The sequence below is a fragment of the Rutidosis leptorrhynchoides genome, chromosome 2, assembly GCF_046630445.1.
Source record: "Rutidosis leptorrhynchoides isolate AG116_Rl617_1_P2 chromosome 2, CSIRO_AGI_Rlap_v1, whole genome shotgun sequence".
NCBI classification, from domain to species: Eukaryota; Viridiplantae; Streptophyta; class Magnoliopsida; order Asterales; family Asteraceae; genus Rutidosis; species Rutidosis leptorrhynchoides.
Genome location: NC_092334.1, coordinates 11498299 through 11570387, shown reverse-complemented (window position 1 = coordinate 11570387; position 72089 = coordinate 11498299). Strand labels below are relative to the sequence as shown.

Below are 72089 nucleotides of genomic sequence, written 5' to 3'. Positions count from 1 at the left end.
AAAACTTTGTATGTGAATGAAATTTCACACATAGGGTCAGTATTATTTTGTAATTGCTGATAGGGATTTTTTTAAAATGACTTAGTTTCCTGAAATTAGAATAGACGAGTAGGCTTTGGTATATTTGTGTATATGCGGGTAGGGGCTTGTGGGTTTTTGGGTATGGGGGAATGTGTGTATGTGTCTTCCTTTGAGGTGATGTTCGTATGAATGTTGGTGTACGTATGTATCTTCATGTATCGTGTATTTCGTGCTTTACAATTAAACAGGACCTCATCTTGGTTTTGGGTATGTAGGTGTCTGCAGGTATGTTTATGTTCGTATGGAGGTACGTGTATGATTGTACGCATGTTTAGGGTTTAGGGTATGGATGCATGCATGTTTAGGTACGGATGTTTTATGGTATGTATGTTTATGGTTGTTTTACTTGTGTGCCTATATGGTTGCTTTGTGTATGTTTATGGATGTCTGTATGTTTTTGTATGTATGTATGTATGTATGTATGTATGTATGGATGGATGGATGGATGGATGTTATGTATGTTTCGTATGTTTATGGATGTAGGTTTGTTAGTGTGTATGTATGTATTCGTTTATGTGGGTATGTTTATATGTACGCATGTATGTTTCATGTATATATGTTTATGTATTGTTTAGGTACGGATGTATGTATGTATGTATGTATGTATGTATGTATGTAAGTATGTATGTAGGTAGGTTTATGTCTGTAGATATGCATGTTTAGGAGTGTTTCTGGTTGTTGGTATGTGACCATGTATGTTTATTGTTATTTTAGTGTAACATTTCTCGATATCTTGAGCCCTGCACAGCAGTCTAAGGTACGTTCCCATATATATATATATATATAATCTTTTTTTATGTCTATTATTATTATTATTATTATTGTTATATATATATATATATATATATATATATATATATATATATATATATATATATATATATATATACACACATATATACATATATATATACGGCCCTATTGTAGAAGGCAACATTAAGCGTCGATTTACTGGCAACTTGACTGCCGCTTAGAGGCTAAATTGAACTCCAGACTTGATTTAAAACCCATGGAAACTTGCTCCTACCATTTTCTTGGCATCTCGATTTTATTACTTTTTATCATGTATGTATCTACTTTATTCTTTTATTTATTTAGTTATTTAAATTTTTTACTTTATTCTTTTATTTATTTAGTTATTTAAAACTTCCTAGCTATGAAAATGCTCCCTTTCAATTGACGCTCGTATTTCTTTCTGTTGTTGCCTGTTGAGCTGTAGGGTTCTTTGCGTAATTTGGTATTGCCTTCTATTCTCGGTTCTCAGAACTTGTAAGATATAAATAATTTTGGGTATCTTTGAGCGGTGTGATTTACTAGTGGTGTGGTTGGCCCTGAAGTTGAGCAGATGATTGGCTCGCCGGTCTGTCTTTCCTGAATTGATGTATGTCGTCCATTTTCTCTCATCTCATGCTGTTTTTATTAGACTATGTGCAGCAGCTTGTTTATCGTAATAAAGTGGTAAAATTTTTTATCGTCAATTGAAGTTAGTCTTGCTTGAGTTACTCATATCCGATTGTTACATATGCATTACCAATAATCTAGTGGGGATTCCTAGGGTGAGCCCCGTTGGTTGCATTAAACTATTACAATTTGCAGCCCGGGCTATGTTTCACATTAGAAGAAACGATGCTAACCTCTACTATTTTTCATCTCTCCATGGCTACATGTCTCCAGGGGTTTGGGGGTGGAGAAGGGGGAGGAATGGAGTCAAATTATCTGATTTATAGATAAGAAAGTTGTTAATATAATTCATTTTCATTATAATATTACTATTACATAGTTTAAAATTTTCATTATTCTATAATAATGTCCTTTTCTGTTAATTTTTACTTGTTATATTATCAAAAAAAATAATTTGTGATTTACCAAACGCTTAAAAACTACAGTAATTTCTAGATTATTTTGTTATCAAACTATAATCAAACTCGAACACCATAATGTACAACACATTATCACAACTGGTTCATCTTATTCTAATTATATAAATTCTAATTATTTAAAATGCATAATAATCAGTTTTCAAAATATAAATTCAAACACGCTCGACATTTAATAACTTAAAAACAAAGTATTAACACCTTATTAACAAAGTATTACCTAATCAATCACCATATTAGCTACAAACAGGATCAAACGTTGGCTCATTATACCCAGTTCGCCACCCAACTTCACCGGTTGCTTCTCATCATCGGCAGCTGTAACTTTCTTCCCTGGTCGTTTCCGTTCGTCACCGGCGTGTTAGGTATCAGATACGTACCCGTCATCTTCAATATGGACACCCTGAAAATAGATTACATACGTATTAAAATACTAAATAACTTAATCAATAAAGTATTAATCACTACTACATTCTGGAAACAATTAGACGTGTGGAAAAACCTTTTTAGACGTTTTGAACAACACGTCTACATGTGACGGCTTCAATTGAGTGGTGTAATATAGTGAACCGCTCTAAAAACTCTCAAGTAGACGTGTTGTCAAATCGTTAGATTAGGCTGTTCCGTTATGTCTTTTAGACGTGTTCCATTATTTACAATTGGACATGTTCCGTTAGTTGCAATTAGACGTGTTCTGTTATTTGCAATTAAAGGTGTTCCGTTAGTTGCAATTAGACGTGTTCATATATGTTCCGTTAGTTGCAATTAGACGTGTTCATCTAGTTGCAATTAAACGTGTTCATCTAGTTGCAATTAGACGTGTTCCAGGAAATTTTATAAACCCGCCAAAATCTTTAAAATATTTAAAAATTTCAAAATTAAATATTCAAATTGCCACTAAATATAACAAAAATTTAAAAAAGTAATTAGACGTGTTGAATTGGTTATGCTAGTAGACGTGTTGAATTGCATAACTGGTAAATACATACTGGTAATGATAAATGTAGAAGATTAACAACAATAAAACAAAAATTAATTTTATTTATAAAGAAAACCCAAATATACATATAAATTATCTTTATAGTATTTACAAACGAAAAAAGTCATAAATCTAAATCATTTAGTTATTAAATTTTCAAACCAATAACAATAAACAAATAGATCACCACCCTATACTACACTATACTAAAAAATTCATCTGCTCTAAAGCAAAGGAGCCTGCAGCTTATTTTCCTTTCAAAGCAAAGCACAGCAGCCTGCAGCTTATTTTTATATACTCCCTTTCAAAGTAAAGCAGCCTGCAGCTCAAAAAATCCCAAAAAATCCATCTGCTCTTCAAAAAATCCACCTCAAACTCAAAAAGAATCGTCTTATGCAATACATTAATCCCTTGATTTGGTTTACCTGTTTTGAAAGAAAAGTATTTGGAACATGCATGAATATATGGACTTTAACAATAATACCAAATCTCCAAGACCGTTGACACGCAATATCATATCACACAAAGGTTACACATACCAGACATCAAAAAGGAGACCACAAATGCCATTTTTCCATAATATTGTCGAGATCGATTGTAGAAAAACAACGTTCATCCCATGAAAGCTGTAAATTTTATATATAGTATATAAATATACATATATACATATACATATAAAATATAAGCTTTTTGTAACATATACCTAAAGATAAAATTTAATAATTCATAACTTAAAATACTTACTTCGTCAATATTAATAACTTCCTTTTTTATACGACTACTTACGATCGAATGCATCCAAATGAGCACATAATATCCACACTCACAACTGTCGGATTGTTGATTGCACTGCATTATAACCACACGTTTATACACATGTATTAGTTTAACATGTAACACATAACATTAACATGAACATGAAAACATGGATGAATAACATGGAGGACTGTTTGTATACAGTTGGGATGACTAACCTTAACTACATTCCATTGCAAAGGACCCCAAGCCCTATTCAAAATTAGACATATAAAAGAACAAATAATATTGTCTAATGTGACATAATGTAAATTTAATAAAGATTTAAATAAACAACTATTTTTAATAAAGAAATAAGTCTTACTGTGTCATACAGTCTGTGATTAGATAATCATCTTTCGTCTTCTTGTGATTTCTATTTACTGAATCAAGTATAATTCCTTTTTACTCTGTGTGAGATACAAAAACCAACACCCAATGGCCACTAGCAAATTAAAATACACTTGTTAGATGATAACATTTTTGTAAACCATAATATATAAGCAATGATTACATACTTCTGATTATATGGTGCGAAGAAAGACTGTTCAGTAGAGTTGAAGGCGGTCCTCAAGTAGTTTGCTACATCATTTTTGTTTGAGTTGATCAATGAGCCTTGTATTAAATAAGGGTTCATTAACCCATATGGTTCGGTAAAAGCTACTTTCATAAAATTGTGTAGACCCCTAATATGCGAAAAATAAAAATTAAAAATAACATGTTAGCTCAAAACCTGAAAACTATAGTCAAACGTGCATATGAAATGATAAATGCACTTACAGCATGAAGGAAAATATGATGCTGCAATCCAGGCAACCCCTTGTCCAAAGTGTGATGATGTCATCAACATCAATTGTAGTTACGAAGGCATCGGGTACGCCAAAAACTCCCGGAGTTGCATTAAGAGGGAAGCCGACGGTAGGATCTTCTCGACTCACCCATCTAGTATACGCAGTTTGTACACATGATCTGTTGGGTAGGAGATGTTCCATTGAAAACAACTTACTATACAATTGTTCTTTCCCTTTTTGTTGCATTCTTGAATCTCCTTTGTTACGTGGATGCACCTGCAACACCACATCACACCACATCAGTTTATAAACTATAAACTAAAGAATGAATATTCTAAATTATATAATTATATACGTATGATGATGTAACTTAAATTTGATGAGCATATATATACCTGCTTACTACCAGTAGCTACACAGCTTTTATCCATTCTATTTTGTAATCCAACACTCTTTGATTTCATTGCACTCTCCTGTTAACAAATTTAATTATTACATAACACAGTAATAGAATATTTGTGTCCGGACATTAAATAGTTTCAATTAGAATTAAGTGTTAATGGTTGTGGTTGTTTACCCCTTATTATGATTCAGTCATGACTATACTAATATTAACAATGCAAAGTTAAATATAACACTTAAATGCAGTTTACTAATACAAGAAATTCGGTAAGCAATTATACATGTACCTTTTTTTATGTGACGGACGAAGTTTCAAGAGAGGCCATTATATCATAGCCCCAATAGCCTCCTTTAGTGTATTATACTCAAGATTTTTATCTGGTATTAGAAGCAATGTAGATTCAAATTGAGGGAAAACATATTCTATAGACACCTTCATGTAGCACGGAAGCAATGTCGTTTCCAGGTTGCTTTGGGCCTTGAATTAAAGAGACATGATTATGTATTTTCTTTTCATACATAGCCAACGCGAAAGGTTATAAATGCATAGAAGAACAGGCCACGTGCTGTGGCGGCTACTCAAATCTCCGAAAGGATTAATTCCATCTGAACTGAGTCCGAAGCTTATATTACGTATCTCATTCCCAAATTCTCCAAAATCATTATCAATATTTTTCAATTGAAGTGAATCGGCCACATATCACATTTTTCCATCATTTTTACGATCTTCAGCATGCCAACGTAATAATTTTGCATATTTGGCATTCGCAAATAATCTCTTTAATCTTGGTATGAAGAGAATGATGATGATGAAGAGAATGATGATGATGAAGAGGATGTTGATGATGAAGAGAATGATGATGATGAAGAGGATGTTGATGAGAAGGCTGATGAAGAAGATGAAGGTGATGATGAAGATGAAGGTGATAATGAAGTGGAAGGTGATGATGAAGGGGAAGGTGGTGATGAAAAGGATGTTGATGATGAAGAGGATGTTGACGATGAAAAGGATTTCAATGAGAAGGCTGATGATGAAGAGGTGGTGAGAAAACGTGAACCGAGGGTTCAACATCAGAAGTTCACAAAAAAAAAAAATTAGTAAGACAGTCGATATACATAAAGGTAACTGATTTAACTTAATGTTGTTTTTTCCTAGCCTTTTAAATTACGTACTACAATTAGTTTTTCATGATTGTTAATGAACATGATGTTGAAAAAGACAAGCCTGATGAAAATGTAAATGTTGATGACGACGTCAATGAAAAAGAAGATGTAATGATTGAAGAAGTGAATGAACCAGAAACAACCAGAAACAGATGCAGAGTTTGTTCCATATGTTGATATCCAAATGGTGTTGAACGAAGAGGAAGAAGAAAATGTTGATGAAGAAAAAGATTATGTGGTTCGAGAAGTAAAAGATGGAGAGTTTAAAAAAGTTAATGAAGCTATAAAAAAATGCAGAGTTTGAAAATGATGTTGATGAAGAAATGGTGATGGAAGAAGACAAAAAAGAGCATCTTGATGAAGATGTTAATAAATAAGTTAATAAAAAGGAAGATCCATTGATTAAACATATTGAGGTAGAGCTTGCAAAATTTCATAATGAAACCCAGTCCTCCAACAAGAAGAAGGAAGTCTGAAAGAATCATATTAAGGAAGCTTTCAAAAACTGTTTTCGTCAAAAATGGTAAAGGTATGAGTGAGAACAATCCTATCATATTGTAATTTGTGATGAATATTATTGATGCTATTATAACTGTGTTCGTTAATGTATATTTGTGATGCTACTTTTTATTGAAGTTAATGAATATTTGTGATGCTACTTTTGTATGAAATTTTGTTAAGGTAATATAACTGTCTTTGGTTATGGTAATTTGCAAATGCAACTGTACTTAGGGTTATGATTGCCACTGTAGGTGGTTATAAGGTCAACATTGATATTCTTATTGGTTATTGGGTCTGATTTGCCATGTATACTACCTCATGGGTTTTTTCCTTAATTGGAGTGAGCGTTGAGTTGTTATTACTTCACCATACATATGTTGGTTTCTGAATTAGACATATATATAATAGACTACGTTTGGTTTTCTGTTGGTTGCCATAGTGTGCAGCAGGTAACTAGTAAAGATTTTGGTTAAGTTGTCTCGGTTGGTTTAAGTTACAAGGAGGTTGTGGTTGCCTATTGTTATTATATAGTATAACTTTCTTTAATTACATAATAACGGTTTATATGTTATAGGTTATATATAGTGTGTTTATATGATGTTTATAAAGTTTTTATGTTGTTAATATAGTGTTATATGATGTTTACAATCGTGTTGTGTAATCGCGTCAATCATGGTGTGTTAAAACAGACAAATGGCCGTGTTTCATTTTTATGTCCAGTTCTGCTCCAGGTCTGCACTATATGTCTACAATCGTGTTGTGTAATCGTGTGAATCATGGTGTGTTATATAGTCAAATAGTTGTGCTATAGAATCAAACATGTGTCGTGATATTATTAAAGTTCATGTAAACCCATATTTATACAAACCTGCATAACAAACGACAAACGACAACATATAAAGAAAAAGAAAGAATGAATTACCTCTGATTTTAATGTCTCCATTGTTAACTCTTGTAACATGAATTTTGTAACTAAAAGCTTAATCCTTGCACTTTACGTACGAAGCAAAACAAGCAGAACAAGAACAAAACAAGCAGAACTAAAAAAATGTGTGTATTTTTCTGTATAGATTTTTTGTATTATATATAAGTTTAATAATAATATTATTTACGGTATATAAAATTTTATATTATTATAATTATATTATATAGGTTATACTTATCAAAATTCATTCCCAAATTAAATTATTTCCTAATTCAAACTCTTCTCCTCTAACTAACTTCCTATTAATTTGGTCCGTTAGTGTTAATCTGCAATTAGACGTGTTAGGTTATTAGGACTCTTTGTTTATTTAGACGTGTTCTGTTAACTTATGTCAACATAACTGTAAGGTTTAGGTTGATTAAATGGAGCTCGTTAACTTATATAACTCGTTAACTTATTTAAGCTTATTTAGACGTGTTCCAGTTAAAAAACGTTTGTTGCAAACTAATTAAATGTGTTTTTTGTAACTTATTAGATGTGTTCGTCATTTAGACGTGTTCCTAACAAAATTTATTAGACGTTTTTCCAATTAGACGTGTTGTTCCTGGTAAAAGTTATTAGACGTGTTGTTAATTAGACGTGTACCTTGAAATACTTGTTAGACGTGTTGTCAACTATAGATGTTCCTGGGAAAAGTTATTAGGCGTGGTTACCAATTAGAGGTGTTATACTTATTTAGACGTGTTGCGGGTTTCTAATTAGACGTGTTGCTACTAATATTTAGACGTGTTCCGTGTTTTTTTAAAAACCTTAATTAGACGTGTTCCGTTTGATAAATTAGACGTGTTATGTAGTGAACACGTTTAAATGAAGGGCTCTAAATGAGCCGGAATGTAGTAGTGAATAACATATATAAATATAAATAATCAACTTCTTATTAACAAACTATTACCTGACGCATCTCAACAGCTGCGAATAACCTAGCAATAGAGGCTTCCTGCTCGTCCACCCTCTTAACCAAGGTGGTAATGGTGGCATCTCGTGCGTCCAACATGTTAACTAAGGTGGTAATGGTGGCATCATGCGCGTCCAACCGGTCTTGTAAGGATGCAACATATGCCTCACTTTGATTGATGTGGACACGGTTCTCTGGTCGTTGAACACGATATAGTGCAAGAGGGGTGTGACGAAGATTATACGAGCTAGATGGCTCGTGATGGGATGATGTGGAGGCATGATCCATTTGACTGTGTTGAGCCTTTCTCGTATTTTGAATCTGAAATGTATAGAACACAACATCAAGGTCGTCAAAGAAATGACATCTTCATCGTATTGAATTGCCAGTATTGAATGGCCGGTGATGATCACTATCAATCTCGTCATATACAAAACGCGAAATGCACGTGCGTCAAGCGATAACCGAGACAAATTGGCCATTACCGGGATTCCCTGGTCCGCGACCCATTTTCCTCGATCAACGCATATCGCAAGACGGGCGTTGTTCGAGGACAACGGGTTGCGACCCGAAAACTCACCGTCATGGCCCGGATACTCGATACGCATGCATTGTACATGAGGAAAGGGCAAATTTGCAAAAGGATACAGTGGGGTAAAAAAAATTAAATCAATTTTGATAACGATGCCTTATTTAACTTCTAAAAAATTATTTACTGTATATAAAAAATAAGAGTAAAATGACATAAACGAGCAAAGGATATTTTGGGTTTCAGTACAGTTTACATATTATAGAAAAAACTAATAAAAAGCAGAAAAAGATCCATAGAGCACAAAATAACATACGAGAAAGAGAGTAGGTAATATGCTCCGGCTTGTGTAAGTGTGGTGTTAGTTTTGCTGGTGGCTTAGTGTTAGCTGTTGGAAACTAAACTTGATTATGGGCTATTTGTTTTGGATTTGGGCTTGCAAGTATACAAATATTTTGGATCAAGATTATAGCCCATTATCTAGAAACTTCTTGTAATATGTAGTAGTGAAAGTGTGTAGAATGTGTGTAGAATAATCTTGTAAAATATCTAGGTCTAGAAATACTAGGAAATATCTAGATAGTAATAGATGATGGAGTGATCTAGACTACTCCATTGAGTAGTATAAATAGAGGGCTTCACCCCTCATTTGTAATCAAGCAACAAAGCAATTCAATAAGCAAATTCAATAAGCAATAAACAAAGCCTTCAAGATCAATCAAACTTCTAAATTATCAATCATCTCTTCCATAAATAATATACACATAACCTCCTATTTCTAACAAATTGGTATCAAGAGCTTGGTTCGACAAGATGATGGCCAACAATGTCATCACATTTCCTCGCCTCACAAAGGATAATTATGATCGATGGAGCATCCAAATGAAGACCTTCCTAGGTGGACAAGACTTATGGGAGATTGTGGAGGAAGGCTATGAGGAACCTGCAGAAAAAGGTCCTCTCGGCAAGGAGAAAAAATTAATGAAGACGAACGATCAAAAGGCTCTTTCCATCATCCAACAAAGTGTAGATGATGGAGCTTTTGAGAAAATTGCAAGTGCAACCACCGCCAAGAAAGCATGGGAGATCTTGGAGAATTCTCACAAGGGAGTTGAAAAGGTGAAAAAGGTTCGACTACAAACACTACGAGGTGAGTTCGAATCCTTAAATAAGAAAGACTCAGAATCAATTTCCGATTATTTTACAAGAGTCTTGGCGATTGTCAATCAATTAAAGAGGAATGGTGAAACTCTAAGTGATGTAAGAGTCATTGAGAAGATTCTTAGATCGTTAGATTCAAAATTCGACTATATAGTCGTAGCCATCGAAGAATCTAAAGATCTAGAATCAATGACTATCGATGAACTCATGGGTTCACTACAAGCCCATGAAGAGAGGTTCAATAAGAATAATAAGGAGCCATTGGAGCAAGCTTTACAAGCAAAACTGTCTTTCAAGGAAGAGAGCAGTGAAAAGACTCATCAAACGAGTCAACGAGGTCGTGGTCAAGTATGTGGCCGAGGACGAGGACAAGGATATATCAAACGTGGAGGTTATAGTTCTTACAGAAATGAAGAAAGAAGTCAAAATTTTCACCCGACAAGAGGTCGCGGGAGAGGCTACACAAGTAGAAGGCCAAGGTATGCCAATTCTCAAACCAAATGCTATAATTGTCATAAATTTGGCCACTATGCTTCGGAATGCGAGAAGTCAAACAATTACGTGCAAGAAAGAGCAAATTTAGTGCAAGAAGATACCGAAGCCGTGAAAAACACTTTGTTACTAGCATGCAAAGGTGAAGATAACGGAGAATCAAATTTATGGTATCTCGACATGGGTGCAAGCAACCATATGTGCGGTGACAAAAACATGTTTGTGGAGTTAGACGAGGTAATTAGTGGAAATATCACCTTCGGAGATTCCTCTAAAGTCCCGGTTAAAGGCAAAGGTAAGATTCTCATCCGCTTGAAAAATGGAAGGCATCAATTTATCTCTAACGTGTATTATGTGCCTAATATGAAGACGAATATACTGAGTATTGGACAACTCTTAGAGAAAGGCTATGATATTCACATGATAAATCGTACTCTTTCTTTAAGAGACCAAAAAGGAGGTTTGATTGCTAAGGTGCCAATGTCAACGAATAGGATGTTCATGCTAAATATTCAACATGACATTCCAAGATGTTTAAAAGCATGTTTCAAAGATAATTCTTGGCTTTGGCACATGAGATACGGGCACTTAAATTTTGGAGGGTTAAAATTATTATCAAGTAAAGGAATGGTGAAGGGTTTGCCTCCAATTAATCATCCGGATCAAATATGTGAGGGATGCCTTCTAGGAAAGCACTTCCGAAACAGTTTTCCAACAGAAGCTTCTAGTAGAGCGAAGAAACCTCTAGAACTTATTCACACGGATGTGTGTGGACCCATCAGCCCACCGTCTTTTGGTAAAAATAGATATTTTATTCTATTCATTGATGATTTTAGTCGAAAGACATGGGTCTATTTTCTAAAAGAGAAGTCGGAAGCTTTTGGAATGTTCAAGAAGTTTAAAGCATTTGTGGAGAATCAAAGTGGTCTCACCATAAAGGCGTTGAGATCCGATCGTGGAGGAGAGCTCACATCTAAGGAATTCAAGAAATTTTGCGACAACAATGGCTTACGACGTCCTCTAACTCTTCCGTATTCACCTCAACAAAATGGTGTTGCGGAAAGAAAAAATAGGACCATTCTTGATATGGCCCGGAGTATGTTAAAGAGCAAAAGGATGCCTAAGGAGTTTTGGGCTGAGGCAGTGGACTGTGCGATCTATCTATCAAATCGCTCGCCGACTAGAAGTGTCAAGAACAAAACGCCCATTGAAGCTTGGAGTGGAAGGAAGCCCGGCATCTCACACCTTCGAGTGTTCGGAAGTGTGGCATATGCTCATGTGCCAGATCAGAAGAGGACGAAGCTCGATGATAAAAGCGAGAAACTCATATTCGTGGGTTATGACTCAAGTTCGAAGGGTTACAAGCTATACAATCCCAAGAATGGTAAAGTAATCTCAAGTCGAGACGTGGTGTTCGATGAAGAAGCAACATGGGATTGGAATGTTCCCGAAGAGGAGAACTACGACTTTCTCCCTTATCCATTCGAGAGTACTGCAAAGAACGAAGAATATCTAGAAGTTCAAGAACCTTCTGGTACACCATCTCCGCACTCTCCACATACTCCAACCACTACACCTAATGAAGTGACACCAACATCAGGAGGAGAATCAAGTAGGCTACAACATCGCACAAGGAGCATTGAGGAGTTGTACGAGGTAACACAGCCTATGGAGGATCTATCATTGTTCTGCCTTCTTGCCGATTGTGAGCCAATAAGCTATGAAGACGCAACAAAAAGCCAAAAGTGGAAATGTGCTATGGACGAAGAGATTCAAGCAATCGAGAAGAATAATACGTGGGATCTTGCCACACTACCAAAGGGACATAAGGCTATTGGTGTAAAATGGGTGTATAAGGCCAAGAAGAATTCCAAAGGTGAAGTTGAAAGATATAAGGCAAGGTTGGTGGCGAAGGGATATAGTCAACGAGCAGGCATAGACTATGACGAGGTATTTGCTCCCGTCGCTCGTCTAGAAACTATAAGATTGATAATCTCACTTGCGGCTCAACATAATTGGAAGATTTATCAAATGGATGTCAAATCTGCGTTCCTTAATGGCCACTTAGAAGAAGAAGTCTATATAGAACAACCTTTGGGATACATCGTGAAAGGCCAAGAGAATAAGGTGCTAAAATTGAAAAAGGCCTTATACGGGTTGAAGCAAGCGCCTCGGGCATGGAATAGCAGGATAGACAAGTATTTCCAGCATAATGACTTTACGAAATGCCCCCATGAGCATGCCCTCTACACCAAAGTTAGCAATGATGGAGATGTTATGATTGTGTGTCTATATGTGGATGACTTGATATTCACCGGTAGTAATCCTAAAATGTTTGAGGAGTTCAAGAAAGCAATGGTTCGGGAGTTCGAGATGACCGACATTGGACTTATGGCTTACTATCTTGGGATCGAGGTAAAACAAAAGAAAGAAGGAATATTCATATCCCAAGAAGGTTATGCGAATGAGGTGCTCAAGAAGTTTAAGATGAATGACTGCAAGTCAATGAATACACCGGTGGATTGCAATCTCAAATTGTCAAAAGATGATGAAGGATACTTGGTGGACCCAACAAAATACAAGAGTTTGGTTGGAAGTCTGAGGTACCTAACCTGCACGAGGCCAGATATTCTCTACGGAGTTGGACTAGTAAGTCGATACATGGAAGCACCTACAATAAATCACTTGAAGGCGGCCAAGAGGATACTTCGCTACATCAAAGGTACGATTGACTATGGCCTATTTTATTCGCCTTCTGAGCACTTCAAGCTAGTTGGATACAGTGATAGTGATTGGGCTGGAGACATAGATGATCGTAAGAGTACGAGTGGTTTCGTGTTCTATATGGGAGATACGGCGTTCACATGGAGCTCGAAGAAGCAACCCATTGTGACTCTGTCAACGTGTGAAGCCGAGTTTGTAGCAGCAACATCGTGCACCTGTCATGCAATATGGCTCAGGAAGTTACTAAATGAGCTTAAGTTTTTTCAAAAGGAAGCTACGGAGATATATGTGGATAACAAGTCTGCGATTGCTATAGCAAAGAATCCAGTCTTCCATGATCGAAGCAAGCACATCGATACGAAATACCATTTCATCAGGGAGTGTGTTACAAATAAAGAGGTGCAGATAAAGTACACGAAGTCATTCGACCAAGTTGCTGATATTTTCACAAAGCCTCTAAAACACGAGACTTTTCAGAGATTACGAAATATGCTCGGAGTGACGAAATCAAGTTTAAGGGGGGCTGTTGGAAACTAAACTTGATTATGGGCTATTTGTTTTGGATTTGGGCTTGCAAGTATACAAATATTTTGGATCAAGATTATAGCCCATTATGTAGAAACTTCTTGTAATATGTAGTAGTGAAAGTGTGTAGAATGTGTGTAGAATAATCTTGTAAAATATCTAGGTCTAGAAATACTAGGAAATATCTAGATAGTAGTAGATGATGGAGTGATCTAGACTACTCCATTGAGTAGTATAAATAGAGGGCTTCACCCCTCATTTGTAATCAAGCAACAAAGCAATTCAATAAGCAAATTCAATAAGCAATAAACAAAGCCTTCAAGATCAATCAAACTTCTAAATTATCAATCCTCTCTTCCATAAATAATATACACATAACCTCCTATTTCTAACATTAGCGTGGCATGAAAGATGAGACAACTTGATCTAAGTCACTTTGGAGTTTGTTTCCGGTTCCAGTTTTTATTTGGGTGATTTTTTGTGATGTTTGTGTTTTGGGTAAGGATATACACTGCCCATGTATTGTAATTTGTTGTTGATCTAATATATTTTTACCCTTGAAAAAAAAAAACATACGAGAATGAGATATGTACCAGTTTGCCCTTGTGAAAAGGTATTTCCCCGAAGGGTACATCCTTTCTCTCGATGGTTGAACAAAGCTCATGAGTCTTGTAAGGTTTATGTATCTCGTCGTAGTTTCTAGGCAATTTTGCGGCCTCATAAGCCTCCTGCACATTTGATTACACTATTAAAAATAAGACTTCCACATTTTATATCTAAATTTGCTGGTTCCCTTTCCGTTTTCACTTCAATATATTACTAATATTATTTTTTGGCGTAAAACCATAAAAATATTTATTAGTATTATACATACATATAAAATTATACTGTAGATAGAAAAGCTATGATCATTACATTATATCGTTGGCATACAAAACAGAGTGTATTTTATACAATACGTACAATTTGAATATTTGGTTTGGCTATCATTGTTTTGATATAAAGACTAGGTTTGGTAAGACTATAATAGCTTACCTGCAACCTCAAAGCTTTTTGAAGTTGTAGTACCACCATTGTGGCTGTAGGCCGCTCTCTTCTGTCATCATGTAAGCATCTATAGGCAATCGTTGTAAATGTAACCAATGACTCCCATTCAATTTGTTCTTTTATACGCTCAAACACCAACTTATCCGGTCTTTCTATATCATACTGGTCTTTAACCAAGCTGTCTAAAAAGTCACCGCTATCTGTGTACGCCAACCTCCCACAGAAAAGCTCAAACAAAATCACACCAAACGAGTAAATGTCAGATTCTTTGGTTAAGATACCTGTTTTCAAATACTGTGGGTCACAATATCCAGGAGAGCCTATTATTCTATCGTTAATGTAGTCAATCTTCTGATTATTTGGATATATCAAGGACACATTGTTAAAATACAATGCAAATTTAGAATAATATGGAATTAGTAAATGTATATGGGTAAAGTATCTAGATATTAATATGTATAAGAAAATATCTAGATATTAGAATATGAGAGAAAAATCTAAAAATTGAAATGTAAAAGAAAAATCTAGATATTTGTAGGTTGTAGAAATATCTAGATATTTATATATCCATGGAAATATCTAGGTTCTAGAATGTTCCATGGAGTAATATAAATATGGGAGGAGATTTCATTTGTGTTGTGTGGAAGTTGTGAGAGTGAAATAAGAAGTGAGTTGTGAAGAAGAGAAGAAGAGTGTGAGTTAGCGAAAGTAGAGAAGAGAAAGCTTGTAAGTAATATTGTAATTGTAATTTAATATAAGTGTTTTTTTTTGTTAAGTTTCCCGATCAAGCCTTAGTTTGTGTTTAAGTTCTTAGTGCACTTTTGTTGTTTTTATTATATGGTCGGCTCTGCCGCCTAAGTAATACATGGTCGGTTATACCGCCTAAAGATATATGGTCGACACTGTCGCCTAAGTACATTGTGCACTAAGGATTTATACAATTAATGGCTAACCAACGTCAAAGTGTTGGTGTAGTGAGTCTAGTATAGTCTAGGTCCTCTATAGTGGGTGTGTTGGGCTCGTCGAAGCTTCCAACAATTGGTATCAGAGCGGGTCGTTTGGGACCATTGCTAGTGGAGGTACTCATCGGTAAACGTTGGACGTTTACATCTACTTATTTTCACCAAGGCTCTAAGGGAGATTCTGTCGGAGCACAGTTAGGAACTGTGAAAGCTCATCGGTCTGGGACCAAGCTTATTGGACGTTGGACGTCATGATGACAGATCTTGCAAGTACGAGCAGTGGAATCAAGAGTCTCAGTAACCACAACTATGGTTATTGGCGGACTTGTATAGAATCCTACCTACAAGGACAGGATTTATGGTAAATAGTTGCTGGCAGTGACACAACGCCTCCACCGAAAGAAAATGCCGAAGCCTTGAGAAAATGGAACATCAAGGCCGGGAAGGCTTTATTTATATTGAAGACTACAATCGAGGAGGATCTATTGGAGCACATCCGTGACGAGAAAACACCAAAGGCAGCTTGGGAAACTTTTGAAAAATTATTTTCAAAGAAGAATGAAGCACGACTCCAGCTCTTGGAAAATGAGCTCGCGGATATCTCACAAGGAAGTCTGTCTATTTCTCAGTATTTCACCAAGGTGAAATCAATTTGCCGTGAGATATCTCAACTTGCTCCTGAAGAGAAAGTGAGTGATGCAAGGATGAAGAGAATTATCATCCACGGCTTAAGATCCGAGTATAATGGATTTATAGCCACTTTGAGAGGATGGCCTACTCAACCATCATTAATAGAGCTGGAGAATTTATTGGCTAATCAAGAGGCATTAGCCAAGCAGATGAATGAAGTAAGCATAAAAGACGGAGAAGATGCACTCTTCACAAATAAGAAGAAAGCAACATCTCGAAAACAAGAGGCGATGAAAGAAAGTAAGACATATGGGTGGAAGGGTCACCCAAAATCAAAAGGCAACGCTTCAGGGGGAGCTCAACAAGGAAGAAGAGATCATCGCCAACAATACGGGGAAAATGATAAGAGAAAGAATGGTGAATGCTTCAATTGTGGCAAGAAGGGTCATTTTGCTCGAGATTGTAGATTCCCCAAAAGGCGAACTTTCGAAGGAAATGTGGCCGCCACAAGAGATGAGAAGAAAGAGGTCACATTCGAAGCAACCATTAATGAGGAAACATGGGATGCAGAAGCTGGACTCTCTGTTGAAGCTGACATAGATGATCAAGCTCTTACAACAACTTTAAAGTCAAAAATAAACTACAAAGATGATTGGATCATCGATTTTGGGTGCTCAAATCATATGACCAATGATGAGACGAAGCTGCAAGAAATGGAGAATTACAAAGGAAAAAGAGTCGTGTTGACAGCCAACAATTCAAGGTTGTCTATTTCTCACATTGGAAAGACAATAATTCCAAGTGAAGGTGACTCTCATAAGCTCCATCTCGAGAAGGTGTATCTTGTCCCTAGCCTAAAGAAGAATTTACTGTCAGTACCACAATTGACAGCAGAAGGGAATTATGTGCTCTTTGGACCAGAAGATGTGTCTGTATTCAAGAGAGTGAAGGTGGTTGGCAATCCAATTATGTCATAACCCGTCCTTAACCATAAGAACGTGTTAGATAACGTATGATTTCATTGCGAGGTATTGACCTCTATATGCGACATTTTTTTAAAGAAAAACTGCATATATTATACATTACAAACCATGATCCTTATTTTTGATACAAGCTTTGGACAAAATAAAGATGATTATCGTTTAGCGATAATCTTCGACTTACAAACTTTACAAATGATAATAACAACCCGATTTCTAGCATATTTTACAACACAAGTTCTTGGATATGCAGTCTTATTTTTGACACAAATATGCGTACGCAAGATCCTGCTTAGATTCAACATGATGCAGCGGAAGCTTCTAATTATCACCTGAGAATAGACATGTTTAAAACGTCAACATAAAGTTGGTGAGATATAGGTTTAATGCCGGCAGCGATATAAATATAGACCACAAGATTTCATATATAAACATTTTAATAAAAATATTCTAAGTGGTTGAGCACTTGGTAACCATACTTAACATTTAATCACGTCGCATATTCCCTTTATTATGAAATCTTACTACACCGTACCAAGTGTAGTCACGAAACGAAGTACTGTGCAACCGTTGAATACTGGTCGTCCAGTCCGGTTGGGGTTGTCAGGCCCGATAGATCTATCAACAGGATTCGCGTTTACAATACCGCTGTAAATAACAGTTACCAAGCTACAGGGAAGTATGCCAGTGGTACAACTCAACGTAGAATATATTTTTCAGTTACTTGTGTCCATATCGTAAAACATAAAATACATGTATTCTCATCCCGAAATATTTAGAGTTTAAAAGTGGGACTATATACTCACTGTTGTCTTGAAGATATATATAATTTGACTTGGTCTCCGGTTGATATCACGAACCTATCCATATATAATATATCAATACCTTTTCTTTTTAAACAAACGTCACATATATATATTTGTTATACTTTTAATACTTTGAATAATTCCTTAGTCCGTAGTTAGCAGTTCGTTGTTAGTAATTCAATTTTAATGGTTCATTTTTAGATGTTTAATATACCCGCAATGAAATAAATAAAACCCCCTAACGAAATAAATAAAACCTCATCGTATATGTATTGGTCGAGATTAATCTTGACCCACGGTACCGGTGTTGTCAAATGACGTGTTGCGTACATAAAGTACCGGTGTTGTCAAATGACGTGTTGCGTACAAACATGGGATCTTATGATTAATCTTCTCGTGTTGTTTGCGGGTGATCCTGAACCATATAAAATTGAATTATAAGTACATATATATAAAATATCATGTTATCTTAGAAATATGTGATTTTATTTAATTTTTCCCAATTAATCCCGAAGTTAAACAAGTCTTAGATATCCGATCTCGTTTTGGTCATAGTTTCTTCGTTACAACTCCGTTTTCGTTGATTCAACTTGTCACTTCCTTGGATCGAGTCCCTCTTTAAGACTATGAACTGTAAATACCTTAGTTTGTATTCGAAATCACAGGTCATAGGTCAAACTTTAGTGAAACTTATGAAGTTAATCATTTTCCATCATGTAAACAACCTTAAATGATTATTTTTCTAAAAATACTTATACTTTGAGTTAAATCATGAAATTTTTATGTGTTATCATATTCATAGTAAAAATCATTTTTCCAGAAAATAAACCTCCAATTCAAAGTTTAAGATGGTTTTTAATTATCCAACCCAAAACAGCCCCCGGTTGCACTCCGACGTCGTAAATTCAGTTTTTAAGGTGTTCTTTGAAAAACCAAGTTATACCTTGTTAAATTAGCATATATTTATGATATATTACAGGTCTTGAAGTATTTTAAAAGTTAAGTTAGAAGGATCTATTTAGTTTGCAAACAAGTTTGAAAACATTCAAACTATGTTCTTGTTGTTAAAATTTTATACCACAAAATAAGATAGCTATATATATATGAATCGAATAAGGTTAAGAACATAGATTCTACCTCAAGTTCCTTGGACAAGGTTGCTGTAAAAGAGGAGTAAAAAGCTAGAACCAAAAGGGTGATGGAATTGGATGAAAGATTGGAAGTAAGTTTGTGTTCTTGGAAGGATTTCTTGAAGTGTTTTTGTATGGTTTTCTTATGGTGATTAAGTAAGGTTTTTGAAGCTAAATGATGGGTAAAATGCTTGGAGATGATCAAGTATGAAGTTAAGAGTATTTTGAGAGAGAAATGGAAGTGTAAGTATGAGAAAATGGGGTGAAGAAATGGTGTGCATGCATAAAAACGTTTTTAGGTTATAAAGGAAAAAAAAGATACCTAACTTTGTTTTCTTGCTAAATAATTCATGCTACTTGACAAATGGTTGGTTCCACATGTTTCTTAATCATTTAAGGCTGCTAAGGAGCAGAATTTTATTGGTATATACCAATAGTAAATACATCTAGAAGCTGCGTATGATACGGGTACATATACTCTAGGTATACGTATAGAAATCTTTGAGGAAACGGAATGAGGATTCAAATATAGCTATCTTTTGTAAATATACTTATATTGTTTTATGTATGTAAGCCCTTTAAAAGTGATAAAATACATATCTATACGATGCATGTATAAGTAATATAGGTTATAAGTATTTACGTCGAAAAACATCACGTATAGTTATCGTTTTGAAAACTTAAGTTAGTAGTTTTAAAATATACTTATAACTTATTGTTATTAATACAAAATGAGATATTAAAACATTCTTAGATCATGTTAAATATGTATATATACATATATATACACAAACGTATAATTATCATATGTTATATAGTTCGTGATATCATCGGTCAAACTAGACGGTCAAACGTTGTGTAAACTCTTTTCGGAAATATAAATCTCGACAATTTGGATTGATTATCATGTTGGTAAGGTTTAATTTATGTAAATATTAATCTTATAAGTATAGAACGATCGAAAAAGTGCGGGTCGTTACATTACCTCCCCGTTAAATAAATTTCGTCCCGAAATTTTAAAATTGTACCTATTTTGCGTCATCGAGAAACAAGTGTGGATACTTTTGTTTCATCTGATCCTCTCGTTCCCAAGTAAACTCAGGACCTCTTCGAGCATTCCAACGAACCTTAACGATCGGTATGTTGCTCTGCTTGAGCTGTTTAACTTCACGGTCCATGATTTCGATTGGTTCTTCGATGAATTGTAGTTTCTCATCGACATGGATTTCTTCAAGAGGAATGGTGAGATCTTCCTTTGCAAGACACTTCTTAAGGTTCGAGACGTGAAAGGTATTATGTACTCCGGCGAGTTGTTGCGGTAACTCGAGTCGATAAGCTACCGGTCCAATGCGTTCAATAATCTTGAACGGGCCTACGTACCTTGGGTTCAGTTTACCCCTTTTGCCGAAACGTATTACACCTTTCCATGGTGACACTTTTAACATAACCATGTCACCGATCTGAAACTCTAATGGTTTCCTTCGAACATCGGCGTAGCTCTTTTGGCGACTACGGGCTGTTTTCAATCTCTCCTTGATTTGTACAATCTTCTCAGTCGTTTCGTGTATGATCTCGGGACCCGTTCATTGTCGATCTCCTACTTCATTCCAACAGATAGGAGATCTACACTTCCTTCCATACAATGCTTCGAATGGCGCAGCTCCAATGCTCGCATGATAACTATTATTATACGAGAATTCTGCTAACGGTAGATATTTATCCCATCCGTTTCCAAAATCGATCACACATGCCCTGAGCATGTCTTCAAGAGTCTGAATTGTTCTTTCACTCTGCCCGTCGGTTTGCGGATGATATGCGGTACTCATATCCAAACGAGTTCCTAGTGCCTCCTGTAGTGATTGCCAGAACTTTGAGGTAAATCTACTATCACGATCAGATATAATGGAAATAGGTATTCCATGCCTTGAAACTATTTCCTTTATATATAATCGTAATAATTTCTCCATTCTATCCGTTTCCTTTATAGGCAAGAAATGTGCAGATTTGGTAAGACGATCAACAATTACCCAAATAGTGTCGTATCCCCAGGCAGTCTTTGGTAACTTCGTGATGAAATCCATGGTAATACCGTCCCATTTCCATTCTGGGATTTCTGGTTGTTGAAGTAATCCTGACAGCTTTTGGTGTTCTGCTTTGACTTTGGAACAAGTTAAACACTCCCCAACATATGTTGCAACGTCTGTCTTTAAATTAGGCCACCAATAATGCGTCTTAAGATCTTGATACATCTTTCCAACTCCAGGATGTATCGAGTATCTTGTCTTATGTGCCTCATTCAATATCAACTTCCTTAATCCACCCAACTTCGGTACCCAAATACGGTTTGCAAAATATCGAATTCCGTCTTCCCGTATAACGAGTTGCTTCTCATACTTCTTCATTATTTCATTTCTTATGTTTTCTTTAGTAAGTGCTTTTCGTTGAACTTCTTTGATTTGTGAGTTGAGATTCATGCGAATTTTTATGTTCATCGCTCGTACTCGAATTGGTTCTCGTTCCTTTCTGCTTAGAGCATCGGCCACCACGTTCGCCTTCCCGGGATGATAACGAATTTCACAATCATAGTCGTTTATCAGCTCGACCCACCTACGTTGCCTCATGTTCAGCTGTTTTTGATCGAAAATATGTTGAAGGCTTTTATGATCAGTAAACACAGTGCATTTAACCCCATACAAGTAGTGTCTCCATATCTTCAATGCAAACACGACTGCTCCCAGTTCTAGATCATGCGTCGTATAATTCCGCTCGTGAATCTTTAATTGTCGGGATGCGTATGCAATAACTTTCTTCCGTTGCATAAGAATGCAACCAAAACCTTGTCGCGAAGCGTCACAATATATTTCAAAATCATCGTTCCCTTCTGGTAACGATAAAATAGGCGCCGTAGTCAACTTCTTTTTCAGTAATTGAAATGCACTCTCCTGCTCAGAAGTCCATTCATATTTCTTCCATTTTTGCGTTAACGCTGTCAACGGCTTAGCTATTCGGGAAAAATCTTGAATAAACCTTCTATAATAACCGGCTAAACCCAAAAATTGGCGTATTTGCATTGGTGTCTTAGGAGTCTCCCATTTTTCAATGGCTTCAATTTTTGCTGGATCAACCTGAATTCCTTTGCTACTAACAACGTGGCCAAGAAATTGCACTTCTTTCAACCAGAAAGAACATTTAGAAAATTTAGCATATAGCTGTTCTTTTCTCAACAACTCTAATATCAACCTTAAATGCTGCTCATGCTCTTGCTCACTCTTGGAATAGATAAGAATATCATCAATGAAAACGATAACAAACTTATCTAAATATGGACTACAAACTCGATTCATGAGGTCCATGAATACAGCTGGCGCATTCGTCAATCCAAACGGCATGACCAAAAATTCGTAATGACCGTAGCGTGTCCGAAAAGCAGTTTTCGGTATATCTTCTTCTTTGACACGTAATTGATGATAGCCCGATCTTAGGTCAATTTTCGAGTACACACATGATCCTTGGAGTTGATCAAATAAGTCGTCAATTCTCGGTAGTGGATACCGATTCTTGATAGTTAACTTATTTAATTCACGATAATCTATACACATTCGGAAAGATCCGTCTTTCTTCTTGACGAATAAAATTGGAGCTCCCCACGGTGAAGTACTTGGTCGTATGAATCCACGATCCAGTAATTCTTTTAACTGACTCTGAAGTTCTTTTAACTCGGACGGTGCAAGTCTATATGGAGCACGGGCAACCGGTGCAGCTCCTGGTACAAGATCTATTTGAAATTCTACAGATCTAAATGGAGGTAATCCCGGCAACTCTTCCGGAAATACTTCAGGAAAATCTCTTGCCACAGGCACGTCATTGATGCACTTCTCTTTTTCTTTCTTTTCGACTTTATTAACATGTGCTAAGATAGCATAGCACCCTTTCTTCAAGCACTTTTGAGCTTTCAAATAACTAATGAGTTTTAGCTTTGATTTACCCTTCTCTCCATAAATCATTACTGGCGTTTTATCCTTACGAGGAATGCGAATTGCCTTCTTGGCGCACACAACTTCAGCTCCTATTTTGGACATCCAGTCCATGCCGATTATTACATCAAAACTTCCTAATTCTACGGGTATCAAATCAATCTTAAATGTTTCTCCGGCTAAATTTATTTTACAATCACGGCAAATTTTATCGGCTTTAATTAGTTTACCATTAGCTAACTCAATCATGTACTTAGCATCTAGAGGTAATGATGAACAATTCAAATTAGCGTGAAAGTCTCTACACACGTAACTTCTATCAGCACCAGTATCAAATATAATAGATGCGGATAAGTTATTAATGGTAAACGTACCCGTAACAAGCTCCGGGTCTTCACATGCCTCTCTAGCATTAATAACAAATGCTCTCCCACGTGCAGGTCCGATATTCTTCTCTGGATTCGGGCACTGGCTCTTATAGTGACCTTGTTTTCCACACCCAAAACAAGTAATGGTAGCCAAAGCAGTTCTATTTGCATTGGTGGCAGGAGTCTTGGTACCATTTGTATTTGTAACGAGAGCCCTACAATCTTCAGCAAGATGACCCTTTCGATTACATTTGTTGCATACCACATTACAGTAACCAGAGTGATGTTTGTGGCATCGGTTGCATAAAGGATTTTGTCCTTTATAACCAAAGCTTAAACCACTACCCGCACCTTGCGTGTTTTCTTGTTTCTTAAAAGATTGTTGTTGGTTACCTCGATCATAATTTCCATTCCACTTTCTTTTATTACCTGATACCTTCACATCAGTATTGGATACTTTCTTATCCATGATGACCTGATCCATTAGCTCGTTTGCCATGGTTATAGCTTCATGAATTGTCTTAGGTTTCGATGCTGTAACATTTGCCTTGACCTTTTTGGGCAAACCATCTTTGTACATTTCAATCTTCCGTTCTTCGGTTGGAACCAATTCAGGACATAGCAAAACTAATTCCATGAATCGCTGATTGTAGTTGGTTATTTCAGTACCAATAACCTTCAGACTTCGTAACTCATCTTCCAACTTCCTAACCTCGTTCCTTGGACAATATTCGTTGATTAACATTGTTTTGAATTCTTCCCACGGAGTATCATAAGCTACATCTCCTCCTACAGCCTTCACATAATTTTTCCACCACGTGAGTGCACTATCTTGTAAAGTGCACGATGCATACTTGGTCATGTCCTTTTCAACACAACCACTGATTTTAAACACAGTCTCCATCTTTTCTATCCACCGGGTTAAACCGATCGGTCCTTCTGTTCCACTGAATGATGAGGGCTTGCAAGCTTGAAAAGTTTTGTAAGTGCACCCCACACGAGGATTTGGGTTAACTGCAGCACCTCTTGCAGCCTCGACCCATAACATTCTGTCGTTTACTCGCTGATTGATGAGTTCCTGGATTTCTTGTTCCGTCATTCGGTTCAATCGCGCCATATTCTTCTATAAGAATGAAAAGAAAATAATTATTCACATGGAATATTATAGATGTAGTGTATATTTACAGTACATTATAGCTTATTAATAATATGAACCAGGTATTATTATAAAAGCCTTTTCTTCTTATTAGCGTTTTATAATTATATCTAGGGTAGTACCTACCCGTTAATGTCCATACTTAATAGCTTAGTACAGAATCAATTACTACCATCTAAATAATACTTAACCATGGAAAATTATTGCATTTCACACTTCACTATTTTACATATGCTTTTCTTACATCGAACATTAAACAAACCATACTAATAATATTATACAAAACATTATATGATCCCATGGTTTAATACGGCAGCGCATCGTTTGGTCTATTTTCTAGGACGTTTAGGTTCAAAGAATCGCTTAACGCTTATCCTGGCTGTCTGCCTATATTTTGGCTGTGGGACTAAAGAACTGGATGCCGGGATAGAACGAATAGGAATAGCGGGAATAGGGGTGGTAGTGTCTAGTGGAGTTGGTGCCACATCATCCTTACTAAACTCGGGATTTGAATTTTCTAATTCATTAGCCTTTCGTTTCTTTCCTAGTTCGAACTCGTCTTTTGTAATTTCCTGTATTTCTTCCTCGGGTTCACTTTCCTCCTCGGGTTCACTTTCCTCCTCGGGTTCACTTTCCTCCTCGGGTTCACTTTCCGGGTTCTCTATAGTCGGTTCATCCGGAATTTGTGAGTCTTCCCCAAAGATATTATTTTCGTCATCGGATAGGTTAATGACTGGAACACCATCTGAAGATTCTGGTTCGGAGTCGCTGAACGTGATGATAAGTTTTGAGCCCGACATCTATCACACAACAACTAACCCATTAGTACTACATAATATTTACATATAAATTTTAACCAACAATGATAAGCAATGGTTTTTAAATCAAACCCGGTCAAAGTCCAGACTTACTAATGTATCCTAACGACTTATCAGTTAGACACACTAATGCAAACCTGGTTCGCTAAGACCACCGCTCTGATACCACATGTCATAACCCGTCCTTAACCATAAGAACGTGTTAGATAACGTATGATTTCATTGCGAGGTATTGACCTCTATATGCGACATTTTTTTAAAGAAAAACTGCATATATTATACATTACAAACCATGATCCTTATTTTTGATACAAGCTTTGGACAAAATAAAGATGATTATCGTTTAGCGATAATCTTCGACTTACAAACTTTACAAATGATAATAACAACCCGATTTCTAGCATATTTTACAACACAAGTTCTTGGATATGCAGTCTTATTTTTGACACAAATATGCGTACGCAAGATCCTGCTTAGATTCAACATGATGCAGCGGAAGCTTCTAATTATCACCTGAGAATAGACATGTTTAAAACGTCAACATAAAGTTGGTGAGATATAGGTTTAATGCCGGCAGCGATATAAATATAGACCACAAGATTTCATATATAAACATTTTAATAAAAATATTCTAAGTGGTTGAGCACTTGGTAACCATACTTAACATTTAATCACGTCGCATATTCCCTTTATTATGAAATCTTACTACACCGTACCAAGTGTAGTCACGAAACGAAGTACTGTGCAACCGTTGAATACTGGTCGTCCAGTCCGGTTGGGGTTGTCAGGCCCGATAGATCTATCAACAGGATTCGCGTTTACAATACCGCTGTAAATAACAGTTACCAAGCTACAGGGAAGTATGCCAGTGGTACAACTCAACGTAGAATATATTTTTCAGTTACTTGTGTACATATCGTAAAACATAAAATACATGTATTCTCATCCCGAAATATTTAGAGTTTAAAAGTGGGACTATATACTCACTGTTGTCTTGAAGATATATATAATTTGACTTGGTCTCCGGTTGATATCACGAACCTATCCATATATAATATATCAATACCTTTTCTTTTTAAACAAACGTCACATATATATATTTGTTATACTTTTAATACTTTGAATAATTCCTTAGTCCGTAGTTAGCAGTTCGTTGTTAGTAATTCAATTTTAATGGTTCATTTTTAGATGTTTAATATACCCGCAATGAAATAAATAAAACCCCCTAACGAAATAAATAAAACCCCATCGTATATGTATTGGTCGAGATTAATCTTGACCCACGGTACCGGTGTTGTCAAATGACGTGTTGCGTACATAAAGTACCGGTGTTGTCAAATGACGTGTTGCGTACAAACATGGGATCTTATGATTAATCTTCTCGTGTTGTTTGCGGGTTATCCTGAACCATATAAAATTGAATTATAAGTACATATATATAAAATATCATGTTATCTTAGAAATATGTGATTTTATTTAATTTTTCCCAATTAATCCCGAAGTTAAACAAGTCTTAGATATCCGATCTCGTTTTGGTCATAGTTTCTTCGTTACAACTCCGTTTTCGTTGATTCAACTTGTCACTTCCTTGGATCGAGTCCCTCTTTAAGACTATGAACTGTAAATACCTTAGTTTGTATTCGAAATCACAGGTCATAGGTCAAACTTTAGTAAAACTTATGAAGTTAATCATTTTCCATCATATAAACAACCTTAAATGATTATTTTTCTAAAAATACTTATACTTTGAGTTAAATCATGAAATTTTTATGTGTTATCATATTCATAGTAAAAATCATTTTTCCAGAAAATAAACCTCCAATTCAAAGTTTAAGATGGTTTTTAATTATCCAACCCAAAACAGCCCCCGGTTGCACTCCGACGTCGTAAATTCAGTTTTTAAGGTGTTCTTTGAAAAACCAAGTTATACCTTGTTAAATTAGCATATATTTATGATATATTACAGGTCTTGAAGTATTTTAAAAGTTAAGTTAGAAGGATCTATTTAGTTTGCAAACATGTTTGAAAACATTCAAACTATGTTCTTGTTGTTAAAATTTTATACCACAAAATAAGATAGCTATATATATATGAATCGAATAAGGTTATGAACATAGATTCTACCTCAAGTTCCTTGGACAAGGTTGCTGTAAAAGAGGAGTAAAAAGCTAGAACCAAAAGGGTGATGGAATTGGATGAAAGATTGGAAGTAAGTTTGTGTTCTTGGAAGGATTTCTTGAAGTGTTTTTGTATGGTTTTCTTATGGTGATTAAGTAAGGTTTTTGAAGCTAAATGATGGGGAAAATGCTTGGAGATGATCAAGTATGAAGTTAAGAGTATTTTGAGAGAGAAATGGAAGTGTAAGTATGAGAAAATGGGGTGAAGAAATGGTGTGCATGCATAAAAACGTTTTTAGGTTATAAAGGAAAAAAAAGATACCTAACTTTGTTTTCTTGCTAAATAATTCATGCTACTTGACAAATGGTTGGTTCCACATGTTTCTTAATCATTTAAGGCTGCTAAGGAGCAGATTTTTATTGGTATATACCAATAGTAAATACATCTAGAAGCTGCGTATGATACGGGTACATATACTCTAGGTATACGTATAGAAATCTTTGAGGAAACGGAACGAGGATTCAAATATAGCTATCTTTTGTAAATATACTTATATTGTTTTATGTATGTAAGCCCTTTAAAAGTAATAAAATACATATCTATACGATGCATGTATAAGTAATATAGGTTATAAGTATTTACGTCGAAAAACATTACGTATAGTTATCTTTTTGAAAACTTAAGTTAGTAGTTTTAAAATATACTTATAACTTATTGTTATTAATACAAAATGAGATATTAAAACATTCTTAGATCATGTTAAATATGTATATATACATATATATACACAAACGTATAATTATCATATGTTATATAGTTCGTGATATCATCGGTCAAACTAGACGGTCAAACGTTGTGTAAACTCTTTTCGGAAATATAAATATCGACAATTTGGATTGCTTATCATGTTGGTAAGGTTTAATTTATGTAAATATTAATCTTATAAGTATAGAACGATCGAAAAAGTGCGGGTCGTTACAAATTATGCAAGGAAAAAGAATAGAGTCGGTCTATGTACTATCTGCTGAAACAGCATATGTGGATAAGACTCGAAAGAATGAGACGGCTGATCTTTGGCATGAACGTCTTGGACATGTGGGCTACAACAAGTTAAAGGAGATGATGGTGAAACACATAGTAAATGGACTTCCTCAAATTGATATCCGAACAGATACAATATGTGTTGGATGTCAATTTGGAAAAGCTCACCAATTGCCATTCAAGGAGTCACAACATCAGTCCAAGACACCACTAGAGCTCATACACTCAGATGTCTTCGGCCCAGTGAAACAAACATCACTTGGAGGTATGAAATATATGGTGACATTCATTGATGACTTCTCAAGATATGTGTGGGTTTACTTCATGAAGGAGAAGTCGGAGACTTTTCTGAAGTTTAAAAAGTTCAAGAACAAGGTAGAAAGTGAGCTCAATACTAAGATCCGGTGCTTACGCACAGATAATGGAGGAGAATATTTATCGACTGAGTTCAATATCTATCTTGAGAAGCACAAGATTAGAAGACAATTAACTTGTCCCAATACTCCACAGCAGAATGGAGTGGCGGAACGCAAGAATCGTCACCTTGCCGAAACCTGTTGAAGTATGCTTCATGGTAAGAATGTACCAGGCAGATTTTGGGCCGAATGTATGAGGACGGCATCGTACGTGATTAACAGACTCCCACAAACAAAGTTGGGATATATTTCACCATATGAAAGATTATGGAAGATCAAACCAACCGTCAACCATCTCAAAGTTTTTGGATGTGTATGCTACGTCTTCGTGCCAGATCATCTACGAAGCAAATTTGAGAAGAAGGCAATTCGATGCATTTTTGTCGGTTATGATGAATCAAGAAAAGGATGGAGATGTTGTGATCCAAATACTGGAAAGTGTCATACTTCAAGAAATGTGGTATTTGATGAAGCGTCTTCATGGTGGTCACCTCAAAAGATATAGCTTCCAGAATCTCATGGATTAGAAGAAGGTCCAGAAGAAAAAGAAGAACATAAAGAGCACATATCGGATCCAATTAAAGAAGGAGATGGATCGTACTCTAAGGAAACGAGTCCATGGAAAACTGGGGTACATCAATCTACATCCGAAGAGGTTTGTCCAAGCCAAATGGATGCCGAGGAGCATGTGCAAGAATTACGGAGATCAACAAGGTCGAGGAAACCTAATCCGAGGTATGCCAATGCTACTCATGTGGATGAATCAATACCTATTGAGCCTTCCACTTATGAAGAAGCAGCACAAAGTCAAGAATGGCAGAAAGCGATGGAAGAAGAAATTAATGCACTAAAAGAAAACCAGACATGGAGTTTAGTTCCAAAGCCAAAAGATGTAAAACCAATATCTTGTAAATGGGTTTACAAGGTGAAGAATCGATCAGATGGCTCCATTGAAAGGTATAAAGCTCGACTTGTTGCTAGAGGTTTTTCTCAACAATATGGGCTGGATTATGAAGAAACGTTTAGTCCAGTGGCGAAGATCACAACAATTCGAGCTCTACTAGCTTTAGCTACTAGCAAATCTTGGAAGTTATGGCAGATGGATGTCAAGAACGCTTTCTTACATGGAGAACTTGACAAAGAAATTTATATGGAGCAACCAAGAGGCTTTGAGAACAAGTTTCATCCTGACCATGTCTGCAAATTAAAGAAAGCACTATATGGCTTGAAGCAGGCTCCAAGAGCTTGGTACGGGAAAATTGCTGAGTTCTTAGTACAAAGTGGTTTCACAGTTGCTCCTTCAGATTCTAGTTTATTTGTGAAACAATATCAAGGAAAACTAGCCATAGTGCTAGTATATGTGGATGACTTAATCATCACGGGAGATCACTCTGAGGAGATTCAAAGAACAAGAGAGAATCTGTCTATCAGATTTCATATGAAGGAGCTTGGAGAACTCAAACATTTTCTTGGACTCGAAATAGAGCAGAAAAGAGAAGGATTATTTCTGGGACAACAGAAATATGCGCGAGATCTTTTACAAAAGTATGGAATGCTTAATTGCAAACCTATCTCAACTCCGATGGATCCGAATACAAAACTACAAGCAGATGAAGGAAAAAGTCTTCAAGATGTTACCATGTATCGAAAGATGGTCAGAAGTCTTATTTATCTCACACTAAGCCGGCCAGACATATCTTATGCAGTTAGAGTGGTTAGTCAATACATGAGCAATCCGAAGAAGCCTCACCTTGATGTTGTACGACGCATCTTAAGGTATGTTAAAGGCACTATTAACTTTGGCATTTTGTACAAGAAAACAAAAGAATGTCACGTGACTGGATATTGTGACGCCGATTACGCTGGAGACTATGATACACGACGGTCAACAACTGGATACATGTTTAGTCTTGGATCAGGAGTAATATCATGGTGCAGCAAGAGAAACCAACAATATCCTTGTCAAGCACTGAAGCAGAATATCGATCGGCATCGTCAGCAACACAAGAAATTACATGGTTGAAACAACTAATGGAAGATCTTCATCAATCAACAGACTATCAAGTAGAGCTTTTCTGCGATAACCTATCAGCTATACGTCTAGCAGAGAATCCAGTCTTTCACACAAGAACAAAACATATAGAAGTACACTATCACTATGTTCGCGAGAAGGTCCTTGAAGGGGAGATCAAGATGGTGCCAACAAAGCAGATGAACAGGTAGCAGATATATTCACCAAGAGCCTAAGTAAACCGAAGTTTACAAAATTCAGAGAAGCACTTGGAATGGTCTGCAAGACATCGTTGGAAGAAAATTTGCATTGAGGGGGAGTGTTAAAATACAATGCAAATTTAGAATAATATGGAATTAGTAAATGTATATGGGTAAAATATCTAGATATTAATATGTATAAGAAAATATCTAGATATTAGAATATGAGAGAAAAATCTAAAAATTGAAATGTAAAAGAAAAATCTAGATATTTGTAGGTTGTAGAAATATCTAGATATTTATATATCCATGGAAATATCTAGGTTCTAGAATGTTCCATAGAGTAATATAAATATGGGAGGAGATTTCATTTGTGTTGTGTGGAAGTTGTGAGAGTGAAATAAGAAGTGAGTTGTGAAGAAGAGAAGAAGAGTGTGAGTTAGCGAAAGTAGAGAAGAGAAAGCTTGTAAGTAATATTGTAATTGTAATTTAATATAAGTGTTTTTTTTGTTGTTAAGTTTCCCGATCAAGCCTTAGTTTGTGTTTAAGTTCTTAGTGCACTTTTGTTGTTTTTATTATATGGTCGGCTCTGCCGCCTAAGTAATACATGGTCGGTTATACCGCCTAAAGATATATGGTCGACACTGTCGCCTAAGTACATTGTGCACTAAGAATTTATACAATTAAAGGCTAACCAACGTCAAAGTGTTGGTGTAGTGAGTCTAGTATAGTCTAGGTCCTCTATAGTGGGTGTTTTGGGCTCGTCGAAGCTTCCAACACACATCAAATCCACAAACTTTTGCTTTCCAATCTCTAGTTAGTAGGATTCTGGAACTTTTTAGGTCTCTGTGTATCACCACATCTTGTCCCTCATTGGTTCCATGTAGGAATTTCAATCCATTGGCGATATCAATGCCTATCTTAAGTCGCTTGATCCATGTAAGCTTAGCATTGCCCAAGTGCTTATTGAGACTTTGGTTAACTGCATACTCATAAACAATGTAGCTTTCATTCCTTTTCTTACAATAACCTACCAGACCGATTACATTCTCATGTTTATACTTGAAAGGAATTTCAAACTCCTTACAACCGCCGCCAGGTGGTTGTAGACCACATTTGCTCATCCGCTTTACTATAACAGACTTTGTTTCATTACTGCATCGAACTTCTCCATTGTACATACCGTATCCCTTTTCTATATTAAAGTTGGTATCACCAAAGTTTTCTCCCCCCAATCTTATGTCTTCAACTGAAATTTCCAGCGTGTCTTTGCGGTTATTCTGTTAATCATAAGATATTTTATATGCTTTTCAAATCAACTATTACTTAAATAATTTTATTTTTGTTATATAATATTTGATAAAATTATATAAATGAACTGAATCTTAAATGTGTTTTCATTAATATAACTTTTATCAAATAGTATATAATAGAAATTTATAGTGAAAATTGTAAAAGGAAAACTGTCAAAAGTGAATAGTAGACAATTACGAATACGAATACTAGTACCAGTACTAGTACCAGTACTAATACTAATACTAATACGAGTATTATTTAATAAGGTACATGTGTTTTTTTTAATAAAAAATTTAGTAGAACTAGTAAATCAAATATTAAATAAAAGTATGTTGTACATTGAAACAAATTTTTGAATTGGAGAAAAATGATGAGAAGTGGAAAGAAATTAAATTTTAACAGAAAAAATAGAAATGAAGTGTATGAAAGATTCTTTCAACTTGAATAGATCTTATTAATTTCCCTTATGAAAAACTTAAACACGGGAATGAAGCCTAGTATTGGAGATGCTCTACGATGATTTTTTTCGAATAGCGATATCGGCATTACTTAAAGGGATTTAACCACCTTCACGATCATATGTCACCCACACACATGTTGGGAGAAAACCCAATTCGCGACGATTTGTAATTTTAAAAAAAAAAAAGTAATCATAAACTTACTTGAAAATATATTGCTTTCTTTAGTCCGTTGATGACTTCTTTCATTTTTGGACGATCGGCTTGCGCTTCCGCCACACATTTACATGCGACTTTAAAAAATTCATCCAAAGAATCTTGAGTTGGTCTCATTTTAAATGTAGGAATAAGTTCGTGAGCTTCCTCCATAATCTTAATATCTACCATTTCCATTAATTTTCCATCTTTAAAGCGCTGCCGTGCTACAGCTGCGATCCCATTACCATTTTCCTTGGTGTAAATTCGATCATAGGCTAACTTTCCCGATAGAATTTCGAATAAAACTACTCCAAACGAATATATATCGGATTCTATTTTCAACTTACCGTCCTCATATTCTGGATCTATATACATATTTGTGCCTGCGATATGCTTTGTGCTGATAGTGCTAGATGGGTGATTCTTAGGGTGAAAGATTGAGAGCCCAAAATCAGCAACCTTGACCTCCAAATTCTCGCCCAATAGAATATTTCCACTTTTGATATCACGGTGTATTATACATTTTTTTTCCTCACTAGGTGTGTGCAGGTAACTTAGTCCGGACGCAATATCAAGGCACATCGCTAAACGTCGAGCCCATGGAAGTTTACTCAGTTTGCCCTTTCCCAAATAATCATCAAGACTTCCGTTAGCAGCATACTCAAAAACAAGAATATGTTCAGAATCTTCAAAGCAAAATCCAAGAAGAGAGATTATGTTGGGATGCTCACATCTAGAAATTATATCAAGTTCAGCTAGGAACCCTGCGTTTCGTAGCTCACTTTCTTTTCTTCGGATGCGTTTTATAGCTACAGAGCGCTTTCTACGGTGCATTTTATCATAAACATCGAGTTCTGCTTTGTACACCGCTCCATATCCGCCCTCTCCAATAGATGTATTAGTAAAATCATTGGTGGCCGCCTTTATGTCACTAAGTCGAATCTTAAAATGCTCCAAGGTTTCTTCCTGCAGGCAATGTACGTTGTGCATGAGTTAAGGGAAACAAAAAGTGTTGTATATATATTATAATATTTGCCAGCTATATATTATATTTGCCAGCAAGGATTACAATTAGTGAGTTTTTAGAAATTCGTCTGCTTGTTTGGGTTGATTAATAATATCAATATAAATATAAAGTACAGTATAAAATAATAACCTAATAGGATAGGACTACATACTTTTCAGATTTTCAAATTATAAATGCAAAACTAATTTGCTTTGTTATTGAAGCTGTCTAATTTCTAAGCTCTAATTTATATTGTTAAAAGAAGAATAATTGCATTTGAAATGGACTTACTTGAAATATTAATGCTCTATTAAGGGAGTTGATGATCTCTTCCAGTGTAGTAGGATGCGCTTTAGTTTCTAACAAACATTGGTGTGCGATATTTACATATGCGTCCAAAGAACGTCGATCTGGTCCTAATATAAAACTGTGTTCACGAACTTCTTCCATTATATTAGGATCTACCATATTCTTTATTGTGCCCTCTTTAAAACGCCATTTTGCCATGGATTCAAAGCTCTTGTAATCAGACAACTTCCCACATAGGATCTCAAAAAGAAGCACCCCAAAATTGTAAATTTCATCTTTGGGAGACCATCCATATTCTGAGTACTCTGGTTTGTAATTGTGTTCATAGAGCCTAAAGGTAGCTATCTTTGCATTCCACTTTTCATCCAACAGAACATTTGAGCTCAGCATGCGTTGACGTATTTTTCTTGATCCATCAGCCACCATGTTCTGGTGAAAGTACTTCAATCCATGTGCAATATCTAGGGATATTCGTATTCGTTGCTTCCAAGTAAGATTTATTTTTTCACCGATGATGCTTCCCAGATGGTCAGCAAGACTTCCATGATGAGCGTATGATTCAAATACAAGAATCATTTCATTATCTTCCCAACAAAATCCAACAAGAGACATTATATTGGGATGCTTATGACTCACAAACATTTCAATATCTGCAATGAATCCTTTTACTACTTGCTTGTAGTTTTTGTTGATGTTGCGTTTTATAGTTACTGGGCCATACATCTTAGAAAATTCACCTCTATTTTTCCCTCCAGTTGTCAAGCAATTATCAATATCAAAATGGTTAAGATCTGCTTTGTAGATCTTATCATTTTTGTCTGAACTGCTGAAGTATGTTGAGGCAAAATTTTGGGTTGCTGACACTATATCACTGAGTGGAATCTTCAAGTATGCATAGTATTTTTCCTGAAACACAATGCGTAATGAGGACATGAGAGTCGAATGGTATAAATGTTATCAAATATATACAGCTAAACCTCCTATTTTACCTCCTATTTTACAGTGGACTTAACCAATCACCATGATTAGATATAACCATGTAATATCTTGTGTCGATTACTTTATGCAATTGTTTTACTTTCGTTTTTGATTGTGGGATCGTGATTTGTTGAAGTGTGGTTATTTTTCAGGTCCATAAAACCTAACAATTCGGCTCACAAGAATTTTATAGTTCAACAATGGACTTTTAAAACGGCCTTCTTGAACGACATCCGTAAAAAAGAGGTTTATGTTGGACAGGCCGCGTGCATGATATAATAACATGACTGATATTCTACTAAAATCCGGATTTTCAAAAGGCACTATTGATTGTTCCGTATATTACACTCACATTTGTGTCTTTGTGTCGAGTTTAGTATGAGAGTTTAATGGTGAAAAACATGGTATTTATGTTAGTTTTGTGTTAGTTGAAGATTAAAGAAGAATGCGTGAAAAAAGTTAAAAACAAGAAAAAAGTTGGAATTTTGTGTTGACAATAAAAAATACGGCTTGAGCAGTATATTTACGGTTTGGTTTTACGGTTGCTACCGTATTTTTACGGTCAGCTACTTTTGGAAGTTTTTGATGGACAAATTTTAATTTTATGAGTTTATGGCTTAGAGGACAAGTTATCTTTTATCTATAAATATAAACCCTTTGAGTTACAAATTATATCACATCATAACCCTATTTAGGAGCTAGAATTCATCCACTAACACCATCAAGCCCAAGCTTTTCAAGATTGAAGATACCAGTTGTTAGGATATTAGGACCAAACAACGCTAGTAATTCTACAAGACTACTAGCCGAGTAGTGATTCTATCAAGATCACTCAAACCCACTTAATGAACGAAAGATAATAAATGCGAAAATGTAAGAACGACACAAGATATAACGTGGTTATATGCAATCGGTGTGATTGCTTTAGTCCACGGACCAACTAGAGAGTGTTTATTACTGAGAATCTGTATTTGGTGTGTTACAATATGATACAATGAGTTCTATATATAGGAGAAACAAGAACACCATGACAACTAGCTAGGAATCTTCATCATGACAAGTAATCATCTTGTTTACCATCTAGCCATGCTTTCCACCTTGTAATGGCATGATCACAGCCCTAATTTTAGGTGTAAAGTGATTAACTTTGCACCTAAAGTGAAAGGAGGCCAAAGCATGCTCGGATGTAAAGGTTGCAACTTGCCAAATTGCTGACAGAGAGGCGATGCGCCGCATCTGAGAGGTGATGCGCCGCATCCCTTCAATTTCCACGTTCCAGATTCATGTACCAGCACTCGATGCGCCGCATCGAGATGGTGATGCGCCGCATCTGACCCCTGATGCGCCATATCAGCTCAATGCTCCGCATCAATAACTCTCGGACTATTTTGCTCGATGAATGCGCCGCATCCATGTCAAGATGCGCCGCATCCATGTCAAGATGCGCCGCATTTGACTTTCGATAAATGTTTTTTTTTTCTCGTTTTCTATAAATGTCTCCATAATCTAACAAATCTCCCACTTGGAGACTTTGAACAAAACTCCAATCATATCAATGAATTAACCAAGAACATTAAACCACCTTCGATTACCGCCAAATACCATTTGGGACACGCACGCTCAACACATTCTTCGGATGAGTAGACTTCTCGTGAATACTCAAACTTTTTGCTTGTAATGGGTCAAGATTTACACTTTTTGCTTGTAATGGGTCACCTAAAACTAAATGTAGTCGGTGAATACTCAAACTTGTTAAAAGTTGGTTTTTAAGTAAATTGTGGTAAGAGAGTGTGACTTTGGTAAGTTCTTCATTTCTGAAGGGTTAGCATTGAATTCTCGTGTTAGGTCTTTTTGGTCGGCACGATGTCAACACGACTTCTCGTGCTATGTCTTCTTAGTTAGCACATTTGTGACTTATCTTTTTGAAAGTTGAGGTATGTAATGTAGTAAAAAATTGTCGTTTTCCGGTGTCGGTCAGTGGTGCAGGGGCGGAACATTGTTAGGACTGGGTGGGGCACCCGCCCCAACTGGATTTAAAAAAAAATTACACTAAAAAATTTTTTACTAAAAAATAAGGTTTTTATTAGTGTTTGCCTCAGCTATCACTGAAAATTTTAATAAGTTTTTGTACCCGCTCCATCAGTGGTCGGGTTCAACTTCCACCCCTGCAAGGCTGCAATGGTGGTTTCATATTTCAAACAATAATTCCCCTGCATGTATCAGAGATGTTCAAGGATGAAGCATATATATGAGATGAAAAAATGTTAGTAGTTTTAAAACGTGGACTTACTTGGAAAAATTTAGCTTTGATAAGTCCGTCGATGACTTCTTTCATTTTTGGACGATCGGCTTGCACTTCCGCCACACATTTACATGTGACTTTAAAAAATTCATCCAAAGAATCTTGAGTTGGTCTCATTTTAATTGTAGAACTAAGTTTGTGAGCCTCTCCCATCATTTGACTATCTACCATTTCCATTAACGTTCCATCTTTGAAGCGTCGTCGTGCGACGGGTGCAATCCCATTCCCATTTTCGTTCATGTAAGTTTGATCATAGGCTAACTTTCCCGATAGGGCCAATGGGGCTTTGCCTCATTGGTCACCATGTTAACATGGTGTTCGAGGAGACCAGGGTTCGAGTCTCGGGGGGGGGGGGGGGGGGGGGGGGAATTTCGTGAATTAACTTCGTGAGCTAACCACTAACATTGCCTTTCAAAAAAAAAAAAAAAAAAAAAAAAAAAAAAAAAAAAAAAAAAAAAAAAAAAAAAAAAAAAAAAAAAAAAAAAAAAAAAAAAAAAAACTTTCCCGATAGGATTTCCAAAAGAACTACCCCAAACGAGTATATATCGGATACTATGTGAAACTTACCATCCTTATATTCTGGATCCATATACACATCTGTCCCTGCTATCTTAGGGTGAAAGATTGAGAGCCCAAAATCAGCAATCTTGACCTCCAAATTCTCGCCCAACAGAATATTTCTACTTTTGATATCAGTGTGTATTATACATTTTTTGTAGTCATCAGGTGTGTGAAGGTAACTCAGTCCGGACGCAATATCAAGGCACATCGCTAAACGTCGAGCCCATGAAGCTTACTCAGTTTGCCCTTCCCCAAATAATCATCCATACTTCCGTTAGCAGCATACTCAAAAACAAGAACATTTTCAGAATCTTCAAAGCAAAATCCAAGAAGAGAGATTATGTTGGGATGTTCACATCTAGAAATTATTTCAAGTTCGGCTAGGAACCGTGCGTTTCGTAGCTCACTTTCTTTTTCATGGATGCGTTTTATAGCTACAGTGCGCTTTCTACGGTGCGTTTTATCATAAACATCGAGTTCTGCTCTGTACACCGCTCCATATCCGCCCTCTCCAATAGATGTTTCAGCAAAATCATTGGTTGCCGCCTTTATGTCACTAAGTCGAATCTTAAGATGCTCCAAGGTTTCTTCCTGCAGGCAATGTACGTTGTGTATGTGTTAAGGGAAACAAAATGTGTTGTGTATATATTATATACTTGCTAGCTATATATATCACTAGTGGAGGACCCGCGAATTCGCGGGGCTATGTGAGTGTATAAAGAAATAATGTTTATGATTATTGTATTTAATGTAAGTAGTTATGTTAGTTGTTCTGTATCCAATGTATGTACTTAAAATTTAAAAACCAACCATATATGTCTGTAAAAAACTTTAAAAGTTGAACATAGTATAAAATACTTAAACAGTTATTGTGGACATATAAAAAGCATTGATAACGAATACTAAAAACATACTTATTATAAATAAAAAAAAAATCTAGAAGCAAATGTAGTTATTGAAATGCAACATAAAAACAAATAGAAAAGTTTGTTTGAGGCGTTTGCCTCGTGTGGTTGCACAATCAGACTACGTTTATTGTAGAATGAGTATTGCGTGTTAGTAGTGATAATGTGTGGTTACACAATCAGACCACGTTTATTGAGTATTGTAGCATGAGTATTGTTTCAGTAGTGATAATTTGCTTTCACGAGTAATGTTTATAATCAATGTAAAAAAAGACATAAGATGGTCATATTTTGTTAATTGGAATCGAAGTATTTATAAACGTGTTAAAGTAATATGTTTATCATCCTTGGTTTAGGTATTAATCAAGTTTGAGACGAATCATATTTTGATTAGACATATATAAGTTGAAATCCAAATATAAGCAAAGTTAATGTGAACATGAAGTATATACAATTAGTGCCATGTATATACATTGTTAGGTAATATATTTTATTGCATTAGTTCTAATTTTATAAAGGCAAGGCTTCAAGAGAGAATTTCATGGTCAAGCTACTAAATTTGTTTTGACCCTTTTACTTAACTCACATGTCAAATATTGCCCACAACTTATTACGCTTTGTTTGTCTTCTAGGTCAGATTTTCCTTAACTTGCAAAACAAATTTTGCAAACTAAAAGTGTACTAAAGGTTGTAATCTCCAAACTCTTTCATGACACCACATATTCATTCATAAATCTTCAAAACACATCGAAATCAGATTCATGACACATCTAAAATAGGTTCAATATAGATACAATAGGTTCAAAACAGATTCATGACACCACAAAACACAAACATTCAAAGGAAAGAAGCTTTAAAACACATATTCCAGTTTGTTGACTTTTTCCTTTCATCTTTCTCTAAAGTCATTAACTAAATACAATTTTAAAACTAACATCCCTTTATTCATTGAAAACCAATTGTAATGGCTTCCCTTTACTTTATTCATTGAAAACCAACTGTAACAGCTTCCCCTTACATTCAAATTTAACTAAAATCACGCAATCAATGATACACTTTTTTATGAAGAAAATTTTTAATTTGAAAAGCAACCCGTTTGTATTTACTAATAACTATTGTTAAAATTGTAATGACACAATAATCTTAACCAATACCCATTATGTTTAAATTTACAACATCAAAGGACCAGGTGTTAGTTGCACATGGACTGAAGACAGGTTTCTAAGAGACGGAATAATTGTGCATTGTCATCCCAAATCAATTTTCTAATAGACTTTAACTTGTTCATATAATGACTAAAAAGTCAAGGTGTGTCAATGATCAACATATAGGTCGATTATTGTTCTGCTTACTTATCACCATCAACATTCTGTGGGTAATTGTTGCTGCAGAAGAACTTATGAAGCACAAAATGCCAAAAGAAGTGTGGCTAGCCAGATTTAATACTGCTTGTAACATAAAGACAATTGTCTTAAAAACTTACTCAATACTTAGAGGTTGAAATTATGATCCATTCACTTATAACTGGACCGATTTGGTATATGCCTGATAGGGGAAATTTATTAAAATAAAAAGAGTTTACAAAAAAATGAGTTGGGTGAAGAGAAAATTGTCTATAGTGTTTTTTCAGTTGGTAAAACCTAAATAAAGTTGTATAAAATTTTGGAACACTTTCGTCCCAAAAAAATGTCACAGGTCAACTAATCCTAATGTATCCATACTCAAAATCAACAATTTTGATCCCCACCACCCAACTCGACTAACCTACCTACTTGTCACCTCAAGGATTTTACCAATGCAAGCTTTATATATAAGAAAACAAAAGTGGGTAAATAATTTGAAGAGAATGTGTCTATATATCATGTACCACAAACCTGGATACATGCAGGTGATGGAATGGAAATCGATTTGCCTTTTAGTGCTTCAAATGTAAATCCATTCAAATTGCGAACTATTTCAAATAGAATTTTGAAATCCACCTGTACACGTCACAAAATAATGGCTTAAATCAAATGCATTGTGTAAGCCTGATTTCAAGAACAAATTCTATAGAACATAATTAAAATTCTTAGCCGACCAAATGATTGACTAATTAACTGCCAAATACCAAGTCAAGTGCCCGAGTCGACCAAACCAGCATGCATTTGACGCAAATTCAGATTTTTTTCATCTCCATCTCCCACAAAACTGGAGACCTCTTTGAAATCGTCGACTGAGACAATAAATAAGATTAAAACCTAAACATGAACATGTACATTGCATACCACCGCCATTTCATGCTATCGATGGGGATTATAAATAAAAAAAAACATAAAAAAACATGTACATTGCATACCTCCACTATTTCACGCAATCTATAGATAGAACTTCGACAATACAAACAATAAGTTCCACATACCCGATGTTTATTTAAATGGTCATAACTATCTACTTGTAGAACACAAATTAGAGCTCCAGACCTGTATTGCATTCGATACCAGCAGACCTAAACATCAAAATAATGGTCGTAACATTGGACATCTTAAAGCACATATTATTGTAGTAGATAAGTCGATTATGCATTTCCTCTAATCCACCATAGTTGAAACCTTACTGCAGTGTACACGACCTGCAAATCAATAAATAGATATTTAGGTATAATTTCATTACTGAACTGTGAGAGCACTTCCATTTCGAATCCAATATGGTCACCATTCGAAACACAACAACACTAATAAACAATTAACAACCATCTTACTTTTCGGTAATAGAAATGGACACAAAAGCACAAAAGCAACATGGTCTACTTTTAAAGTGAAGATACAAATGGGAGAAATTCTTTTCCAAAATGTAAGCAAGTCATACATAGGCACACCTATTGAGATTATATATACACTCATACAAAACACTACACTTCTTAAATGACTTTGAATTTAACAAATGAGTTTAAACTGGGTATAATTAGATCTGATTAAATTAATACACCCTGATTAGAAACACTAACATATATATGGAAAATAACAAAATTTTTATACAAAAATTTATTATACATCAAGGTCAGAAGCCACTGCTCAAGAATTAAAAAGGTACACATAAAATTAATGAAAGAGCTTCAGAACTTGAATATTTATAGTAATATATATGCAAACAAAAAAATTGATACTCAGTACTGCAAATAAATATGTCCACCGTGTTTCATGTTTACCTAATAACCTTTTGATCCTTTACCTTACAAAACAAAATCAGATTTATCTAAGTTGAGGCCACCATCAATTTGCGCGTCGAATAAATTGGTCCAAGCACATTTCAAAACGACAGTATCAAAATGTGAAAATTCAAAAGTGTGGCTTTAACATAACCAAACAAAACAAATCCATAAAGTAAAAGTGCAATCGAAAAGTGTACTTACAAATTGCAAATGTCGCACGACAAACTCGAACGACAAAATTCTAGGGCTTCAAACGGTTACTGTCATTTACATAAAAGCGACGGTACAGTGGCGGTTATTGTTGCGGCTGATATTTTGTATGGATCTTTTATCTTCGAGCGACGGGTTACCCCCACAGCGTGAACCGAATCGATCAGTGGCTTCACCCATTTTAATCTACAAAGTACCTAAAATTTAAAAGTTGTAATATACCTACACTAGTTTATAACCCGCGATTTCGCGGGATTATACAATGCCTTTTTTTATAAAATTAATGAAATATCTCAGCTACTGCACAAACCTTTTACATGACCATCAAAAAATATGTATATATTTATATACACTCAAAGGGATTTTGTTTAATTTTTTAAACATAATGAAACATTTATATTTATATGACCATCATCACTTTTTGTAATCTAATGACCGTAAAATTTCTACTACGATAATTCATATCGCCTTTGCCTATAATATTTAATGTCAAACCATTACAACAACCATTACCATAACTTCATAAACTATCAATAATTAGTCTTCACACTTGACTGATCTTCACATCCCATCATCATACCAGTGCACCCATTAACAAACGGATGAGTTTTACGTAAGAAGTTAATATCGAATTAGGAATATTATACTCGAGAAATGGGCATTGCTTGTCTATATTAATCCTGAACACTAAACAGGTCTCCTATATACCATAAATAAAAAGCCCTCCTTTGACTTTATAAGTCAAATGGTCCCAATGGGATTAGGAATAACCTTTGTTTTATTACTACACAACTCATTATTAATTTACTTATTTACATGTGGCAATTTCAACCTAGTAAGTAAGTAAAATACAAAAAATTACGTAGCTAACTTCAGCTAACCTATTTATCTTGGCAATATATACAATACAAACATACCTTAAAAAAATGGATATAAGTTTTAAGAATCCTGGCTGCACCAAGAAGAATGGTTACACGACTATCATGATCACAAGCATGCATCTTTCCAGGAACTTTACACTTATGCTCCCATTCCATCATTCCTGATCACAACATTCGCAAGCCATATCAATACAATTATATGTATATATGTATATTTATCACAATTAGAGCTATCAAACTGAGTTCAGGCTTATTTTCATCCCTAGATTCATACTTTGCTTTTAACCTGTTAGTCAATACTCAAAACAGCAAAAAGTGAAATAAATCCTCATAAGCTCATCAACTTCAAGTAATATGTGGAAAAAAAATTGAAATTTAAGTCAGCTCATCAATGTTTGAGTAAATCAATGGTCAAATCTATAAACAAAAAGTGAAATAAATCTTAAATGTGAATCAACTTAATCTTAAAAGTGAATCAACTTCAACTATCTTACAAATTCTTTTGACATTAACAAAAAAAATATAATAAAATTTCTATTAGAAGCAAACAAAACCAGCTGCATAGAAAGAGAATCCATATCAGCACTTAAAGCAACAAAAGGAGGTTCAACAGAGCCAATGAATCCCACCTATAACTGCACGTTACCTTGAAAACACTATACTTATAAAAAAGTTGAACGCATACAAATGAGAATCAGTGCGGATCAAATACATAAATGACTTCAACTTGATACCTACTTTAATGCGCACAACGTGGCCAAAAAAGCGCCTCTTCTATGTGTGTAAAGTACTTAATATAAGTTTCTGATACATAAAACTCTTCATGAGCGTATTTTGTTTGGCTTTTTACTCCAAAGATAGATGCCAGCCACATCAAACCCTTATATGAGTTGAAACACATAATTATAATAGTGTCGTTGGGATCTTGACTTGGGTTCGAAAAGTTACATGATTCTACAATCTGATTAGTAACAACACCCACATACATATATAAGCACAACTATCAAATTTTTAAAGCACATATTATTGTAGTAGATAAGTCAATTATGCATTTCCTCTAATCCCCCATAGTTGAAACCTTACTGCAGTGTACACGACCTGCAAATCAATAAATAGATATTTAGGTATAATTTCATTACTGAACTGTGAGAGCACTTCCATTTCGAATCCAATATGGTCACCATTCGAAACACAACAACACTAATAAACAATTAACAACCATCTTACTTTTCGGTAATAGAAATGGACACAAAAGCAACATGGTCTACTTTTAAAGTGAAGATACAAATGGGAGAAATTCTTTTCCAAAATGTAAGCAAGTCATACATAGGCACACCTATTGAGATTATATATACACTCATACAAAACACTACACTTCTTAAATGACTTTGAATTTAACAAATGAGTTTAAACTGGGTATAATTAGATCTGATTAAATTAATACACCCTGATTAGAAACACTAACATATATATGGAAAATAACAAAATTTTTATACAAAAATTTATTATACATCAAGGTCAGAAGCCACTGCTCAAGAATTAAAAAGGTACACATGAAATTAATGAAAGAGCTTCAGAACTTGAATATTTATAGTAATATATATGCAAACAAAAAAATTGATACTCAGTACTGCAAATAAATATGTCCACCGTGTTTCATGTTTACCTAATAACCTTTTGATCCTTTACCTTACAAAACAAAATCAGATTTATCTAAGTTGAGGCCACCATCAATTTGCGCGTCGAATAAATTGGTCCAAGCACATTTCAAAACGACAGTATCAAAATGTGAAAATTCAAAAGTGTGGCTTTAACATAACCAAACAAAACAAATCCATAAAGTAAAAGTGCAATCGAAAAGTGTACTTACAAATTGCAAATGTCGCACGACAAACTCGAACGACAAAATTCTAGGGCTTCAAACGGTTACTGTCATTTACATAAAAGCGACGGTACAGTGGCGGTTATTGTTGCGGCTGATATTTTGTATGGATCTTTTATCTTCGAGCGACGGGTTACCCCCACAGCGTGAACCGAATCGATCAGTGGCTTCACCCATTTTAATCTACAAAGTACCTAAAATTTAAAAGTTGTAATATACCTACACTAGTTTATAACCCGCGATTTCGCGGGATTATACAATGCCTTTTTTTATAAAATTAATGAAATATCTCAGCTACTGCACAAACCTTTTACATGACCATCAAAAAATATGTATATATTTATATACACTCAAAGGGATTTTGTTTAATTTTTTAAACATAATGAAACATTTATATTTATATGACCATCATCACTTTTTGTAATCTAATGACCGTAAAATTCCTACTACGATAATTCATATCGCCTTTGCCTATAATATTTAATGTCAAACCATTACAACAACCATTACCATAACTTCATAAACTATCAATAATTAGTCTTCACACTTGACTGATCTTCACATCCCATCATCATACCAGTGCACCCATTAACAAACGGATGAGTTTTACGTAAGAAGTTAATATCGAATTAGGAATATTATACTCGAGAAATGGGCATTGCTTGTCTATATTAATCCTGAACACTAAACAGGTCTCCTATATACCATAAAAAGCCCTCCTTTGACTTTATAAGTCAAATGGTCCCAATGGGATTAGGAATAACCTTTGTTTTATTACTACACAACTCATTATTAATTTACTTATTTACATGTGGCAATTTCAACCTAGTAAGTAAGTAAAATACAAAAAATTACGTAGCTAACTTCAGCTAACCTATTTATCTTGGCAATATATACAATACAAACATACCTTAAAAAAATGGATATAAGTTTTAAGAATCCTGGCTGCACCAAGAAGAATGGTTACACGACTATCATGATCACAAGCATGCATCTTTCCAGGAACTTTACACTTATGCTCCCATTCCATCATTCCTGATCACAACATTCGCAAGCCATATCAATACAATTATATGTATATATGTATATTTATCACAATTAGAGCTATCAAACTGAGTTCAGGCTTATTTTCATCCCTAGCTTCATACTTTGCTTTTAACCTGTTAGTCAATACTCAAAACAGCAAAAAGTGAAATAAATCCTCATAAGCTCATCAACTTCAAGTAATATGTGGAAAAAAAATTGAAATTTAAGTCAGCTCATCAATGTTTGAGTAAATCAATGGTCAAATCTATAAACAAAAAGTGAAATAAATCTTAAATGTGAATCAACTTAATCTTAAAAGTGAATCAACTTCAACTATCTTACAAATTCTTTTGACATTAACAAAAAAAATATAATAAAATTTCTATTAGAAGCAAACAAAACCAGCTGCATAGAAAGAGAATCCATATCAGCACTTAAAGCAACAAAAGGAGGTTCAACAGAGCCAATGAATCCCACCTATAACTGCACGTTACCTTGAAAACACTATACTTATAAAAAAGTTGAACGCATACAAATGAGAATCAGTGCGGATCAAATACATAAATGACTTCAACTTGATACCTACTTTAATGCGCACAACGTGGCCAAAAAAGCGCCTCTTCTATGTGTGTAAAGTACTTAATATAAGTTTCTGATACATAAAACTCTTCATGAGCGTATTTTGTTTGGCTTTTTACTCCAAAGATAGATGCCAGCCACATCAAACCCTTATATGAGTTGAAACACATAATTATAATAGTGTCGTTGGGATCTTGACTTGGGTTCGAAAAGTTACATGATTCTACAATCTGATTAGTAACAACACCCACATACATATATAAGCACAACTATCAAATTTTTAACTGAGTAATAATACCCACAATCACCGACGTTAAAAACTGACATACACGAGCTGATTTAAGATTCACTACATACATACTTCAAACTGCGAGCAAAGACGACAAAAGTTTGTACTATAAACCATCAAAATAATTTCCTAAAATGTATAAAGATTTCAAATTTCTAATATAACATATATACATACAATTTGAGATTTATACACTGACCACAACATACTTAACTAATGAGGAGAGATTTCAACTATTAAATGATTCAGACAAAAAAATTTGAAGAAACAAATAGAAAGTTTTGGAACCCATGTACAAATCTCAAAAACTGTCATTGGCATTACATCGAACACATTGTGTGCGACAAATGATATTCAAAATTACACTAAATTGATGAAATTTCTTCAACTAAATAAAAGAAATGAAAGCCAAACAAACTATATATGACTGTATGCAGTAAATATTTGTATAACTAAGCCCATTAAGTCTCTTTAAAACTAATTTTAAATTTCAATTTGGCACAAAGAGCAGAATAAGAAATCATGGAATTATGATCAAACAAACACATATACGTTATAGGTTTTAAACATACCAACTACACCCGGTTGAAGCCTTTCGAAATAACTATGTTAGTGAAACATATAACAGCTTCAAGCATTACTTCCAAAACAGTTCCATGTTTCAATTCAAGCATTACTATTAGTGAAAATTGTAACCTATAACTCAAACATGAATCTATATATTTTGTAACTTTTCTAATTCTGAAACTTGTATCTATATTATTTCAAAGTTGAGGCTGTTATCAGTAGTATTACACTAAAGTTTATATCAAAATTACAATTCTGAAAGCCAATTTAGCAAATTATTAGTGGAAACTGGAACCATAAATCCATTTACTGTGTGACTTTTCTGTAATAAATCCTTTATTACATAAATTGAAATCTTAAATCCATTTACCGAGTATTAACGAAATTAACAAACGATAAACTACATACCTGATCGAGATTGATTACGGAATGAAGATGAATTGACAATAGGTAGAGGACGGTTACTTCAACGCGATTTGAAACCCTTATCCGGATATTTTAATCGGTTCCCACGACCCACATGATGAATTTGAGCATAGCCATTAACCGATAAATGATGAACCAATTCGTTAAATTGGTAAATCGATAAATGGTAAACCCTAAATTGGTAAACCCTAATCGGGCTATTGAATGCAGTAGATGTGTGTTTTTAGGGAGATGTAAGATCTTCAAAGATAACATTGATAATCATCATCAGAAATCACTCGCTATAAGATTAAAAAAAATTGATGGACAATGGATCGATAAACATCATTCATATTATTTGAATTGGACTATTGTTAAGTAAACGACCGATTGATTGTTTGACCGAAACATGATCGATTCAAATGATCGATCCGTTTGTCATACACATGAATGTAGAATAGCCGATTGATCTAACATGTTTAACATATTTGATTCTAATCGCCGGTATTAGATTCGAACGACATCCATCTGAATTGATGATGGTGTTGTTTGAAGAAGATTGGAGATGGTATGAGAAGGTTTGTTTGAATCGTTGCAGCCCTTGTAGATTGCAAATGAACTGTTCTGGTGAAACCCCTATTTTTATTGGCGACTTTCGGTTTTTTTTTTTTTACTAAACAGGGTTAGTTTAGTCCGTTTAGCTGTGAATCTTTCACATGTCACGTGATTTGAGAATTTTTTTGAAATGAATGGCTGTGATTAGATGATTGGAAATTAATGGATGGCTAGGATTGAAAGTTGATGGGATTTGTCACTCAAATGTGTGTTTACTTTAAGTATAAGAGAGATTTGCTAGCAAGGATTACAATTAGTAAGTTTTTTGAATTTCGTCTCTTTTAATTTGTTTGGCTCGATTTATAATATCAATCACTATCACTATATCAATATAAAATATGATTTTAATACTGTATAATATAATATAATAGAACTACATTATACGTCTAAGATTTTCAAATTCTAAACACAAAACCAATTTTATTTGTTACTGCTCAAATTTTTTATTGCTCTAATATATATGCTTTAATTTGTATAATTGAAAAACTTTTTTTTAACGGCAAAATGTATAATTGAATTCGAGGAGCCCCTCCAACCAAGTGGATTGTGGGTCCGAGTCCGAGGATGGACATTTGTAAATATTCGTGAATAAATCGTGTAGGCTGTGTGAGTGTGCCCTTCAAAAGAAAACTTAATACTTCTTCTGTCCCATAAAAAATATTCACTTAACTATTTTTGAATTGTCTCTTACTCTAAATAACAATAACAAATTAACAACTATTAAAGTTTCAACTACACCCCTTTTATTATTGGCAATTTAACATTGAATATAGCAATTAATTTATTGGTTACTCTTTATAACCGCATTAAATGAAAGAAAAATTAGACTAATTATTAATATATTTTAAATTCAACAAAAAAATCAAACATGACGTTTTTTATGGGACAGAAGGAGTAATTGAATTTGAAAACAATTGACTGACTTGATTAATGCTCTATTAATGTTCCATTAAGATTGAAGTGATAATTTGTTTAAAGAAGAATAATTGATTTTTTTTTTAAATGTTTGACTTACTTGAAAGGTTAATGCTCTATTAAGGGAGTTGATGATGACTTCCAGTGATGGTGGCTTGGATGACAAACATTGGTGCGCGATATTTATATATGCGTCCAAAGAACTTAGATTGGGTCCTAATATAAAACCGTGTTCACGAACTTCTTCCTTTATATTAGGATCTACCATATTCTTTAGTGTTCCCTCTTTAAAACACCTTTTTACCATGGATTCAAGCCTCTCATAAGAGTAACTTGCATCATCAGCCAACCATATTCGATCATCAGCCAACCTTCCGCATAAGATCTCAAAAAGAAGCACCCCAAAAGTGTGAATTTCCTGTTCAGGAGACCAGCTATATTCTGAGTACAAATATTTGTAGCGCCTAAAGGCAGCTATCTTGGCATTCCACTTTTCATCCAACATAACATTTGTGCTATCCAATCCTTGATGTATTTTTGTAGATCAATCAGCCTCCATGTTTCTGTGCAAGTACTTCAGTCCATGTGCAATATCTAAGGATATTCGTATTCGTTGCTTCCAACTAAGTTTTATTTTTTCACTTTTGATGCTTCCTAGATGATCAGCAAGACTTCGATGAAGAGCGTGTGATTCAAATACTAGAATCATTTCATTACCTTCCCAACAAAATCCAACAAGAGACAATATATTGGGATGCTTACGACTCACAAACATTTCAATATCTGCAATGAATCCTTTTACTACTTGCTTGTAGTTTTGGTTGATGTTGCGTATTATAATTACTGGGCCATACATCTTAGAGAATTCACCTTTATTTTTCCCTACAGTTGTCAAGCAATTATCAATATCAAAATGGTTAAGATCTGCTTTGTAGATCTTATCATTTTTGTCTGAACTGATGAAGTACGTTGAGGCAAAATTTTGGGTTGCTGACACTATATCACTGAGTGAAATCTTCAAGTATGAATAGTCTTTTTCCTGAAATAAAACGCAGGGTATAAAATTTCATCAACTATATACAGTGAAACATCCTTCCACTAATTTATTTATCATGTCACTGCTAAATTAAAATATAATTTGTCAAAACGATTTTTTGTAGTTCATCACCTTCATTGAGATGCACTGAATGGATATACAATAAATTACTTATACTCCTACTGTGCTAGACATATGTATCATTACTCTTTAAGTCGACATTAAAAGAACGTGTTGCACTTTGACTAAAAAGTAAAAAAAAAATAAAAAAAATAGGTAATATGTATTTTTGGCCTAGCAGTAAGAGTAGATTGTCGATCAAGAAGTTGTGAGTTCCAAAACTTAGGGCGCTTTCACTATCTTTTAATTAAATAGTTCAGTGTTCAATGTTAAACCATTCAGCATTTAGCAATGTTTCTAACCTCTGAATGTGGAATGATTCAACATTTCCCATTCAGAATTGTAACACTCAATTAACCATTAAGAACTAAAATTTTATGTAATCCCCTCTAAATTATATCAACAACACTTATTAAAATATTATATTATCTTTTTATCTATGCAAAAGGTTTATTGTGTAATTTTACATCATTCCCGTTATTAATTCAAAATGATAACCAACTTCATTAAGAACATTTCATTCAGCGTTTAATCATTTTGTTTTATCAAACGCACACTTAACATACCGGCCAGCTCAACACGGACAAACCGCCACCTGCCCATCTTGGAAATTAAACTCACATGATGGCCGTCATGAGGTGACCCAACCAACCTACAACTGAGACACAACTTATCTACACAATGAATTTCTCATATGGGACCGGATCCTATCTACACAATTTATATCTCATATAGTCATATGGGACTATGTAGGATCGTTTCTAACCCAACAATATGTCCTACATGTAAGTCCATGAGTCCTTTGGTACTCTAAAATCAGTTGGTCTATTATCTTCTGTAAGGTTATTAGTTATAGATTGAGTTATTATAAATAAGTTTTTGGTTCGAGTAAGTTCAGACTGTAATTAAACAGGCCTCTTTAAAAATTACAATTAAAAAATTTTCTACTGTATTATAAAGAAAACAAACTCTAAACCAAAACTCGGTTACGTACTTTCATTGTTTTTCAATTTGGTTCATGTCAAGAAATTATCGTGATATAATTCTGAAAGAGTGTTAAATATAACGTAAAGCTTTCCCTCTTCATAAAGACGAGTGGCCTTTGGAACTAGCGATTCATCGCCTTCTATCACTGCTTTCCTCCCACAGAGAACTTCAAACAACATTACGCCAAATGAGTAGACATCTGACTTCTGTTTCGTCTTCCACCAACTACGTTCTGTAGTAGGATCCTTGTAACTTGAAGTTGTACGAAAGACAAGATCACTTGTCTTTTGAAATCCCAAACAAAATAACTTAGCTTCAAAATCTTCATCTAAAAAAATTTTAGAGCTCATGATATCATGATGATTGACGTAAAGTATATGTTTATGAATGTAACTTAACCCACGTGCAATACCTAGACATATTTTCAATCTTTGGGACCACGTGAGGTTTGGATCACCCAGATAATTAAACAGACTTCCATTACTTTCATATTTGAAAACCATCATCATCTCATCATTGTCATCACAAAACCCAACAAACGACAATATATTGGTATGATTAAGATGAGAAAGTGTGGCCACCTCTTTCAGAAACTCAAGATACTGTAGCCCCGACGAAGGATGAAACCTCCTTATACAAACATCGATCTGTTCTTTGGAGCGGAGTTTCCCTTTGTGAACATCTGAAATGCTACCTTGTTTAATGAGAGTATCATCTGCAAAGGTGTTGGTAGCGGATATTATGTCATCAAGGGGAATATGTAACTTAGCAAGTTTTGGCCTCAAAATATCCGCCACCTCATAAGAATCTATGTTCCGTAAAGCAACCAAATTATGTGATGAACTAGTCATGCTAAGGGTTTTGAGCTTTTGCGTTGTTTCTCAAATGAGTGGAAACATTTTCTCTAGCCCAAACCGTCTTCCAATGTTTTTCTGCAATCTCTGCTACAAACCAACACCGATATTTAAGATGTTTATCAATAAGTAGTGATCCCCTCGGTTCTAAATTATACTCCATCCGTCCCGATTTAATAGTCACATTTTAACTTTTCAAGTATTTCTTTCTCAACTTTGGCTTAAAATAATTTTGTTTGTGTTATGTACCATTTGATGAAATTTATATGAATGTATTGAACTTTAAACGTGTATTCATTTATATAGATTTCACTAAATAATATATAACCGAAACCAAAATATTTTAAGTCAAATTTAGTAAAAAAAAAAAAAATCAAAATCGTACTATTAAATTGACCGGAGGAAGTAAAAAATCAACCCAAAACATCATTAATAGACAAACAAATTCTTCGAAATAAAACATAATTTTTCATTGGCGAAGTCTTGACTTTTTTAGCATCTTAAATAATTTGTTCTTCTATAAAAGGCGGGTGATATAAGTGTTGGACATCGGATGAAGAATCTCAAGTAATATCAGGTATTGACAAAAGGTATAGATCGGCAGGACACCCAACAAATACCAAGATAGGGCTGCCCCTTTGTTGGCTCCAGTGGCCAGAAGCGGGAATTATTTTCACCAAGGTGAAAAAAAAAATTTAAAAGCGTAACGTCTTTTTTGCCCAAAATATGGTACTTTTTGGCAATAAAAAATTCACTTGGACCAAAATTAAAAAATCCAAAAATTTTGCATTAAAAATTATAAATTAACTCGGGACGGGTGCCCCCGTCCCTTTATATTTTCGCCACTGGTTGGCTCTTCATCCCATGTTTTCTTTGTAAACTCTCCAAACCCACACCATAGATGCCTTAAGATATCTTTCCTAAATATACCCCATATCAATATGAATAATGAGTATCATCCCACTTTATCAAGGATCGTAAATTCTTGTTAAAAGTGGGACTCGAACCTACACCCGATAAGTAATATCGGGTTTTAGCTCAATAGCTTGTACATGAAATATCTTTATTCTTGCTAAACTGTTGATGTGATCCTCACCTGATTTTAGGATGTGGAGGTGGCAATACGGTGGCAGGTGTCAAGATAGAGTTTGCTGGCGGTCAAAATGAGTTCACCGGAAGTTGAAGACATATACCTAAATTAGGTATCACAATTAGGTATCACAATTAAATTAGGTATCACAATTAACAGCGTTTATTATTTTTTTAGATTGTGATCTGTTTTTTTTATTTTTTTATATATTCTTATCTGCTTTTATTTTCTTTTATATTTCTGTTTGATTATGCTTACTGAGTCGACACCCACATGTTTCTGTATAAATCAATCTAATTCTGTATTGAAGGATACCAGTCGATTTTTCATTATCATTATCAGTTCCAGTTACCTTTCACAGCTTTTATTAAATTGAATTTAAACAGAAAAAATATTAAGAAAAACAAGTCGTCCCTGTTCTTCCCATCATTTATTCAATAGCTCGAAAACGAATCCCATTTCAAAATCCTTAAATGTAGAGTTGTTAAGAATCCTTTAAACGATCTTTCTCCAAAATTTGAAGTTCCAATTCGTTGTATCGATCACGAATTTGCGAGTCAAAGTTTCAGTTTTATATAGTCAAACGATTGTTCATCATCAAATTCGAATTCGTTTTAAGGTTTCAAGTCAAATTGATGATTCCTAAAGATTCTAGGAGTCATTTACAACATATTTTATTTAGGAATCATGATCCAAAACGTTCTCTAAATCAAAATCAAGTATTTTTTTTTTCTGCGTCGAACAGCAACAGGCTGTGATGATATTTTTTTTTGTGTTTTCAATTAATATAACAATTAAATCTAATATTGATTTGTTATTATTATGTATTTAAATCACTAGACTGAATAATACACCCCTGGTCTCGATCGATTTAATTTTTGGAGAAGAAGAGGAAAAACATAAACGAGTTAAATAAATTTGGTTTAGGAATTTAATCAGAAAAGATCAAACGGCTTGGATGGTTTAATAATAATAATAATAATAATAATAATAATAATAATAATAATAATAATAATAATAATAATAATAATAATAATAATAATAATAATAATAATAATAATAATAATAATAATAATAATAATAATAATAATAATAATAATAATTATAATTATAATAATGATAATGATAATGATAATGATAATAATAATAATAATAATAATAATAATAATTTATAGATTCCTATTTTTAAAAATTTATAAAATAAATATATAAACATTATAAGTTTTTTTGCGCCAGTGGTCCCTCATTTTTAGTTAAGATATTTTTGCGCCTGTAGTCCCTTGTTTTAGTAAAAAGACGATTTTACCCTCACATGCATTGCACATAACAAGGTTAACGGACCTTTTTAACAGAAATTTGACGGAGGGACGCCAATTACAAAATCAAAATAACTCAGGGACGCTGATTGCCAAATTAAAAACCGAGGGACCAAACTAGCGATTTGGGGTATAATAGAGGGACCAACTGAGCAAAAAAGTCTTATTACTACGTAACTATTAACTACTCCGTATTAAAAAAGCAAGAAGATACTTCTAAATATTATTCCGTACTTCTTATTTTTTTTATTAATTATACAAATTTAAAAAATACTCGTTATTAATTATTGATTATTTAATTGCTAATTATTAGTTATTAATTAATTAATTAATAATAATTAATTAATGTTAATATTAATATTAATATTAGTAAAAATATAAACATCAACCAACTGGCAATATTCCTTCTTTTACTATTTTTGAAATCTGGCTTCGATTATAAAATACCATAATATGTTGCAGTTCCTATTAAGATTCAACATTTTGTAGCCGGTAAATGCGCCATATATTGTTGTGGTTACCTCATGTGACTTTTTCTAAATTATACTCCGTAGTAGAGGAAAATTCAAATGAATTCAACTTTTAAGTTGATATTTAAGGAATTAATCAGAGTACGACATGTGGCATGACAATCACATGTGATTGTGATTGTGATTGGAAATAGAAATCAAATTTTTTTTTTTTTGTTTTCGAAAAAAAAATTCAATTTTCTTTTTTCAATCACATTTGATTGGATTTGACATACCGTAAATCACATGTGATTCTGCATGTCAATCACATGTGATTGTAAAACTCAATCACATGTGATTTAAAACCTAATCACACAGATCCAGCATGTCAAATCCAATCACATGTGATTAAAAAAAAAACGATTTTATTTCAAATAAAAAAAATTGCATTTCTTTTTCAATCACATGTGATTGTCGCGTCACATGTCGTACTCTGATTGATCCCTTGAATTTCAAGAAAATTGTCGGATTCACATGATTACAACTCACTCCGTAGTAATATCAAAAAGAAAGTTACAATAATGCACTCACAATTAGCAAATGACTCTTGCAAATTGCGAGTGCCATTTGCATACGGCGAGTAAAATGGATTTCTTAACGTGGCTCGAATCGCAATCTATAAACTCTGATCCAATTTATGCAATGTTATTTTTCTGTATATTTTTCTCAAGATCTATTTGTTGAAAAACTTCTGAAATTTCAGTTTTTCAAAATTCGACCTTATGTTGTAATTTACATTTTTAGACATTCAATGTAAAACTGTTCAGTGCCGAAAAATTTTGAAAATTTGAAATTCATGATTTTTCTAACAAACTTTGGTTTATGGTCAAAAATTGACCTTTTGACCAACGGTTGTCAAATGTTGACCTTTTGACCAAGCTTTACCCTTTCTCGACATTTGTCCGTTGAATTGTTGATAGTCTGATAATAACATCCTTATAAAGGCCAATATACATCACAAACACATATTTGAATGATCTCATTTTGAGATATTAATAGGTATACATGTGTGGTTTGCGATTTGTAGTATTTATTTGAATTGATTGAGATGTTTTGTGTATGTTTGGTCAATATTAGTGGTAAAAACATATTATAAATTAGAATTTTATAAACAAGTTATGTGCAATTAAAGTACGTTAGAAGTCAAAATTAATGTAAAACATCAAAAAGTCATATAAGGTCAACGAGGCCGAATTTAAGGTCATTTAAGGTGAAACATCAAATTTTAGGTCATTTTGATAAGTCTCCCTTCTACATGTGTAATCACAACCAGCACCTTCAATTATACTCCATCATACCCATTCCCCGAAAAAATTTCTGACAAGTATTTATCCTAAACGATTTTATCGAAACCGTAAGGTCAATGTTTTCTTTTTCAAAACTAGTAGTTCCGGAAGTCCACTTCTGGGACCCCTATGTGAACTCAAAAAGTGCGTTTTTTGCCACGGTGGAACACAGGTTTGAACCACGTAAGGGTTTCGAGTGTGACACATCCGGAACCCTACCATCCCGACTTTGGCAATTCCGGGACCCTTGTCCCTTTTCTGAAGCACCTGCAAGTGGAACCCACAATCCCCACTTTGACAATTCCGAGACCGTAGTCCCTTTTCCGATGCACCTGCAAGTGGAACGCACAATCCCGAAATTGTCAAAGTCGGGATGGTGGGGTCCACTTGTAGGTTTTGTCAGAAAAAGGACAAGGGTCCCGAAATTGCCAAAGTCGGGATAGTGGGGTAGGGGCGGAGCCATGATTTCAGATCACTGGTGGCACAAAATAATACTTCATATAAAATATATCGTGTCACAAGATAAAAAAGTTCTAGTTACCATATCTATAAACACATAAGTTGAGCTATTTGTAACTTATTAAGTTGAGCTGTTTGTACTTTATTAACAATATTGATAGTCCATAAATCAGATGATACAGTAAATTTAATATATACGTCGTATTCACAAACATTGAGATTTCAAAGACTTGAGAGAGATATTGTTGATAACTTCACTCAGAATGTTAAGGTTGTGTGCTAGAGTCCCATACATGTAAACAGTATATAGGCTAGTCTTTTACTGGTGGCACACTATTTGACAATAGCGATATATATACGTACTCTGTAGTTACTTGACATACCAGTAAGTAGAGTTTGAGTGGGGGCACGTGCCACCATAACCATAGACATGGCTCCGCCCCTGTAGTGGGGTCCCGGATGTGTCACACTCGGCACCCTTACGTGGTAAAAAACCGCACTTTTTGAGTGCCACATAGGGGTTCCAGAAGTGGGACTTCTGGAAATACTTATTCTGAAGAAAAAAAACATTGACCATACGGGTTTAATAAAATGGTTTAGGATAGATACTTCAAAAGAAATTTTCATTAAATTACTCCAAATTAAAGGCCGCGTTATTTCATTTCTATGAAAAACTTTATCTGACTTTAGTTTGTAGTGTCTTAGTCGTCTAAATATATAAATACCTCTTTCTTTCCCTCTCTCTTCTTTCATTAGTCTGCTTCTTGATTCCATAGAATCATCTGGTTCGGTAATTATCTCTTTCTTATTATTATACTCCATAATCACCATTAAAACTATGTATATCAACATCAATCTGTATGCATGCAGAGTCGAATCTCTAGGATGAAATTTCATTGAAATATTGTCTGTATGTATGTGTCAATTGTCTGTATGTATGGGTATCTGTATGTGTTCGATTTGTTGGTTTTTTTGTGCTCATATATCACGATTCAATATATTGTATGATCAAACTGCCTAGATTGTGCTGTTTTCAAATCCTAATTTGGAGTTGTTTTTTAGGTTTGATTCTACAGTTTCGATAAATATTCTAGTCTGTATGTTAATTAGGTTATGTTTTAAAGTTCCAAAGTTTCAGGATTTGATAATGGTTGTATAATCCAAAGTTTAGAAGGAGGTCAATTATATTTTTCAAAATCCTTCAAATTAATCTGTCAACGGGTCACAACTGGTCAAAAGTCGGGTTTACTCAGTCAAAGTCGATTCGTCGGTCAAATCGTTAAAAATTGATTAAAAATGTTCAAAAATGGTTAAAATCTAAGCCGGTCAACATTTCAATATGAATTAATATTAGCCTTTTGGAGTATTGTGTCCGGAAATTCAACGTAAAGCCTTAGTTAAATATGTTGTGTGCCTAAGAATTGCATTATGTGTCCAATAGAGAATTTGACACTCTGTTTTATCCTTTTGTGTCTATAATATGCAAAACCGGATTGTGCTGTTCTTCTGTTGATACATGTTCTTCTCAGTTCTCAATGACAACATTGAATTCCTTGATTTATGTTCCAGAGCTGTTAGTAAGCTGGTGTTACTTTGTAATTACAATGAGTGTGATAGAGTTATCGAAAGGAATGGACTTCATGCAGAAAGGCATAACGAAGCTTAAGAATATTCTAGAAGGCCTTCCCGAGCCACAATTCAGCTCGGAGGATTACAAGATGCTCTACACGTATTAGTTTTTGCTCTATTGCTATTTTGTGTTTGAACATTTTCCCAGTTAGTTACATCTTGTATAACTCATCAAACTTTGTTCCAGTACTATCTATGCCATGTGCACGCAGAAACAGCCACATGATTACTCTCAACAGCTGTATGAAGAATATCGCGAGTCTATTGAAGAGTACATAACTTCAACGGTTAATCTCATCTCCTTTTTCCATATACATTGATGTCATCTTATAGCAGTAGTTATTTGGTAGTGTTTTAATCAAGAGGGAAGTAGATTTTAGGAAGGGAATGGGGAAGTAAATTTTTTTTACTTTTTGAAAAATATCACAAACATTAATTTTAAGTGAAAATATGAACATTTAAAAAAGACACTTTATGATAAATGTTATTATTTTGACCAGAAATGCTTGAAGAATCTGATTACGTCAGGTATAACATTCATGATGAATGTTATTCTTCGAGCATCTTCTGGTCAAATCACTACTAGATTCAGGTATTGCGATATAATAATATTATGAAGAAAGGTTACCTGCATGTAAAACTTTTTATTCTTGCCTGTCGCATTTCGTAGGTAGAATGTGTTTCGTTTTATGTGAACTTTATTATAAAACTAAAAGGAAGACATACAAAAATTATAAAGTGGACAAAAGGATTCTAAATAATGTTAAACAATCACACTTTTACAACTTAAAACTTTGATGAACAAAACAAAATTCCAAACACGTATTTAGCTTTGATGCATATGTCTTGTGGTCTATTTTTTTTATTTGATTTTGAACACCAACTAAACAATGGGTTACCCAAGCTAAAGAATTGGAGCGTCTATATAGTGGCTGGTTCTATAATTAACTCTCACTTGTTTGGGATGTCGGTCATTATGTGCATATTTAGGCTTATATAGTTAATTTAGCATAATGCTTCTTGCTTACATTTGTTTTTATTCTTGGTTGTTTGTATGTTCAATTACTACTTTCTCTTATGCAGGTTTTACCATCTTTAAGAGAGAATCATGATGAGTTCATGGTTAGGGAGCTTGTGAAAAGGTGGTTAAATCATAAAGTCATGGTGCGGTGGCTTTCCCGATTTTTTCACTATCTTGATAGATACTACATTGCCCGAAGATCTCTCCCGCGACTAAATGAAGTTGGACTTGCCTGTTTCCGTGATCTGGTATTTCATAATTAGTCAGTAAAGTATTCGGTTCAAAGAAAAAATATAGAATAATTAATTCTTCAAGATTAATCTCTTTTAGTGGCTTGTTTTACTGTTGGATATGCTTGTTTAGGTATACCAAGAAATGCATGGGAAAGTGAGAGATGCTGTAATTTATATGGTATGTTTTTACATATTGTTTCTCCACGAGTTTTTGTTTTTTTTTTTTTCCTACCTCTTTATTTGCAATATTCTTTTACGATTGCTAACCAAGATTGATCGAGAGCGTGAAGGAGAGCAGATTGACCATGCGCTACTAAAGAATGTTCTACATATATATTTGGAGATAGGAATGGGGGAAATGGAGTACTATGAGAATGATTTTGAAGCACCCATGCTCAAACATAGTGCATCATACTATTCACGCAAGGCCTCAAACTGGATATTAGATGAGTGTTGTCCGGATTACATGCTGAAAGTAAACTTCATATGCTCTTTTGAATAATGAAAGTCAGCTTTGTGAAGATCATATGTTGTGAAACATAAGCATCCTTTACTTGGAATTTCAGGTAGAAGAGTGCTTGAAATGGGAAAAGGACAGAGTACTTAATTATCTTCATGTCAGCAGTGAGCCAAAGCTTCTTGAGGTGTGTTATTTTGGGTTTTCCAAGTCTTCCGTTATATATTTATCTCATGGGGGGAAGTGGTTATAAATTTGTAGAAAGTGCAACATGAGCTGTTATCTGTTTATGCTTCTCAATTGATTGAGAACGAACACTTGGGTTGTCATGCATTGCTCAGGGATGAGAAGGTATGCACTTACTAATGATTGTTTGCTAAAGAATGTATAATGTAGATCTCTTATATGGTTATTACAATTTACTTTATGTTTCTTTAGTTTGATGATCTGTCAAGGATGTTCAGACTCTTTTCAAAGGTACCTCGAGGACTGGATCTTGTATCAAGTGTGTTTAAGCAGGTCTGTTGTATTGAAGAAAAGTTCATTTTTCTTACAGAAGATATTTGAGATATGGGATAATTGTTTTCTTTTCCTCCTTCTGTCTTATGGTTTTTGTAATTTACAGCATGTAGCTGCAGAAGGCACGATATTGGTTAAACAGGCAGAAGATATAGCAACTAACAAGAAAGTTTGTATATACTTTTTAAACAGCACATTTTTTAGAAAGCATATCAGTTTCAACAGTATATTCTATAAATCCACAAGTAGTTTATGTTCTCCTTGAGGAGATGGACATTTGCTATATGATGGTGGTACATATGTGTTATAAATTTAAGGGATTTAAGACTTTATTCGTTATTGTAGCTTATTAATTTACTGATTTGTTTCTGCCTTATTTTTTGTTACTGCCTGTTAAGTATTTTTGTGGTTTATTACAGTCTGAAAAGAGAGATGCGGTTGGCTTGCAGAAACAAGTAATCATGATACCATGGAATTTTGATAATTTAGTATGTTTTGTAGACCAGAACCTTATGTATGTATTGCCCTCCAGGTTTTTGTTCGGAAAGTGATTGAGATCAATGACAAGTACCTGGCATATGTAACTAACTGTTTTACAAACCATTCTCTCTTCAAAAAGGTTTGTATGTATCTTTATGTGTGAAACATATATACCACGACAACAGTACAGTTTTTCTTTGTCCGTATTGTTATTTTGTAAATTACTGATTAGGCTCTTAAAGAGGCATATGAAATATTCTACAACAAAGGAGTTGCTGGAAGTTCGGGTGCAGAGTTACTTGCCACATTTTGTGATAATATTCTTAAGAAGGGTGGTAGTGAGAAATTGAGTGATGAAGATATTGAAGACACACTTGAGAAGGTATGCTGGTAATTGTATATATTCTTTTTATGCACCTGTATGACATACAATGACATTCGAGTTATATTAATATGTAGGTTGTAAAGCTGCTTGCCTACATCAGTGATAAAGATTTATTTGCTGAGTTTTATAGGTAAACTTGTGCTCTGTGGTATAGTAGAAAAACTTACTTCAACATTACTTTATCTTCCTTATCTCTGGCATTATTATATTGTCAGGAAAGGACTTGCTCAGCGTCTTTTGCTTGACAAGAATGCCATTGATGAACATGAGAAAAGTGTTCTGACAAAGATGAAGCAACTTTGTGGTGGTCAATTTACATCAAAGATGGAGAGGATGGTCAGTCTTTTAATATCATATATTGTAGAAGTGGTAAATCTGCCATGTTGAGCGGGCTTTGTAATGATTTGTAAAGGGTGTTTTTTAGGTTCGAATGGTTCAGAATGTAAAAGTGGGCAAACCCTGTGGCTTGGTGCACTATTTTTCCAATAATACCAATAATAATACTCCAGACGTCCCAATTTAATAGTCTCATTTCGTCTTTTCAAGTATTTCTTTACCAACTTTGACTTAAAATATTTTGGCTTCGGTTATATATTATTTAGTGAAATTTATATTAATGAAAACACATTTAAAGCCCAATACATATATGTAAATGACATCAAATATTACATAACACAAACAAAATATTTTAAGTCAAAGTTGGTAAAGAAAGACTTGAAAAGTCAAAAGTCAAAATGAGACTATTAAATTGGGACGGAGGAAGTAGTACTTTTGATTATAATTAGAGTTAAAATATTATAAAAGTTATAAAATCTCATTTATAATATTATTTTTTGACTTGTTAATTAATTATACAACATGAATTTTTTGACCTATTCATTTGTAAATTTGTCCAAATTGCCGCCTCTAAGACTTACTATGCCCGCATTATGGGATTGTAATTCACTTGTTGTGTCTATTTTCAGATTACAGATTTAACGTTGACAAAAGAAAACCATTCCTACTTTGAAAAGTACTTGAATGATCATCCAATTGTTAGTACTGGGATTGACTTGACTGTCACTGTGTTGACTGCTGCATACTGGCCAACTTACATATATTTTGACCTTTATCTCCCCGCAGAGATGGTACGGAAATCATTAGTTGCTTTTATTATGAGATCTGAGTTTTAGGTTTTGTATATTTGTAATGTGTTTTATATAGTTGATACATGTGCTTTTTAAAGGTCAAGTGCGTTAAAGTTTTCAATGAATTTTATCGGACAAAAACAACAAACAGGAGACTTACTTGGATATATTCATTGGGTACTTGCAATATAAATGCGTATTTTGAATCAAAAACTATGGAGCTTATTGTTACAACATACCAGGTTTGCGTCTCCTTTTCATCTTACATGCAAATAGAAGTTTATCTGTATAATTTTGACCATTGACCTTGTTTAGTGCAGGCATCTGTTCTACTACTATTTAACACTTCAGACCGATTAAGTTATCAAGAAATTGTGACTCGTTTGAACTTATCTGATGAGGATGCTGTCAAACTACTCCATTCTTTGTCGTGCGCAAAATATAAAATTCTTCTCAAGGATCCAAATACCAAAAGAATATTATCAACTGATTCCTTCGAGTTCAACTCTAAGTTCACTGATAAAATGAGTAGAATCAAGGTTATTACTTCTTACTCCGTAGTATATAACAAGTTGGTATCTCTTCATATTAGACTTTCAAATTATCATTTAATCGAAACTTTTATTATTTGTTTTCTGATGTTATATACAGATTCCTCTACCTTCTGTTGATGAGAAGAAAAAGGTAACTGAGGATGTTGATAAAGATAGGCAGTATGCAATTGAAGCTTCAATTGTTCGGATCATGAAGATCCGAAAAACGTTGATGTACCAGCAGTTAGTTATGGAGTGCGTTGAACAGTTAACGCGCTTGTTTAAGGCAAGTTTATTTTTTTTTATTATTATTATTTTTTTTTTCCTAACACTACTAAAACTTGGAAAGTGACCTGTTAGATATGCACCTTGCTTCTGTCAACCTGTTATGAACCATTAGAGTAAAACGTAATCTTAATCATCCCATGCACTAGTAAATGAGACAATATTGTCACTTATTATGGTTACTTACTGACTTACTGTGACAGTTTTTTAATCTCAATGACTTCTTTTTTAACTGATGAGCGATGAACATTTTTTCAGCCTGATGTAAAAGCAATTAAGAATAGAATTGAGGATATGATAACTCGTGAATATATTGAAAGGGACAAAGAGAATCCAAACTTGTTCCGCTACTTGGCATGATTCTTTTTTAAGGCTGAGGACAATTACAGCCTAAGGAGCATGAAATTTTGAGTTGACCAATGTTACACTGGAGCTGAACGTTTGGCTGAAAGAAGCTAATGTAGCATGCCTTATCTGTGGGTGTTGTGATTGCATAGGGGCCTAAAAGTTTGTATAGCCTTCAAAACTTGTAATAATCAAGTGGATTAGTACATTTAAGTAGGAAAAAGTGTGTTTGTTTATTTTGTTTTTGGGTGTAATTATTGGTTGTAACAGTAAATTTCTAATGCTTCTTAATCCTTATTGTATCACATATATTATCTATAGTTAGTAGTCAAAAAATTACTATTTTTTTTAAAGACAAATTATATTAAAAAGACTACATAATTCAATAGAAAAGATGGAAGTACATTATTCTAGTTAATTTATTAAACTGACAATACATATTTTAATTAAAATTGATTTCAAGGTAAAAAATACCTGAAAGTCATGGGAAAGATGGAAGTAAATTGTTGATATAATTCAATAGACATAATTCATCCTATGGACTTTTCATTTAGACATAATAATCTTTCATCGTTCCAGTACAATAATTTGCGCAAACCAAATACTCGATCATCTTAGTATTTGTGCTGAATTAAAAATTATGAATGGCATCAAATTATCATATGAACCTCAATATTTTTTTGTATATTTATTTATTTGTGTAATGTATTGTTGAGTTATCTAAATCTAAATATTAAAAAATGTTCGATGAATTGTCTAGAATTAGTTAAGGTATCAAGTTAAGGTATATTATTTTAAGGAAATTACATAATTTACTTGCGAACTAGGAAAAATTAAGTCAAAAGTAGACAATGATTAAGTTGGACAGCAGTGATGAAAACATGAAGGGGCATACAAGTGTGCAGCCCATCGAGATTGATTGTACCAACATGACGATCTACTGACGGCCACAAATGACAAAAGAACATATAACTCGGCCAAGACAAGCGAAACCAAAATACACGTGTCCACAAATGAAATCCTAATTACCTTACAACTCGACCAACACAAACTGAAACCCACAAACGCTTGACTACAAATGACAACATTAACCACAGAAACTCACATCCAAACATCAAATCTTAAAAACCTCTAAGCCACAAACGCCAGGCAACCCAAGAACACGTGCCTCGAGACTGCAACCAGAAAATCGAAAGGAACCCTCATTAGCCAGGAAATCCAGGCAAACCCAAAAAGAACCACCCAAATACCCAAGCCAGTTGAAACTCAATCCACATACATTTGACAAACAACCGAGAGAAACACCAACACCCCAATTGTTTGGCGCTTAATGACAGAAGGCGCTAAGCCGCCAAGGGGATGATAGGTATAGTACTTTTTGTACATTAATTGATTGTATAACGACCCTCACTTTTCCACTTCTAGAATTACTAAATTTCCCTTACGATTTTTGTGTGCTCGTAAATTTCTATTTAGCAAAACGTTGACCAAATAGTAAACTTTTAGTCGACACTCACTACTAATTAAAAAATAATTAATCTATAGTAATAAATAAAAAGTGACATAGATATAAATAATAAAACATTTGAAAAAGGAAAAAAATAAAATAAATAATAATACATATAAAAAAAACGGCTAGCACAAAGAAAAAAAAAATTGTTTAAAAGATAATTAACAAAGTGTAATTCTAATCTAGTTCCAAGTATTGTAACAAAGTCTAATCCTAGTTTCAAACTAATTTTAAACTAATCCTAATTAACTTCTAACTCTTTCATCCAAATCCTTGTTCTTCAAGTTTATCCTCCAAACAATCCTAGAGTGCATATGATTCTAAAACTCAAGTATAAAAAGGACCCTAGGCTTCCATTATCTGCATCACAAAATTCACAACAACTCCTCTACACTCTCTCTTTTTGGTCGACTAATACAGTCCCTTCACCACCCCTTTTTTCTGTCACCACCCAGCTGCTATTTTGCAGCCGTACCACAGCCCAAAAACAGCAGCCCTTGTGCTGTGTTTTTCGACTCAAATTGCAGCTTTCTGCTGCAGTCATAAACCGTCACCAAGTCGCCATTGTTCTGCTATTTATCTGCTTGTTTCCTGCTGCGTTTTTACAGCCCAACCGCCATCAATCTCAGCCATATTCTGCTGTTTTCTGGGCGACAAAACCGACCCGAATAGATTGCCTTTTTGGCAACTGAAACTCGCCACAATCACAGCCTTCTGCTGTGATTTTCGCAGCCTACAACCACCACTAAAAACCCTCCTGTTCCTGCTAATTTTCGTTACCCAAACAGCCCCATTTTCTGCTAATTTGATCGCCCAAAACAGCCCAACTAAAGCTGCTCCTGTTGCTGTTTTCCTGCTCAACAAAACAGCCCAAATACCCGCCCAATTCGACACCCTGCTGCTGCGTTTTTCCGTCTGATGTCCACCATTAAAACCGCCAGTTTAGGCTACTATTTTACTGCCGTTTTCGGGCTGCTGCTGTTCGGTTCTGTCCCCATCGAACTCACCACCTTTATCTTGCTCCAAAACACATAAGGTATCCTAAAACTCTAAATTAATAATACTTATTATTATTTGTTTAGATTCTTTAAATTTTACGTTAATGATCATGATTAATAAATAATAAGAGTTTGGTTATGAGATTTGGAGATTAAAAAAAAAAAAAACAACAACAACAAGAAGCATGCATGCGTATGCATACATGTTTTGTATGTATGCGTATGATATGTATGTAGATCATATGTAAGGATAAAGGGATAAAAATATATGTATCTAAAATAATAAATTTGATAGTAATATGTTAAGTAAGGACATGGTGAAGACTACAATATTAATAAGATTAGGTATGATCATGAAGTTGTATATGAAGATAATGATATAGGTTATGAGTTAAACTAGATAATTAAAGGTTTATGTTTATGATTAAAAAAAATAAGTTGTTGAATATGATTATGTATTGTGATTAAAAAAAAAAAAAAAAAAAAAAGATTACGAACTAGTTGATGAATGTTAATAATAAGGTTAAGATTGTTGAATTAAAAGGTATGAATATAAAGTGATTATGATTATTGTTAAGTTATGATTTAAGAGGTTATGAAACTAGGTTAATGACTTAAAAGATATTGAACATGAATCTTGTATGAATGATTATTATGATTAGGGTTTAGATATGATTATTGTATATGAATATGAATTGATTAATAAGTTCTTAGGTTATGATTAGATTATGATAAAAGATTGGACATGTGTTTATGAATAAAGATTTATGTAATGGTAGAAGTTTAGTTTTAGTAAATAGGTTATGATCTTATGAACATGAAAGGATTAGTGTTAATATATGAAAAAAGGGTTAGTAAATAATAATAGTATACGTGCATGCATACGTATGTATGTACGTATATATAGGTAGGTATATGCTTGTGTATATATTTAGATATATACATACATGTATATGTATGTGTATATATGTATGTATATGTACGTGTGTATGTATGTATGAATGTGTACTATGTAAATATTATAATAGGTTAGTAAACATAATAATAAAAAGTAACAAGTAACAAGTATATATATATATATATATATATATATATATATATATATATATATATATATATGTGTGTGTGTGTGTGTGTGTGTGTGTGTGTGTATGTATGTATATATATATATGTGTATATATATATATATATATATATATATATATATATATATATATATATATATGTATGTATGTATGTATGTATCATCTTACACTTAAATATATGTAACACCTACACCTAATATATATAAACCATATAGTTATGAACACATACATGTATAATAATAAATAAAGAATATATATGTATGTATCATATAGGTATATTTATACATAATAGTTGACTATTAAAGAAATTAATAATACTATTATTAGTATAACCTATACACCTAATTATATAGTAACACTTAATAACACTAAGTATATTATCACTCATATGAATATAACTTTCTCGAAAAATGGTCACTGTTAATATAGTTTACTATATTAATAAACAAACTTTATGTCTATTAGACATTAACTATTCGAACATAATATCTCTAGCTTGAGATCTCCGTATTCAACACTCCGATCATATAACTTGCGTGAAATATCTATCTGCTATTAAGGTGAACTTCATAGCCCCACTTTTTTTAACTTTCTCTATTACTTATTTTGAACATTTGGGGTGAGACACATGCTTGCTTTCAAACTGTTTTACACTTAGACACAAGTACCCGAAAACTGTTTAACTGTGCTGACATGCTTTGATTCATGCTAAATCCCTACCATGATATCGTTAATTACTGGAATTTTGGTAAGCTTAGTTATTGTGAATAGCGCTATTGAGAGTGACGTCTCTAACCATTTGACCGTTGGTCTTTGGTTACATAATAATGATTAAACGACACCGACAGTTCAAGGTGTCCAGGGGTAACTTTGTTTACGTCTCGATATCATAACTTCATCATTTACTTTTTGATAACTAAATCTTGTGGTCTAAAACTATATATTAAACCTATGTCGTTCACTCAACCATTTTTGGTTGACACTTTTAGCATGTTTTGTCTCATGTGAAGATTGCTAAAGATTGTTTACTATTTGGACTTTGCTGCTTTTGGAGTCCGCATATTATCATTTATATTATTGCATTAAAACATTTTAGATTACATTTAAACTTTAAGAGTCATTTGTAATGACTTAATACTTTCCGCTGCTTATAATACATTGGTTTTTAATTTAAACGTCTCATATAGAGTCGTTCTCGTTTATACATACTTGTGTTGTGATATTGTGAAGTCATATTTCCCCGGCCCTATTTGGGGGTATGACAGAGTGGTATCAGAGTCGGGCTTGTTATAGAGAACCAGGATTGCATTTTATGTGTGTCTTATGTGTTAGTTAGGTGCCTTAGCAATCTTTAGGACTATAACCTTTCCTTCCTAAGTTATAAGTGCTTTCCTTTAATCTTTATAATGTTATTTCATATTACTTCATGCTTTTACCTCTGTTGAAATTCTGTATCCTTTCCTAAGGATGTCAAGTCAAAACCCTATCATCTTGCCTGATCCCAATTCTGAAGGATCAGTTAGTATTTGATTGTTATCATATCCATACATATCTTATGACCTGACTTCGCCAATGTGATTCAAAGTATTCTTTGACTCACACGAAGGGATGTCACTCATGACTCAACATTCTCACGTCAACTATCTAAGTTTGATCACGTGTCCTGACCTTATGGAGTGACCTTGGAATGGAAATATGAATTAGTGAAATATAATGACGTTTGGCCGACGTGATTATATTACGGTAATTCATATAGAAATTCCAATATCATGACATACGGAATAGAAAGTGAATCAAAGAGAAATTTCCAAGCCATTCATGTTATTACATGAAGGTTAATCAACATATGATTTGTAGATATACGAGTAGCTCGTTTCAACCAAACTATCTATCTCATACCCATGAGTAGATTAACAAATTCTCCTATGTCGTAAAAGTTGTAAAGCTTGGCATTCTCTTTCTTAAACAACTTATCTCTTTAACGCTTAATTATCACATCCCCGCTGGAAGGAAGGATGCATGTTCTTAAGTGACCTGAAGTGACACCCCCGAAACTTCTTCGAAGCATGCCTCCTGTTATCTGCAATTACGCTCCTAGTGTAGATTTTCATAAACTCATTAGGAAACCCGTCGAAGATAAGCGACAACCACAAGATTTTCATTTGAATATTCAAACAAAGATATTATAAACACCACATTCACTATCACGTTCTCATACTCTACCATTCATATCTCACTTGTCAGCAACAGCTTCACACATGAACATTTTGAATTCCAAGAACATACACCCTAATAATAGTCAACAACCATATTTAAAAACAATAGATTTCATTACCTCGCAACATTGTTGCTTAAAATAACCCGAAATTTTCAAAATACCTTCGCACGATCCTCATGGATCTTTTCCCATCTCGTAATCTCCGAAATATGAAAATTCTGTTACCAAAATTTTACGCACACTATTTTACTGTGCGATCCTCTCAAAAATTTTATAAAATAAATTTATTTACTACCATTCGTGCAAATTTTATAAATCGTATATGTTTATATAAGAAAAATTTACCTTTACTTATTTTTGAGTAGTACATATAAAATTATACTTTGACTTTTATAAATCAATTCTTTTATTCAAAATATATTTTACGTAAAATAGTACATGTTGTACATAACTCTAGTTTTACTAAGAACTTCGTTTCTTTTTGTCACCTTAAACAACTCGAACTTCTATAAAACTTTCATTGCTTGTTTATATAAAAATTTTCGTATTATCCTACACCACGTATTAATCACAATTCCTCTTTCCCTTTGAAACTTATCACTAAGTTCATCATTCAAAACTCTATGTTCTCGTCAACTTTTCCCCTTTTGAGGTTGACCATTGAGAAGATTTTACTTCTAATATCTCACGGTTAAACCACAACACCCTCGTGAACATCAATTCTATAATTCTATATTTTGTGGTACAAGAAATCATTTTTGGAGATTTTCTCACCTAGTGAAAACTATTCTTATACCCAATGATTCCCATTTCTTCACATTCGCACTTAAACTCATAAGTGAATCCTAGATCGACTCGCCATCTGTGCGAGAACGTATTTCTCGTTAATATATCACACCCTTCGTGCAGTTTTCCTATCAGAAATATAATTTATGATCCTCGCTATCCTCTCTAAAGGAGTTACCTTAAACGATTATGGTGTCTATGTATTTTCACTAAACAATTCTTCCTCACTAGTTATAACTAGATGTTATCCTAGACAAATTTCGACCTTTGTCTTAACATATAGCTGAAATCATGAACATAAGGTGCTTTCATTGATCGCTCAAACCATTCTGAGGGCATTTTAGTAATTATGGCTTACTTTGCATATAAGCTTGATTAGTGACTCCTCAGCTGGAATCTCGTTTCGTCTATTCACATTAGATATTTCTTGAAAACCAAAGGTATCATGTCTATGGTTATCTTCCGGAATTTGAAGTCGGTAACATATCTAACAAACACAAGCCATGCATCAAACTACATGGTTGTGATCTCCACGTACTCCTCTCTGATTGTCTGCCCTAATGGCGACATAAACGCTCAAGGTTTCAAATAAACTTAGTAATGTCCGTTGCACATTTCAGGTGTCCAACTTACCGAAATGCTTGTACAACTAAAATATCACAATCCCTTTTAAGGAAACATAGTCCGATGACAC

The 72089-nt window shown here is 34.2% G+C and overlaps 3 protein-coding genes across 3 annotated transcripts; 1 reads left to right on the top strand and 2 right to left on the bottom strand.

The window, feature by feature from the left end:
• Window positions 1-14295: 14295 nt before the first annotated feature.
• Window positions 14296-35758, bottom strand: LOC139887600 (receptor like protein kinase S.2-like). Its single transcript, XM_071870675.1, has 6 exons — window positions 34808-35758; window positions 33517-34476; window positions 32356-32838; window positions 14937-15299; window positions 14495-14629; window positions 14296-14412 (listed from the first exon to the last, which is right to left on the bottom strand). The coding sequence occupies exons 1-6, from the start codon at window positions 35756-35758 to the stop codon at window positions 14296-14298; spliced, it is 3009 nt and encodes a 1002-aa protein (XP_071726776.1).
• A 2019-nt stretch (window positions 35759-37777) lies between these two features.
• On the bottom strand, window positions 37778-38874 carry LOC139887599 (probable receptor-like protein kinase At5g59700). Its single transcript, XM_071870674.1, has 4 exons — window positions 38673-38874; window positions 38094-38389; window positions 37935-38013; window positions 37778-37830 (listed from the first exon to the last, which is right to left on the bottom strand). Exons 1-4 carry the CDS (start codon window positions 38872-38874, stop codon window positions 37778-37780), a joined length of 630 nt encoding a protein of 209 aa, XP_071726775.1.
• A 20506-nt stretch (window positions 38875-59380) lies between these two features.
• LOC139890560 (cullin-1-like) lies at window positions 59381-65071 on the top strand. The gene is made up of 19 exons (XM_071873442.1): window positions 59381-59513; window positions 59601-59700; window positions 60497-60682; window positions 60798-60845; window positions 60939-61142; window positions 61234-61311; window positions 61386-61475; window positions 61563-61643; window positions 61750-61812; window positions 62063-62098; window positions 62176-62262; window positions 62356-62505; window positions 62583-62638; window positions 62724-62844; window positions 63474-63635; window positions 63734-63877; window positions 63956-64174; window positions 64287-64454; window positions 64712-65071. Exons 1-19 carry the CDS (start codon window positions 59389-59391, stop codon window positions 64811-64813), a joined length of 2220 nt encoding a protein of 739 aa, XP_071729543.1. The 5' UTR covers window positions 59381-59388; the 3' UTR covers window positions 64814-65071.
• Window positions 65072-72089: the final 7018 nt, after the last annotated feature.

Bases quoted from the DNA above. Each gene is read 5' to 3' on its own strand.
- LOC139887600 (XM_071870675.1), bottom strand. From the start codon at position 35,758: ATGTCCTCATTACGCATTGTGTTTCAGGAAAAATACTATGCATACTTG. The intron at 34,477-34,807 runs GTAAGTCCATTT...CATTGCCTGCAG, and splicing joins ATAGAGCATTAATATTTCAA to GAAGAAACCTTGGAGCATTT. The intron at 15,300-32,355 runs GTTTGTGGATTT...CCAAATAATCAG, and splicing joins CTAGAGATTGGAAAGCAAAA to AAGATTGACTACATTAACGA.
- LOC139887599 (XM_071870674.1), bottom strand. From the start codon at position 38,874: ATGTGCCTTGATATTGCGTCCGGACTGAGTTACCTTCACACACCTGAT. The intron at 38,390-38,672 runs GTAAGTTTCACA...AATGAGGCAAAG, and splicing joins GGATCCAGAATATAAGGATG to CCCCATTGGCCCTATCGGGA. The intron at 38,014-38,093 runs GTAAGTCCACGT...TGATACATGCAG, and splicing joins TCAAAGCTAAATTTTTCCAA to GGGAATTATTGTTTGAAATA.
- LOC139890560 (XM_071873442.1), top strand. From the start codon at position 59,389: ATGAGTGTGATAGAGTTATCGAAAGGAATGGACTTCATGCAGAAAGGC. The intron at 60,846-60,938 runs GTATGTTTTTAC...TTGCTAACCAAG, and splicing joins GAGATGCTGTAATTTATATG to ATTGATCGAGAGCGTGAAGG. The intron at 61,813-62,062 runs GTTTGTATATAC...GGTTTATTACAG, and splicing joins ATATAGCAACTAACAAGAAA to TCTGAAAAGAGAGATGCGGT.